General features: G+C 57.9%; 3 protein-coding genes across 8 annotated transcripts; all 3 read left to right on the top strand.

The window, feature by feature from the left end:
• Window positions 1-5,066: 5,066 nt before the first annotated feature.
• TBC1D10A (TBC1 domain family member 10A) lies at window positions 5,067-30,264 on the top strand. Its single transcript, XM_059676027.1, has 9 exons — window positions 5,067-5,366; window positions 20,773-20,872; window positions 24,762-24,869; window positions 26,869-26,975; window positions 27,580-27,694; window positions 27,774-27,839; window positions 28,426-28,615; window positions 28,730-28,884; window positions 29,427-30,264. Exons 1-9 carry the CDS (start codon window positions 5,158-5,160, stop codon window positions 29,901-29,903), a joined length of 1,527 nt encoding a protein of 508 aa, XP_059532010.1. The 5' UTR covers window positions 5,067-5,157; the 3' UTR covers window positions 29,904-30,264.
• Window positions 30,265-32,530: 2,266 nt separating this feature from the next.
• On the top strand, window positions 32,531-46,273 carry CASTOR1 (cytosolic arginine sensor for mTORC1 subunit 1). Of its 5 annotated transcripts, XR_009450059.1 has the most exons (11): window positions 32,544-32,883; window positions 33,477-33,547; window positions 34,547-34,734; window positions 34,820-34,952; window positions 35,211-35,337; window positions 35,746-35,859; window positions 35,967-36,049; window positions 36,138-36,232; window positions 36,346-36,499; window positions 42,359-42,497; window positions 44,676-46,273. XR_009450059.1 is itself a non-coding variant. In XM_059676035.1 (9 exons), the coding sequence occupies exons 1-9, from the start codon at window positions 32,771-32,773 to the stop codon at window positions 36,412-36,414; spliced, it is 993 nt and encodes a 330-aa protein (XP_059532018.1). In that variant the 5' UTR covers window positions 32,545-32,770; the 3' UTR covers window positions 36,415-36,906. The 5 variants fall into 5 exon arrangements, 4 of the variants coding, with proteins under 4 accessions (XP_059532021.1, XP_059532018.1, XP_059532019.1 ...); XM_059676035.1 differs by lacking the exons at window positions 42,359-42,497; window positions 44,676-46,273 and having other exon boundaries at window positions 32,545-32,883; window positions 36,346-36,906; XM_059676036.1 differs by lacking the exons at window positions 42,359-42,497; window positions 44,676-46,273 and having other exon boundaries at window positions 32,558-32,883; window positions 35,214-35,337; window positions 36,346-36,906.
• Window positions 46,274-49,041: 2,768 nt separating this feature from the next.
• On the top strand, window positions 49,042-53,625 carry OSM (oncostatin M). 2 transcript variants are annotated; one of them, XM_059676313.1, is made up of 3 exons: window positions 49,042-49,966; window positions 51,337-51,470; window positions 52,089-53,625. In XM_059676313.1, the coding sequence occupies exons 1-3, from the start codon at window positions 49,933-49,935 to the stop codon at window positions 52,596-52,598; spliced, it is 678 nt and encodes a 225-aa protein (XP_059532296.1). In that variant the 5' UTR covers window positions 49,042-49,932; the 3' UTR covers window positions 52,599-53,625. The 2 variants fall into 2 exon arrangements, with proteins under 2 accessions (XP_059532296.1, XP_059532295.1); XM_059676312.1 differs by lacking the exon at window positions 49,042-49,966 and having other exon boundaries at window positions 50,887-51,470.
• Window positions 53,626-54,228: the final 603 nt, after the last annotated feature.

The raw sequence follows: 54,228 nt of genomic DNA, 5'->3' as shown, positions 1-54,228 counted from the left end.
CATGAACTCTTCCAAGGACTATAAAGTTTAACCAATTCACCCCCTATTGTCCTAAACACTTTATCAATGTTAACTCATGTAATACTGAGGTGAGTATTCCTGTTTGTTTTTTTAAACAGCACTTACCTATTAGCTCACAGTCTGTAAGTCACAAGTCCAAGTGTGACTGGGTTCTCTGCTTTGGGTCTCACAAGGCTGAGATCAAGATATTGGCTGGGCTGCATTCCTCTGGAGGCTCGGTGGAAGAATCTGCTCCAAGCTCCTTAGCTCCTTCCTGGAGGAATCCAGTTCCTGTGATTGTAGGATGAAGTCCCTGTCTCCTTGCTGTCAGCTGGGGTGGGGGGGACTCTCAGCTCTGAGGCCACCTGCATTTCTTGGGACGTGGCCCTCTCCATCTTCAGAGTCAGCAATGGCACGTTGAATCCTTCTCACATTCCGAATCTCTGACCACTGAGTATTCCTGTTTTTACCCTTAAGTAAACTGAGGCACAGAGGGTAAGTCGTATACCCACAGTCACACAGTAAAGAGACGAAAAGAAAATGTGTGCAAAATACTTGTCACAGTCCTTGCCCCCGAGTAAGGGCCAGATACAGGCCGTTATTTTTGGAATTGCGTGATCACAGGGAGAGAGGTGCTGCTGTAGGTGATCTGAGGGAGGAAGGTGAGCCTGTTGGTAACTGTTTCCTGGTTTTAAATATAAAGCTGATTGCATTCTGAACATCGCATGCGTGTTTTCCCCAAGAGTTCCCAAAGCCTTTTCTTGGCAGTCCCTCTGTTTGATCCTCCTAGCTGCCCCATGAGGTCATCGCTAGGCCTCAGATGTTACTCTCTGTGGGATGTTCTTCCTCACCCTTTTTGACATTTGCCTCCTGCCTGGTTGCTGGAAGTTTTCTCCAGGAGCCAAGGCTAAAATTTGGCTTTCTGAAGTGAGCTCTGTACACCATCTGACTCTCACTCCACGAGGGAAGGATCTGGAGACCTGGGGAGTCCCACACTCCAGGCTCTCCTTTCTTCCTGCGATTGGCTCTCGCGATGGACACGCCTCCACTGATTGGCAGGCCCTCCGGGATGAGGCTGGAATGCTGCTGGGAGGAATGTGAGTGAATGGGACCTTTGAGTGGCCCTCTGGGGCCCACACCCGGCTTCCCAGAGCTTCTGAATGGGCATCTGTCCTGGCTCAGCCGCAGAAGCCCATTGACCACAAGGCAGCCTGTGACCCTCAGAGGCCCAGGCCCAGCGTGTGGCCCAGCACTGCAGTTCGTGTTCAGGGCCTGCAGCACGGAGGCAGCTCCTTGCTTGCATAGCTTTTCTCGTCTCCATCTTCTGAGGATTCTCTGCCTCACTGTTTGGATGAGGTAAGTCCGTGGTCAAGCAGCCAGTGAGGCCTCTGGAAGGCCAAAGCAGCTCTTCCATTCCTGGGGACCACACTGCCCTCACGGCTTCACCAGGCGGGACTGTGAGTTGGGGACAGATGTTCCTGGTGTGGCACTGCTAGGAAAACTAGGCACAACTTGATGCTTTCAGAGTCACCATGATTTTAAAGAGTTGCTTCAGGAGGAGTAGCCGTTCAGGAATTTCACTTTCAGTTGCAGTAGCTGCTCAAAATGAGCACTTCTATAGCCCAGAGGAGGCCACTAATGATTAGACCCATTTCACTTTTTAAAATGACAGCATTGCATTAGAGAATATATATAAAGGTTTTATTAGGTTCTGTTAGGATATATACTTGAATGGAAATCTGTGGTGTAGTATAATTATAACAATCCTTATGTAATATTTCATTTATCCCTATAATTCAAAAAACAAAAGAAGTACAATATAGCTTATGTTTAAGAGTATACACACTGGTATATAAGATTTTTTGTTGCTAATCCTTACCTGAGGATATTTTCCATTGATTTTTAGAGAGAGTGGAAGGGAGGGGGAGAGACATATCAATTGGTTGCCTCCCGCACGCACCCTGACCAGGGCCAGGGATTGAGCCTTCAACCCACATATGTGCCCTTGATTGGAATCGAACCGGGACTCTTCAGTCCGAGGGCCAACGCTCTATCCACTGTTTAGAAAAGAAAAAGAGTGCTACCGCCCTGGCCGGAGTTGCTCAGTGGTTAGTTTTGGCCCTTGTACCAAATGTTCAGGTTGTAGGTTCGATTCCTGGTCAAGGGCATGCACCTGGGTTGTAGGTTTGAACCCTGGCCCCAGCTGGGGCATGTGCGGGAGGCAACCAATCAGTGTGTCTCTCTCACATCAATGTTTCTCTCTTCCCCCTCCCTCCGTCTCTTCCACTGTAAAATCAATGGGGAAAAATATCTCCGGGTGAGGATTAACAAGAAAAAAAGGATAGATGTTTCTCAAGTAAAGGCTGCCTAATTTTCTTACATAAGACCACCCAGGATTCACCATTGAGCAGAAGCTATCAGAAGTCATTCATTGTGTGGATGCGTGAAAAAGAGATGTGAGCCCAGAGCTGCTGCCATGAGGGGCTCTAACTTGAGGGTGAAGCAACCATAGGAAGAACGAAAAGGAGAAAAAAGAAAAAAGGCTGATAGCCCTGGTGGCAACCTCTGAATCAGACTGCTCCTGAAGCTTCCTCCCCTTTGAATTTTCTAAAGACCCATTCAAATGCACCCATTATGGCACCCACTAAAACGCAGGCCCAGAATTACGGAGTCAAAGGGCCGCAGATACTTGGCCAGCCTTGGGGCTTCATATCTGCTCCCGGTGTATGGCTCCTCTCCCTTTCTTGGGATCGGCCCACATCCCGATGTGAGGCCCACTCTGCCCCTCCTGGGAGCTGGGGCTGAGAGCCCACCACTCTGGAGCCACTGGAGAGGAGGATCCTCCCAGACTGAGAATTTAAGACCAAAATAGCCTGTGCCCACTCCCATGTCTGCTATTGCCCTGGTTATGGAAAACCAGAAGCCTATGGAATGTGAAGACTGTACAGCAAAGTCTTCAAGAATGTCTGGGCCACACGGCATCAAGGAAATGACTGGTGAGATCACCGAAGTCATAAGACCGCCTCTTGGGGCTCGCTTCGGGCCCCTGAGCCAGCCAGACTATTCCAGGCGCTGCCGCTCAGGTCTGCCTCTTTCGGTCCCTTCCCAGTTCTGGGCCTGTCTCCCTTACAGCTCTATAGATTGTCAGATGACAACATGGTACTGGACTTAAGTGAGGAGCTAGCATTATGGCTCCAAGTGCTGACAATCCCTGGGGTCAGAAGTAGGCTGCTGGGAGTTAAGTCTGCGTTGATACAATGGGCTCATGCTTCCCAATATAAGCAGTTGGTAAGAGCTAGGTTCAAATTCTGGCTCTGCCACAGCTAGTTCTGGGACCCTAGGCTGATGATGTCACTTCCCTGCACCTGTTTTCTTGACTGTAAAAGGGGACTAATAGTATCTACCTTGTTGCTAAAAGATTATAAGAGACTAGAGGCCCAGTGCACGAAATCTGTGCACAGGTGGGGTCCCTAGCGGCTGCTGGCTGTGGCTAGGGCCTTCCTCTGTTCCGCGCCGCCCCCTGGTGGTCGGCGCATGTCATAGCGAGTGATCGAACTCCCAGTTGGTTGAACTCCTGAGGGGATACTTTGCATATTAGGCTTTTATATAGAGATAGATGGATGGTTGAACAATTTGGAAAACAGCTTGCCAGTTCCTCAAAAGGTTTAAACAGAGTTACCAGGGGCCCAGAAATTCCCACTCCTGGATATTTAGCCAAGAGAAACAAAAATATTTCCCCACAAAAGTTTGTACCTCAATGTTCATAGCAGCATTATTCAAAATAGCTCCCAAAGTAAAAACAACCAGAATGACCATCACTGACAAATGGATAAACAAAATGAGGTCTATCCATTCAATGGAATATTATTCCGCCATAAAAAAAGAACAAAGTAGTGGTACAGGCTACAACATGAATGGAAATTGAAAACACTATATGCTAAATGAAATAAGCCAGACGCACAAAGGGCACATATAGTCCCATTTATATGAAATATCCAGGAAAAGGCAAATCTATTGGAGACAGTAAGCAGATTCGTGGTTGCCAGGGGCCTGACTGCTAGTGGATAGGAATTTCTTTTGGAGTGAGGAAAATTTTAAAATTAGATGATGGTGATGGTTACACAACTCTATAGGCTTAAAACCACTGAATTATACACTTGAACGGGTAATTTTTACAGAATGTTGGTTATATCTCAAAGTTGTGTGTGTGTGTGTGTGTGTGTGTGTGTGTGTGTGTGTGTGTGAAGATTGTAAGAGAAAGTCGGCAGTGTATGGCTCAATAAACATCGGTTATTCCTTTTTTAATTTCATTTCTTATTGTTGACACCGTTACAGATGTCCCTCTGGTTATTATCCTCGTTTGTCTGTTGGTTAATCCTCACCAGATATTTTTCCATTGATTTTTTTAGAGAGAATGGAAGGGAGGGGGAGAGACAGAAACATCCATGTGAGAGAGTCACATGATCTGGTTGCCTTCCCCCAAGCACCCCTGCACCTGGGACGGGGGATTGAGCCTGCAACCGAGGTCCCTGCCCTTGATCCGAAGCGAACCCGGGACCCTTCAGTCCGTGGGCGACGCTATCCACTGAGCAAACGGGCCGGGGCTGGTAGTTGTTCTTCAAAGGTCTCCCACGAGCTCACTTAAAGCCCCAGAAGCAGTGAGCAGGGGGAAGGGGCTGCTAGTCCCCGAACGCATCCTGAATCTCCTCCGAGCCCCTCATAAATGAGCAGATGAAATCATCCTCACCCACGTCCTGGGGGGGTCTCGCGAGGAGCCGGGAGGAAGATGCGGAATCCTCAGCGGACGCCCGCCGCCCCGGCCGGCACGGCCTTACAGGTGACCGACCCGGCTCCGGCCAACCCGGAAAGGCCAGAGGAACGCTTTCAGGTGAGCTCCCGTGATTGGCAGCCCCGAGGGGAAGTGGGGCTGCCCCGCCTCCTCACGTCGGGCCTGTTGGCGCCGTCCTGGGGGAGGTGGGCGGACCCCGGGGTCCGTGTCGCCCATTGGGTGTGGGAGGAGAGCCCGCCTCTGGCCTTGCCGCGACCAATGGGTGCGGTGCGTGGGCGGGGCGGCGGCGGCCTCGGCGGCGGCTGGGCGGCTGGGGCGGCTGAGGTGGCGAGGTGTCCGCTGAGGCTGAGGCGGCGGGCGCGGCCGTGATGGCGAAGAGCCCTGGCGAGAACGGGCCGCGATCGCCCGCGGCCGGGCGAAGCCTGTCGGGGACCCGCGAGAACCTGGCCCCGGGCCCCGACGCGGCAGCCACCGACGAGCTCAGCTCTCTCGGCTCAGACTCAGAGGCCAACGGCTTCGCAGAGCGCCGCATCGACAAGTTCGGCTTCATCGTGGGCGCGCAGGGCGCCGAGGGCGCGTGAGTAGCGCCGGGGGCCGGGGGCCGGGGGCCGGGGGCCGGGCCGGGCGCGGGACCCGCGGGGGGAGGCGGGGGGTGGCCTCGACGCGGACCGAGCGCCCTCAGGACCAACCGACGCGTCCCTCTCCCAACAGGGAACTGCCGGCCCTTCTCCCCCTGCCCCGCCCCCAGATGCCCGGGGCAGACCGACCCGTCCCCACCACGATCCCACTTCCGACCGGTGACCCACAGGCTAATCCCACCCCCCCTTCTCCCCCCCGCCCCCCGGGAAGGGCCGACAGGGTCCTGCTCCCAAACTCAGGACAGACGCTTGTCCCGGCATCACTGCTGCCCCCCACAGGCTCCCTGATGGCGGCCCCTCACCCAGCAGCCCCCGCGCCCCCCAGGACCCACAGGCGCCCTTGCCTCCCCTCCTCTCTGCCCCTCCCCAGGGGGCATCTTGGGCAGAGGTCAGAGGGACAGACTGCCCTGCCCGCTCCTCGCTCCAGAACAGAAACAAAGACCCCTGGACAGTGAGTCCCTCCCCTGGCAGGAGGGTCCCAGTGTCTCCCTCTCCCTGGGGGTGGCAGGTGGGCAGACTGCCCCCTCCCGCGCCCACAGGGGCTGCCGGCCGGTTCTGTGCATCCTCTGCAAATGGGCGCCTGGGGAAGGGGTGCAGGCGGGGAGCCAGCAGGATCCCGTCCCCGACCCCAGAGCACCCAGGCCCTCAGCCGCCAGGCAGGGAAGCGTGAGGGGGGGGGCGGGGGCGGCCGGGGAGCTGGGGAGAACCCCCAGGGCCCAGGCCTCAGAGAGATGGATGCACAGGCCGACGGGCCCTGAGCGAAGATGGTCTGGACCCCCACTCCCACCCCAGCTGTGCTGTCGCCAGGCCTCCCTGGGGCCGGGCCTCCCCTGCGACAGAGACAGCCCCCTAAAGTCACCTGGGGGCCTGCAGCGCTGCGGGGGGGCCGGGACCCTACCCCCGGGGCCCTTCCTCCCCGCTCCCGCCGCTTGGGACCACCCCGGCCCCTGCAGCCTCCCTGGCGGCCCGTGGAAGTGAGAGCTCCACCCCCCACGGGCAGCCGGGCAAGGTCACTTCCGGGGTGCTCCCCTGGAGACCTGGAGGCCCCTCCCCTAAGGAGGCTCTCGACTCCCCACTAGCTGCTCACCCCAGGCTGAGCCAGTCCCATCCAGGGCTCAGAGAGCGCCCTCACTCGGACCCTCAGCCGGTTGTCACAGTTCCCTGGGGATGAGCCCGGGAGACCCCAAAGGGGATGGAAGTTTATTTCCAATTGAGGGGCAGGCAGCAGGCTCAGGGCCCCCGGAGGGGTGGGGTCTTGGGCAGTGGGGAGGGGTTCCCAGTGGCATCTGTGGGTTCTTGGAAGGGAGAGCTGGACTTGCTGGTGAATTCTGGGAGGTGGGAAAGCCCACCGCAGGTTTCCCGGGTTAACCAGACGGCAGGGTCAGGGCCGCTGCTGCAGGGGGGAAGGCCGGGAGGAAGCGCCCCACTTCCCGCTGTGTGACCTTGGGCAGGTCCCCGCTCTGAGCCTGTTTGCTCTGTAAAGGGCAGCAGTAACCCTCCTCCCAGCCTGACGGGGGTGAAAGGCGATCAGGTCTGTGAAGGGGTTAGCACATCACCTGGCCCAGAAAATGCTAGTTTTCTTTCTTTTCCTTCTAAGGGTCTGAAAATTGAGGAGAAAAATGAGGGCGTACCTCTGGTATTTGTAGACAGGCAGAGAGAGGCCCCAGTGGGAGCACCTCCCTTTGGCTGCCGTCCCCAACCAGGCCGCCAGACATCTGTCTCCCCCACCCTCTCACCACAGACCAGGCTTTGCAGACGCCTCTGCACCTCTGGTGTCTGTAGGCCTGGGCTGAGATGGGGTCCCAGGTCCCCTCCCCTCTCCCTGCCTCACTTTCTTGACCCTGTAGGTCACCCTAAAATCTCTGGTGTCTGAAAGCTTTGATGTTCCCTGCCTTGTTTATATTGTGGTTCCAGAAAAGCCAAAAGTTAAGTCCCTGCCCAGGCTGGAGAGGGGAAGTTATACGAAGTTTCAGGGTGACCGCCCTGAACCCAGTCTCGTGGTTGAGGGCTAGGAGTCCATGTGCTATTCCAGAGAAGTGAAACATTAGCACTGATGGCTGCAGTGGAGATGGCGGGACTCTGACACCAGATTAAAGGTCCATTTCAGGCACCCCGGGCCAAAGGTTGTCTCAGAACTGTCAGTTTTGACAGTTACTGGGGGCTGGGGGGATGGGAAGAAAAGGAGGCCAGAGGCTATCCCACTCAGGTGGCTCTTAGGTGCCTGGCATGAGAGCATCTTAAAATCATAGACTGTTTGAGCAGGAAGGGATCTTAAGATTGATCAACGTAACCCTTATGCATTATACAGATGAAGAAACTGGCCCGGAGAGGAACATAACTTACTTGATATTACACAGCATGTTAGCAGAACCAGGACTTGAAGCCAGGATTTCTGACTCCCAGGTCAGGACAGTTTCCACTGCCTTCACCGTCCGTTAATATGGTCTATGGTCCCAGCGGAAAATCAGGTGCTGGGCAGGTAGAACATAAGGTTCCTAGCAGGAACCCACCTACCCTCACCTTCCCTGGCTCGGCTCAGCAGGTGGGAGTGTGGGTCATGACCAGCTCATTAGACCCATCAGCTTTAGGGCTGGCACCAGACTTACCTTGTCTCCGCAGGCCTGCAGCACAGTAAACGCTCAGTTAATACTTATTTACAGAATGACATTTACTGACAGGCATTTCAAGTCAGAAAGCTGAAAGTGACCTTAGAGATGGCTGTCATCGCACAGATTGATAAACTGAGCCCTGAGAGCAGTGATTAGCAGCCTTATCTCTTCAGTCTATTAGGAGCAACATCAGGAATTGAACCCCAACCTGATTCCTAGCCCTAGGCCTTTCTACTTCTTTACTTTCTCTGTCTTCTGAGCGTACGCTGCAGGGAACCTTTGGTGGGACTGAGATGATCACTACCCGCTTTTGAGCAGAAGCCAGTAAGTGGGGAAAGGAAAGAAAGCAGCCAGCCAGCGCAGGGCCTGTGGGTGGCATGGACACAGACAGGGTACTGGCAGCCTTGGTGCTTTTGGCTTGGCTGGGACGGAGCTGGCCGTTGAAGCCAAGAAGGACCAGAAGGGGAGGAAAAGTGTCCTCAGTGGAGAAGGGTGGGAGGAGTCATTTCTATTCCTATAACGTTGGGGATGGGAAGAGCAGACCTGTTTATTTTTTTTGGGGGGGGGGGGGTGTCCATTTTGTAGTATAGAGGAGGCAGTCAGGAAGGGAAGGGAAGGGAAGATACAGATCCTAGCTCACCTGGCCTGAGGGAGATACCCTGACCTCCCTCTGCTTTTCCCATGTGATTGCCAGGACTGGCCTGAGGCTGGAGCTTCCCACCCAGCTTCAGTCTGCTCAGTGCAACAGGCCAGATGAAGTGAGGAGCTGTGTTCTCTGGGATCCCGTGGGTGTTGGCTTCCTGTTAGGGGAGAGAAGGATCGGAATTGGGCCCAGAGGAGAAGCATCTGGAACAGTGGTATTGTCTTCTGCGGATTCACTTCTCCTGTCCCTTGGGTCCCCCACTACCCCTAGCCAATTATGGCAGCCCTATGGCTGTAAATCATAGCATTGGCTAATTGGCATCCTGATAGTTTGATCTGTGCCAGGTTTTTGTTGGGCTATGGCCAGGGCCCTCTTGGCAGACCAGAGCCTACCTCCCTGCCTTCCCACCACCTTCTCCACTTTACAAGCCCAGAGCATCCTATTTTCTTGAACTAGTCTAGTTCCCAAGAGAGCACGGAGCTGACAATAGAGTGGTCCCTGGGTGGCCCATCTGGAAAGAGGCAGTTGCACATGTGGGCCCTGGTCTGTGACTAGACCACAGGCCCTCCTTCTCTCCTCCTTCTCATCCTCCAGCTTCAAAGGAAAATCCGGTTTGGTGGCCCTGTGGGTGTTCTGAGCCTCAGACAAGACTTGACTTGATGAAGGAGGGGCCAGCGCAGCAGCTGCTACCCTGGGAAGGTGCCTGTGTGTCCGCCTGTTAGGAAACCCTAAGCTGTGGGAAAGAGATAAGGTGGTGGGCCTGCTTGATGTTTTGTCTTCCTAGCATCTGTGTCTGAAACAGGACCTCCAGAGGGCCGTGCGGCCTGGCTCTGGTCCGGCCACCCAATCTGCTTACACTAAGGTGGGGGAAAGAAGGTGCTCGGTGCTCCTCCCCCAGCCAAGCTCTGGAGTCCTGCCTGCTCCACTGGCAAACCAATGCTCCTGAAGAAGCCCCCTCTCCAGGCTTTCAGGGCAGCTGCCAGCATTGGCTTTACTTCATCTTTCTCTTTCCCTTTCCCTTTTTCTCACCCTGCCGTGCTCTATTCTGTGCCCTCAGAGGCTCTCACTGTGCTGCAGGTAGGGAAATGGAAGCAGACTCAGGAGCCTGGGAGAGAAAGCCAAGGTTACTTTTGCTAGTTTATCCATCTCAGCAGTGGGCTTATTTACAAAACATCGATTGAGCACCCACTCTGCCAGCCCCTGTGATAGGGACAAGGGGTACAGAACTGAACAAGATATCTGTGCCTTGTTGCCCTCAAGAGGTTCACAGACTTAATGAACCACACACAAATCATTCTAATGTTGAGCAGTACAGGCTATACTGGAGGTATGTGGTTGCTCTGGGAATACAGAGGAAGAAGCAGCCAGCTCCACCTATAGGAGCCCAGAAAAAAAGAAGTGGCATTTGATCCAGGCCTCAGAAGGAGCAAGGGAAGGCATTCCATTGGATGGGAGGGAATCGTGTACAAAATTTGAGAAATGTGTGCAGAGATGACAAGAAGAGCAGGAAGCAGGAGGATCATGTGAAACAAGAAGAGGTTAGGAAAGTAGGTTGGGCTGACCAGGCCCAGCATTGAACAGCAGACAGAGGTCTCCTGCGTTTCATCAGGTCAGTCTGGTGCTGGCGTGGAAGGTGGTGTTGAGACTAGTGGGAGAGTTTGGGAAGCCCGGAGGGGCTATGGAGAGGCCTGGGAGAGGTCCGGAGCTATGAGGATGAAGAGGCCAGCAAGTCAGCAGGGCCTGGGGCCTGACTGGCTGTGTGGACTGCTAGGGAGCTGGGCAGGCTTGGGACAGGCTGAAGTGCTCCGGACTCTCGCAGAACCCATCTGGGGGCTGGCTGTCTGGCCACCGGGAGGGAAGGATGACTGTGATCTTCCTCTGGAGTGGACAGCAAGCTGCTGTGGACTCTGCTTTGTCACAGCCCTGGGCTCCCCAAGGTGCCTGGCATGGCTGGCATGCCCAGGGCACATCAAGGGCTTCTTTGTCTCTCTCCAGTAGGAGAGAGGGTTAGCTGGCCTGGTTGGGAGGGGGTGGGTGAATGTACTGAGCTTTGTGGTCTCTGCCCAGTAAACATATTGGATGGCAAGGAAGGCTGCAAGGAGAGAGGAGCAAGGTCAAAGGGCATGGAAAACCTACCTTAGGGAGGTGTGCAGCTAGGCAGGGTAGGTTTGGGGTTTGGGCACAGTCTTAGCTGATCAAGGGGAGGCAGATGATAGCTGAGGGCTGGCTTGACCTCACCTCGAGTCATTATTGTTTTCCTGGAGCTGGTGCCTCAGTTGGGATGGGTGGAAGCAAGTCCAGCGCCTATAAGAAGGCGAACACCTCAGCCCTTAGGAGCACAACCAGCCATTTCTCAGCGTTGAGAGATTCTGGCTGGAAATGTGGACTTAGGCTCGTAGTGGGAAAGGGCTCTGCCGGCTCCACCATGGACCTTTGTAGGTGTGCAACGTAGGCAGTCCCCCTCACCTGGCCATGGGGCTAATGCTCCCTGTTTTTCATTCAGCGCTTGTTTCATGCAGCCGTGTGCTAGGCTTAGGGGATACAGACCTGGTTCTGCCCTCCCAGAACTTAGATCCTAGCAGGATGTCAGACGTTCAACACGTAGTTAAAGGCACGACCTATGTATAGAAGGATTGTGAGGATCAAATGAGATAACTGGGTTGGGAGCAAGTGTAAAAAAGACTGCTGAACAGGGGGTCAGCAGACCTGAACCCAGGGCCTCCTGGGGCCCCCAACTTGCTATGTGACCTTGAGAAAATTGCTTAAGCTTTCTAAGCTTCAGTTTCCCCTAGATATAAACTGAGGCAGTTTTAATGGGATGATGTTGAATAGTTCCTCTGCCTCTAACATTCTGAAACTGACCTTGGAATATACGAAAACTGCTTTGAGAAGTGTTTTTATGAGGCACCACACACATGCAAGGAGTTGGCACGGCACAGCCTACAGAGGCCAGTGCTCCTGGCCTGCTCTGCTCCTCTTGTGAAAGGATCTCTCTTTGTATGTAGGACCAGTAGCCCTCATATTTTTGGGAGTATAATCAAATCCAAAGACGCTTTGATTTGTCTAGTTCTTTGGTCGGCAAAGTGCTTTCAGGCCCATCGTGTGATCCTTGCAGGCGCCATGGGAAATCGGTAGGGTGAGTTTTATGTGACCCTGTTTGTAGACAAGGAAACTGCGACTGAGCAAGTGATGGAACTGGCCTGGAACCAAGGACTCCTCCTTTCCAATTTTTCATTTCCCCAAAGCCAGTGGCCACCTGTGGCTTCTCCTCCCCCTCCCTGTCCAGCCTTAAGACTTCAGCTCACCCTCAGTATCTATACTTCTAGTAGGCTCCTCAAGTCGGTTTTTTAGTTTAGTTATTATAGTGGATGACATGCTTCCTGTCCCATTTCTCCACACACAGCTGCTCACACAGCCCAAGACAAGGCAGGAACAGGTGGGTAGTGAGGGGGCCTAGGGACGCAGTGCAGAGAACGGGTGTTCCTCCTCAGTGCGCTCTGGGCTCTGAGTCTGTGTGTCCAGAAGTGACCATTCCCGGCTAGCGACTTTTGGAGGATGCTGCTTTCCCTTCCCTCTCTGTCTTGGTTTCACAAAAAAGGACCCAAATTTGGGCCTGGGAGAGCCTGGGTTCAGAACACCAGCAGACCTGGCTTCAAGTCCTGGCTCTGTCGCTTTCTTGCCATGTCACTGCTCTGAGTCTGTACATGGGTCAGGTGGTAGCATTGGGGGAAGGGGTGTCATGAGGATCTAGGGAGGCAACATTAGTAAAGCATAGTCTCTGCCACAAAGTAAGGGATCCAGGGCACATAGGGACTCTTAAAATTTGAGTATGAATTATACTCAGAGGTTCACTTAGGTCTTGGCAGAATGGTGAGGCAACAAGGAAGCATGGGTATGAAGTGAGGATCCACATTGTCTCGTGTGCTGTGCTGCTCGCTCGCCCTTGGGCCTTGGGGGTGAGGCAGGAGCCGATACCACTCAGCTTGTAGTCTGGTGCTTTCTGGCCTGCCAGGGCAGGTTGGAAATCCCCCATCAGTTCCTCAGTGAGTCATTTGGAACAGAGTCTTCAGGTGACCCTGACTCCGAAGGCCCTAATTTTCTCCTTGGTGAAGGCAAAGCAGAAGTGAGAACAGAGGTGGGTCTCTTGAGAGAGTCACTCAAAGCGTGCAGCCACAGCTGCCTGGGGCCTATGCCCTCCTGGGCGGTGGCAGCCACTTGTGGAAGGAGCCCGAGTTTATTTCATAATTACCACCACCCTCTTGTGTTTTTATAGACTTTCATCCCGGGCTTCCTGGCCTGCCTCCGAGTGACCCCGTCCATCCTCCCAGCATAGTCACATGGTATTGCCATTTCGTACGAAAGCCTGCCTGGTGGACCAGGCTTTCCCTGACACCACCTCATTTAATTCGTTTAACTCTGAGACGTACTTATCATTGTAATTCCCATGTTACAGAGGCAGACACCAAACTCCAGAAAGGCAAAATGAGTTGTCAAGCATCACACAGTTTATGGCTCTGAATCCACTAAGGTCCAGACTCCCTGGGAGCAGAGCTGGTGTGCACTCAGCCGGGTGGACAGCACTCAGATCTGGAGTCGAGTGAGAGCAGGAGCGGAGCAGCTGGATCACCTCCTAGGGTGTCCTCTGCTCACCTTGCGCCTTGGATAGTTACGGACTGGCTGGCTGAACCCCGAGTTTCTTCATCTGCAGAAGGAGAATGATATTACAGGACCTTCCCATGGGCTTGTCAGGATTAAATGGAATAGTGTGAGTTAAGTGCTGAGCACCATGTCTGCTGCATAGCAAGTGCCTGGTAAGTGTTACAGCAGACATTCAGTTACGTTAATTGGCTATTAGAATTATAATGGAAAAGGCCATCATCAAGTACATCTGTGCTCAGTCCTGTGCTGGGCTTCCAGGAACTTCCAGAGCTGGTCTCAGGCCAGAGAGGGAGTGCTCTTTATCAAGCACAGTCTGCTTTACCCCCTGATCTGAAGGTGGAGGACAATTCCCATCTCCCTGAGGAGAAAACAAACTGAGTGCCCGAGGTCACAAAGCTAATGAATCTGCCAACACAGAGCCAGCGAGGCTCTGGTCTAGGCCCCGGACACAGGGCAGAGAAGGAGACAGGCAGAGCCCCTGCCCTCCAGGGGCGACTTTGTGGAATGCGGAGTGGACAGTCGGGTGGAGAAGCCTCGCCCGCTCTGCTGGACTGCTCACATTCCCCAAACAAGCCGGGCCCTGTTCTGTTAACTGTGCTTGCTCACACTGGGTCTTCCACCTGGAGTGCCCTTTCCCCTTTCTCCATCTGGCTATGTCCTGTCACCCTTCAAGGACCATCTCAAAAGTCAGCTCCCCTTTAAAGCTTTCCCTTAACATCCTGCTCTCACCCTGGGGGCTTCTTGCAGTCCCCTGACACCTTCTGCATGCTGCTGTGACAGCGCTTGTATGTGTGCTAGCTATTTACTCACACATGTGTCTCCTCTGTCAGATTGACCTCCTCAAGGACAGGGAATGTATCTTTTCATTTTTGTAGATTCAGGGCCTGGAACACAGTCCCTAGAGAGACGTGTATGGAATATAGTGAGGTGCTGATGGTGACTTATCCCTGGAGCGTAGTTAGGAAAGGCTCTGTGGAGATGAGAGGAAGTTCTGCATGAAGCCTCAGAAGATGGGTGGGACTCAGTAAAAGTGGGGGTAGGGGTGAGGGAGAGCAGCTCAGGGAGGGCTACCTAGAGATAGGACGGGGGGGGGGGGGGGGGGAAGGGGGAGGGATGTTTAGAGGGAATAGGAGTAGCCTGAGATTTCTGTGGGACAAGGAAGGCAGTAGGGGGCCTTGAAGAGGGACCTTATGTAAGTAGTGAGTCAAGACAGATTTGGTAAGGTATATCAGTAAGATCTAGCAATTTGGTAAGGATGTGTAAGGGGACCTTACGTCACTCAGGGTGGCTTCAGGTGCCCACAGTGAGATTGCAATCTGAGGACCCAGTTGTCGGATGGGGAATTTCAAGCATTCTTCTTCCCGGGTAGGGGTGGGGCTTGGGGAAAGGGTGTCTTCAGTTGTAAATAGTCTCCACACTTTTCTGTAGATGTCAGAGAGAGCTGTTCTGGGGGTTTCTGTTTTGGTCAGTGTCTTTCCCTAGCTGTGGGGGAGGGGGGCGTCCTTGCTTTTTGAGCCAGCAGGGCGGGTGCTTAAGGAACCATTTCTTCCATCTGAATCTCAGGGTGCGGGTGAGGGTGTTGAAGCTGAGCAGAGTGGAGAGCTGGGCAGAGGCCCAAGGCACCGAGGCCAGTGAAGGGTCAAGAGAACCTGTTTACCAGTGTGCACTGACCCACAGCTGGAAGGAGCAAAGCCAGGGAATTCCGTATGGGAAAGGGAGGCAGGCCCAGAACTACTTTGTATTGGGAGTGTGGGGGTGGGGGCGGGGGGCAGGAAGAAGCTAGCCAGACTCTCTCACCCAGACAGGGAGCCTGGACACTGCCCTACCTCCAAGTCAGGGGCTGCCAGACCACAGAAGGGAGCACCAGGCTGCTACCCACCATCTTCCTTCTCCATACTGACTCACAGTGTGGCCTTGGGCAGATCACTTGTCCTCTGGGCTACAGGACTCAGCCCTCACTGTGGCCATTTGCACACCACCAACACACCCTCTCTTGCACTCCAGTTTCCTGTGATCGGTTATTATGGCCCTGGCATAAAAGCCATTTATACTTCAGTCATTACCAGCTCTTAGGTTAATGAACTCCAGAAGTTGTTGCCCAGTGTGCAAAGTAGGTCAGCTCTTTGTTTATCCTCACTTCTTCTTCTAGCTCCTGGTGGGAGAGGGGACCCAGTTGTTCCCTGGATCTGTGATTGTCCATGTTCTCTCTCAGTTTTCCACATTTTCATGTTGCTCACTCCTGCCCTTCTCTGCACAGAGGGAAGCGGCTCTCTCCTGGGTAGGGCAGGAGAAGGGAAGGAAATGTGACAGGTATTGAAGTGGTGTTGTATGTGGGCACTCTGTCTTTATTGGACAGTTTAGTGACCAAGTGGCAGCTTTCGCTGTAGGTTGTGTAACCTTGGGCACATGACTCACCCATGCTGAGCTGTAGTGTTTTTGTCTGTTACATGGCGATAATGGAAGCTACTTCCTTGGGGAATTGTGTGCCTGTGTAGTGTTGGCAGAGCCAGGAGGCAGCCAGTGCTGGACATGTGTCAGCTCTACTGTCTGGTGTGATCTCTACCACTGCCCTTCGAGAAGGTGGCATTGTCTCCATATCACAGAAGGGGAACCCGAGGCTCAGAGAGTGGAGCTGTCTGCCCCTTTACACGGCCATAAGGTGGTGCAGCTGGGATCAGAAGCCAGGAACTATAGCGTGTGTGTCATTAAATACATTCCTTAATTTCTTGGGGCCTCAATTGCTTTTGTGTAAAATGAGGAGAATCCTGCCCTGCCGCATGCGTATGTGCCTGTGTGTATGGACCAGTCCCATGAGAAAGGGATGTGAAGGTGTGAGGTAAGCTGCAAATACTATTTGCTGGCCACCCACCAGGCTGGGCCCTTATATATTTATTCCTCATTGAAGCCCTATAAAATGTGAGGTGTGTGTAATGGTCCCACTTAAAGATAAAGGTAAGCCTTAAGGAGGGCAAGTATTTTGCCCATGGTCTCAGGTGGAGGATCTGCATTGGAAACCTAGGTTGGTAGGCTTCAAAGTCCCCACTCTGTTCACTCTCCCCCACACCCCATTTGGCCTGTGACCTTGGCTTTCTGATGGGCTGTGTTTTTCTTCCTTTGGGCTGGTTTGGAGAGTAAAGCTTGGAGGAGGGGCTTAGATTGGTTCCTTGGGACCAAGGTTTATCTGCCACCGTCACATAAGGGGGTCATGGGCACAGGGACCGTACCTGACTGAGCCTGCCAACCAGAAGGGCTGTGGTATGCCTGGGCAGAAAGCAGACAGCTAGAAAGACCAGGGGAGCAGGAACCCCAACCTGCGGTCTCAGTAGCCTTGGGAAACAGTCTTATCCCTCTGAGCTCCTAGAAGCCCCCAACCTCTGGGTTTAGGGAGAAGGCTAGGGAACTGAGAGCCTACAGAGCATATGGAGCCAGTGGTGTGCCACTGACACGTTGGGCCATGGCGTAGCACAGCACAGCTAAGCCTAGCTCAGCCCAAGAGCCCAACAGAACATGGGACCAGGGGCTTCCTGGCAGCCCTCCTTTGCCTCCTCCGTGCCGCTCTCCCTCAGGAGAGGGTGGCTGGCAAATGGAACATTGCCCAGGCTTGCTGTCTCCAATGGAGGTTCTGCTTGAAAGCTGCATCCATTCATCATATCGAGCTCATGGAGCATTGCTAGATATGGGCACAGCACTCCCTGGGGCGGTCAGGGGGAGGGGGATAGACTGTCTCTAGGGACTTGAGGCCCAGAGATGGAGTTCTACGGCTGTCTTTAGAACAGCCTTCTTTCCCCACAGCCTTCCCCAGGGAGTCAGAAGCAGCGCACGAGTCACTGTGACAGAGGGGAAGTCCTGGTTCCTGCCATTTATTAGCTTTGTGACTTTGCCCAAGCCATATAACCTCTCTGATTGGGTCAAGTTTCTCCTGGGCCAAATGGGCATAGTAATTAATCCAGGAGGGATCCACCTCACTGGACTATTAGGGGCACAAATAAAATTTCTGTAGGCGGCAGTGGCTTGTAGCCCCGAATGCAATGCAGATGAAAGTAATGATGTCATGGCGAAAACCAGGCAGGCATCTGATGAACACCTGTGAGGTACATGGTGCGAGTTACAGAAGTTAAGACCCAGTCCTGTTAGGGAGGGATAGTGCAGAGCAAGATGAGCAAATTCCGGTAATGAGTTGCTCATTTTATTTTATTATTATTTCTTAATACTCTCCCGAGGATATTCTTCCATTGATTTTCAGAGAGTAGAAGAGAGAGGGAAAGACAGAGAGAAATATCGATGGAGAGACATATTGATTTGGTTGCCTCCTGCACGAGCCTGGACCAGGGCCCAGGCTGGGGAGGAGCCTGCAACTGAGATATGTGCCCTTGACCGGAATCAAACCTGGGATCCTTTGGTCCACAGGCCGATGCTCTATCCACTGAGCCAAACCGGCTAGGGCCCCAGTTTTTAACGTGGGCTGCTAGAAACTGTTCTCATTAAGTTCTTTTGGTTGCAGACTCCTTCAGGCCACCTTAAGGGTAAGAGGGGTTTTCTGAAGGGTGAGTGAGGCCCTCAGACCAGAAGCATCCCCATGGACCATTTCGTCCCTTAAACTGGCCACACGGTCAGCTTCCTGGTCCCTAGAAATTGGCTCATGTTCTCCTCCCACTATCAGGAGAAGCCACCTCAAGCCTCTATCCCATCATGCTGTTTTCAGGGACAGCCTAGCCTCAGCTTCACCTCATGGCTCCTTTCTGGGCATCTTTCGAGGGTCACTTCACAATGCAGACCACCTAGTCATATAGGGAAACTGAGGCTCAGAGAGGGCAAGGGACTTGCCTGCTGTGGAAGGGATTCCTGTATCAGACAGCAGTTTGATCAGCTGCCTTTTGAGGTCCTCACTGATTAGACTAAAAGATACATGACTCTTCTGACTTCCAATAAGTAGATAGCCTACAACTCTTCAGGGTACATCCTGTGCATAAAGGGAAGTCTCCCTGCAGTTAGAGAGCATGTGATGTGCTGAGTGCTGGGTACAACCAGACCTGCAGTGTCTTCCTTCTCACCACCTCCAGGTGGGTTACACTGCTCTGCTGTTGGAGGAGAAGGCATTCAAATGACCACATTTTCTCATAATTTTTTCAGTTTAAGCTTTTAAAAATCAAAACAGAATCTTCCCATTGACATGTACATTTAAAGAAGTGGTGGGCTTTTTTGTATATTCCTGAGAAAGTCTTGCCAAATCAATGGTGTAGCTGAAAATCACTAGTGTCTTAGCATCCAGGAAATACGGTCGCTTGTTTTGTACCTGATTGAAATTCCGGTTTGCGGTCTGATGTTCGGGCTTTGAAACTGCCAAAGCTGTTATCTGTCATCAGTTACAGAAAAAAGCACAGAACTTGAATGTGTTCCCCTGTGTGTCTGCAGTTCCCCTGTGTGTCTGCACTTGGGAAAAGTGGATATTTTTGAGGCCCTGCAATCAGAGCTTATCAACAAAGACAGACCCGAGGTGTCAAATAGGCATGTATTAAGTGGGAATTCTTTGAAAACTGGTAATCTCCGGGGAAAGCCTTGCCCTCTCTGAGCCTGTTTCCTCATTTGCTAACTGGGGGGACTTGACCAGATCCACATCCGTGACTGCCAAAGCTTCTTGCTGACTGACTCAGTGTGGACACTCCCTTTCATTCAGGGAACTAGAAGGCTCCTCCTCTGACTTGTATAGTTGAGTGTTTATAGGTGGTGAAAGGCAGGATGGCTTGTGATGCATGGTTCTTTGGTTTTCGCTTCCTCGGTGTTTGGGGGTTGCAGGAGCTGATCTGAAGGCGTGGTCTCTGCTTTTCTCTTCTCAAGGAGGGAAGGGGAGTGTCCTCAGGCCTTGATTTTGCCTCTAGGCGGTGAGAGGGTCAGACCCGTGTCGGTGTGCCTAGGGTGGCCAGGTTGGCCGCCGCTTGTCGTCCTTCCTGAGCTGTTCATCGCTGAGGCTATTCTCAGGCGTGTGCAGTTCCCCAGAAAACTTGCACTGAAGTAGAGGACCTGCCCTTTTGTGTCTCAGAGGCCTCGGCTGTGCCAGGGCTCCTCCCTCTGCTCTTCTAACCAGTAAAAGTCAGCAGTGCATTTCCTTCCGGCAGAGAGAGAATCAGAACCAAGGCCTGGGCCAAGCCCTGGCCTCACCATGTCCTGTTCCTGAGAGCCTCCCAGGCGCCTCCATGCCTTCGCCCCTCCTTTCTGGGAGGTCAGGCAGGACTGAGTGCAGGCTCTTGGCTAGGACCTGACTTGGGTTTGAGTCTGGGTTTTTCCACTGATTTGCTGTTTCACTCTGAGCAAGAAGCCCTCTCTGGATATCTTACCTCTCACTATTGTCAAGTACTTTTTAAATTAGAAAAAAAAAGGAAGCACAAAAAGGAAATTTACAAGCTCCATAAGCCACCACTTTAAAAATAGCTTTAATAAGAGTGTGTGCATAGAGAGGCACACATATACATTTTGTTGTTGTTTTACTGATATTGCTCTATAGGTTAAGTAGTAAAACATATGTAAATACTCAGACTGCAAATGCTAGTCTCTTCTTTCTCATTGCCCCTCCTGGAGACTCACTCCTTAGAGGAAACCCACTCACTCAAAGTACCTTCTGGCAAAGCCAGGGATTCAACCCCAGCCCCCCTCAGCTGCTTTGGGGCATGTCTGCCTGCATGGGGCAGATCTCCATGCTAAGGTCTTTTCCCCACTGAGCATTCAGTGCCAGTAGAATGTTAATGCCATGAGGTCCAGGACTTTGGTCTGGTCACATGACTGCTTCCCCACAGCCTGCCCAGATGCCCTGGCCCTAGAACAGTGCCCACACAGCTGTGATAGCCGCTCAGTTAGTAGATGGATGTACAAATACAGGTGGTATTTGTTGGGGCTTTGATGTGTGGGTAGGATTTTGATTGGTAGAGACAACTTGGAGAGTGTTCCAGCAAAAGGACTGGCATGAGCAAAGTTTGGAAGGTGGGAAAGGGCCAGGGTGTAATTGGGGAAACTGCTGGAGTGAAGAGGTGAGCATGTTATCTCTGTAGTTGTTAGACTAGTTTTCTCACCCACCTCTGCACTTTGCAGGCAGGCCCTCTGAAGAGGCTGATTTATCAAGACAGACCTAGAACAGGAATGTTTTGCTCTGGTGCACAAATGCAGGCACTCCGGCCTCTGCCTCAGAAAGGCATGGTGACCCTTGGCCCCTTGACACATTGGGGGAGTAGAACTTGAACCTGATGTCTGTCTGGACCATGCCTTTCAGGGAGGGGGCAGTTTCCTCCCATCTGCGTCAGGGCATTCATGAGTTAGCAGCCCCAAAGGGAACGGCGGGGATGGAGGGCAGGGGGAGAAAGAGGACTGACGACTGCTGGCCGGGGCCTACGCCAAGGCCTTTGCTCCTCTTGGCACCTCTGATCGGCCCTGCCCTCTGCTCCACAGGCTGGAGGAAGTCCCCCTGGAGGTGCTGAGGCAGAGGGAGTCCAAGTGGCTGGACATGCTCAACAACTGGGACAAGTGGATGGCCAAGAAGCACAAAAAGGTGAGGGGCCGCCCCGGGCCTTGGGCTGGGAGTTGGTAGCCGGGGGAGGGAGAGGGAGAAACCGTGTTAGCTTAGAGGAGCAGGGGCTTCTCCAGGTGCCAGTTGCCTTAGGTGTGCCCCATCCAAGTTCTGCAGTGGGAACAGAAGCTGTTTGGAGGGCACGCCCAGCCTTCACTTGGTCCTCCCACGTGACTTCAGACTCATGCAGAGTTTGTCCTGGAATCAAACTTCAAAGCCGCTCTCAGCTAAAAGCCCTTACGGGCAGCTTTCCTCCACCCCCTCCTGGGGGAGTCCTTACTGCCGCTTACCTCTGGGGAGGACGTTATGATGCTGATAACAGCTAACGTGTCGAGCATTGGCCGCGTGCTGGACAGTTGACTTGGATAATCCTGACAACAGTCCAGTGAGGTTGGTAGTAGTGGTACCCCCACTTTACAGATGCCCCCAGAATTAAAATTTGAACCCCGGTATCTAATAATGTTAGTGCCTATGCTCTTTATCACCACACTAAGGGGATTTCTTCACCCTCTAGATTAATTTGATGAGTTTCCTTTTGCCTCCTGGCCAAAGCAGAAAGAAAAGTACCTCGCAGTTTAATAGCCATAAAAACGAAAATGTGAGTGGGCCTTGTCTAGTCAGGCTATCTTTAGGCACCAACTCTATTGTCTGGTAGGAATGTCTTAGATGTGTGTGTATTGGTACTCTGGCCCCATTGGCAGGTTCTGGTTGCTCCCTGGCCTACTGGAGGTCTGTCCAGAGCCTCACAGCTGGGGTCTCTGCATAAGTTCCGAGTGCAGAGAGTGAACCCCTGGCTCACGGTCAGCAGCTGGCACACTGGTGTGGTCTAGGCTGGCACAGCTAGCTGCAGGGCCTAGCTGGGGCCCAGCCCCACTGCCTTCCTCTCTTCATGCCCAGGGTTAGCTGGGTAACTTTGCCCTTACAGCCTCAGTTTCACTTGTCACGTGGGAATGACAATACCGTTGCCAGGCTCTGCTAGGAGGTGTGACTGTAAAGCCCTGTGCCCGGGGAAGAGGTGCAGCGAGGCCTGGATGCTTTCCTGCTGTTCTGTGTGGGCGTTAGGGCACTCATTTTTTGCTTCTTATTAGAATGTCTTTCTCTCTTTCTCCTCTCTTTTTTATTTATTTTTATTGTTTAAGGCAGCTGCTCCTCAGCTGCCTCCAGCCTGACTCTGGGGCCTGTTTTCCTGCCTCCTCACCCCTCAGGCTCGTACCTGAGCTTCAGCTCCTCCACTGTCTGTTGTGGTGACTAGTGGCTCTCACCTTCTTGCCGCAGCCTCCCTTGCAAACGGGGATTCCAGAGGGGTGCCTTGGGGAGTTCCTCTCAGCAGAGCACCCAGCAGCACTTCCTCTTCCCCTTTGCTTCCCTGACACTGTGGTTAGAGGCTGAGGGCTACCCCTGCCCAGCAGGGGCCACCACAGGAGGCCTCACCCCCGCCCCTACCCAGAGGCCCTAACCTTCTGCTCTACGCCTGCCCCCTCGGCTGTGGCCACACTGGCCCTGGGAGGTTTGCCTGCCTGACTGTGCAGGCTTGGGCTCTCCCTGTGGTGAAGAAGTCATGGCACAGGAAGGACAATACCTGTTTCAGGAAGTGTGTTCAGACCCAGCACTGCTCCTGGACTTACCCGGAGTCCCCAGGAGGGGGCCCAGCCCTGTGGCTAGAATGCTGTCTGCCCCTATGGCTCTGCTCAAGCAGTGAGTTCAGCAGGCAGGCAGTGGGCTCACGCTGCAGTCACAGCGGCCTCCTTTCCCCAGGCGTTGCCTCGGAGAATGATAGCCCCTTAGGCTTTCTGTTCACCCGAGCACTCTCTGCTGCTTTATCCTTGCTGATCCCCATCATTGCCTTTTCTCCTAAGGCAGGCACGTGAGACTCCCTCTGTGCTGAGGAGGATTCCAGAGGCCAGAACGGGAAAGGCTAGCTGAATGCTGGATCTCGCTCCCCAGCCCTGAGCCTGAGCGAGAACCTTAGTGGACTGAAGGTGTTCCAGGGGGCTTCTGGGGCAGACCACAGATGACAGGGCTGTGATGAGGCGGGGGCTGGTTCGGCTGATGACCCTGAGGGGAGCCTAAAGGCCTGTGACTGGGCTACACTACATCCCCTTGTCCAAACCTGCCCAGACCAGTGGCTTCCTTAAGGAGACCCTTGTCCCACAGCAGCAGGAAACTGTTCCGAGTCTGGGGCCGTTCCCTTCCGCTCCCTTTCTCCCCCCACTTTGCAGGCAGTCCCAGAGCTTCAGCTTGGCTCCTGTGACCAGTGACTGCCTTCCTCCACTGCCCTCAGCCTCTGCCTCCTTCCTGGTTCTTGACTCTCTCTGACCCTTGGAAAGTTTTCTCTTGTTTGTGCTGGTCATCAGGAAGGCCCGGCTTTCTGTGCTCCCTCCTCTGGGGGTTTCAGTGGGATTGTTTGAGGGGGTTTCCAGGTGAGGGGAAGGTAGGTGTGATCCCAAGGCCCTGGAGCTCCTGTGTCAGGCATCCTCCTGGGATGGAGGGGTGGAGAGGACACCCCTCCATTTACTGAGGACAGACGACTAGGCATGGTCCCTCACATCCCCATTCTTTCTTTCTTTCTTTTTTTTTTTTTTACGAAGAGCCAAACCCAGACTCAAACAGCCGAACCTAGTGCTGAAGGGTGGGGCCTACCCCCAAGAGCCGAGTCTAGACCTGAAGAGCTGACCCTTGTCCTGAACTGGAGCCTAGCCCCTAAGAGACTAGCCTAGCCTCAAAGAGTCCAGCTGAGCCTTGAAGAGCCGGAGCTAGTTTCCAGCGGCTGACCTTGCTTCCCAAGAGCCAAGCCTAACCCAAAAGATCCCCTCACCCCATTCTGATAGAATCCTAGGTATTGTCATTCTGATACTGCGATCAGGGAAGCTGCCTCAGAGTCTCATTCAGTCCCAGGCCCAGGGTGAGCCTGCCTCCTGCCTGGCTCTGAGAGGCCAGTGAGGTCAAAAGTGCACGGGACTGGATCCCTCTAGCCTGGGTAGTGTAGCTCAGAGCTGGTGGGGTCCTCTGTGGTGTGGTCGCTTCTGACAGTATGACCTTGATATTCTTCCTACTCTTTGCCTCATTTTCCCCATTTGTGAAAGATACGATGGTTTTTCAGAGTGGGTTTTGGCAGGGAGGCATTTTTTTTCCTGATAAAGAATAGCTAGGATATGAATTGAGCACTAGCTCTGAGTCATGTGCCACCCAAACACTTCCTCTCTCCCCTCTCCGGGCCTTGAGTGGTGGAAGGACCTGTGCCATTTTAGCACCCAGGCTAGCTGCCTCTGACCGAGGGAGCTTGGGGTTGGGGAGAGCAGAAGAGAGGCAGGGACTCTTGACCAAAACAAAGAGGAAGCCATTGTGATCAGCTACGATCTTCCTTCTAAGTTGTGCTGAGATCTCTCCTCTCTAGGCTGGCTGTGTCCTGCTACACGGCTACTTACACACCCCCATGAAAGTGTCCCAGCCACATTCTTGGGCATTTCATGAGCTACCCTCCATGTGGCTATAGCTGTGCACCGCACTGTGCAGACCCTTCCTGGTGACGTCCTATGGGGCGCCTCCAGTTTGTACTGTTCCATTTTGATTCCGAAAATGGTGATAAGGATTCAGAATTTGCGGTAGCCCTCGGGAATGCCTGCGCTGTCACTGGACTGGGGGATGTGAGGACTCTGCCATCACCTGGTGGCAGCACAGTTAATTGCAGCCACCCCCCTCCCCCCAATCACAGGCTCTGCATTGTAGCAATAGTAAGAAAGTCCTCTTTTCTCCCCTTACGAATGTGCTCACTGAGGGCCTGCCATGCCCCAGCAGAGGGGCTGGGCTGGCACGAAGCCTCTGGCGGAGCTGCTGGTGGATGCATTGGCACATGCCTCTTTTTCGCTTTCAGATCCGTCTGCGGTGCCAGAAGGGCATCCCACCTTCTCTGCGGGGCCGTGCTTGGCAGTACCTGTCAGGGGGCAAGGTGAAGCTACAGCAGAACCCTGGGAAGTTTGACGTGAGTTGCCTTTCCTCCACCCTGTCCTTCCTTCCTCGTCTCTTGGCTATTCCCCACGGCAGTGATCCTCCATGCATCACCCGGACCTCAGCACTGTGAGCAATGGCTAGAACCACCCGCCAAGCACTTGACTGCCCGTTCCAGCCTTTTCTCTTGACAGTCACTCAGGTTCGCTTTCTTTGGCTCAGTGGGCCACCTCCCAGTTCTTGTCTATCAGGAAGGGACACTTAGACCAGTGCCCTGACTGCCGTGGGCCCTGTGCTTAGGGCCTTTGGGCGCCTGCCCAGTAGGACTACAGAACCCCAAACACTTCCTGGCCTCCCAGCTTCTACTCTTGTCTCCTCCAACCCCAGCCAGACATGGTTCGCCCAGTAGGACTACAGAACCCCAAACACTTCCTGGCCTCCCAGCTTCTACTCTTTCTCTTGTCTCCTCCAACCCCAGCCAGACATGGTTCACCTCTGTTGCTTGTGGGGTTATCAGCCTGGGGATGGCAGAGAGAAATTAATATCAGGGGTCAGAAGCCATTTAGTGGCCAGGATAAGAACACCCCTTCATTCATGGGGCTTCTTGGGCTTGCCTGGGCTGGACAGCTCCTCCAGCCTGCTCCAAACTGTGGGAGGCAGTTGGCTTTCCTGGCGTTGCCCCAATTTACCTACCGGAAAGGGGTTTCTCCCCAGCTCTTGGGACGGGTGACAGAAAGACCGTGAGAGAGCTGCTAACATACTTCATGCTTCAGTGAACACTGTTCCCAGGAATGGTGGGCAGAGCAGGGCAGCCTAGAGTTTCTGCTGTTTACTGGGAGAGAGTGAGAGCTGTTTGCAGGCAGAACTTGGCACTGGAGGTCAGGAAATCTGGTGGAATGTCTGCCTGGGGGCAGCTCTGAATTAGGGCAGTTGGACTGGTTGCCAATACCTGGCCCCACTCAAGCAGCCTCTCAGTTTCAGAGTCTTACTCCCAGTGAGGCTACAAACCTTCAGTTTCAGGGAGCTGCATCCTGGACACAGGGAGGCTCGGGGCGGGAGCCCCACCTAAATCTGTAGCTTACTTCTGACCGTCAGGGTGCAGCATGAGATCTGAGGGCTGGGGCATCCTGGCCAAGCTCCTGTTAGCAGCTGTGAGTGCATCTTGGGTGAGCAGCAGAGCACAGAGCTGTGTGTGCGCTGTGTGTGTGGAGTGGTGTATCTGGAGAGGGAAGGGCCACCCCTATGGGGTCTTCAGGGTTGCTGTGGAAGAAGGTAGATTTGCTAAGAAAGGTCTTCAGGATGTCCTGAAGCAGAGTGCTGGGCCCCGAGGCAGGCCTAGGGGCTGGCACAGTGGCTTATGAGCACGCCTGCCTCTGCCGCAGGCTCCTGACTGTGGGAGCTCAGAGTTAGGGAGAGCAGAAGAGAGACGGGATTCTTGACCAAAACAAAGGGGAAGCCATTTTGATCAGCTCCGACCTTCCTCCTCTCTCTCTCTCTCTCTCTCTCTCACACACACACACACACACACACACACCACCTTCCCTACAGGGAGACCGGCAGCAGAAGAGTTGGGATTGACAGCTCTGAGTCAACCTAGCTTCCAGGCCCAACGCAACTCCACCATTTTTCTAATCACAAAGCCTGGGCAAATGGCTGCTCTCTGGCCCTCATCTGTGAACAGTCTGATGCTAGGACCTTTATGGTAGCCTTCCATCTTAAGGATGTGACGTAACGTGAGTCCTGAATGAAATTCCTAGACGTTGCTTCCAGCTACAGCTATGATGGACATTCTTACCCACAAGGTCTTCCTGGAGCCAGAATCACCCCTCAGGTTTCCAGGTCCTTCCCCACCCTTGTCTCTTTGCCCCTCCCAGGCTTTTTCATTTGGGCTTCCTGACTTACCCTCAGGAAGGCCCAGTCCATGATGGGATTGGGTGGCCTTGCTCTTGGCGCGGGGCTCCTCCAATATTTAGGACAGTTGTATCACCCTAGCCATCCTAACTCCTAATGTATCCCCTTGACCTTGCTTCCAGGAGCTGGATATGGCCCCGGGGGACTCCAAGTGGCTGGACGTGATTGAGCGTGACCTGCACCGGCAGTTCCCTTTCCACGAGATGTTTGTGTCCCGGGGCGGGCATGGGTGAGCAGGCTGGGTGTGGTGGTCTGGTAGCGGCTTTGGGCCCTGTCCCTCAGGAGCCAGAGGAGGTCAAATGAGTTTGGGGGTATTGTGGGGCCCAGGAGCTAAAACTATAGAGTTTTCCGTCTTTGGTTTGAGTCTGATGGTCCTCTTAGCATCTCTTACCTCTGGGGCAACTTTCATCATTTACTCCTCAGAGTGTTAGAACTTGCCTGGCCTGATCATCCCCTGGAAACAGGTTTCAGTGGGGAGAAAGAGTGTGAGAGACAGTGGGGTGAACAGGGGTCTGTAGGGAGAGAGGTGGCAGGCCAGGGGACCGAGACAGATCCCTGGGATAAAGGTGGGCTGGCTGAGGTGCCTCTGCTTTCTCCTTGAGGCTCTGCTCTCACCTGTCAAATGGAGAAGCCCCTTTCTTCCTCCATCCTCTGGCCACGTGAGAGTTTGTGTGCTGCAATGGGAGACTGACCCCTTCGTGACCACATCCAGGTCACATCCCCTCTCCAGAGAAGTACAAATTCTGAGACAGGTCTAGTCTAGTGCGGCACAGATGAAGGCAGTGGTGGCAGAGTCACACCTGCCATTCCTGCAATGCTTGGCATTTCTACAGCCAGCAGGACCTATTCCGTGTGCTGAAGGCCTACACGCTGTACCGACCTGAGGAGGGCTACTGCCAGGCCCAGGCACCCATTGCCGCTGTTCTGCTCATGCACATGCCTGCTGAGGTACCACCAGGCCCCGGGCAGCCAAGCGGGCGGGCAGGGAACACCCAGCAGCAAGGCCTAATGTCTCTGTCATCCACAGCAAGCGTTCTGGTGCCTGGTGCAGATCTGTGAGAAGTACCTGCCCGGCTACTACAGCGAGAAACTGGTGAGTGCTTGCTGGGCCCAGGACCTGTCTCCCAGCCTTTCTCTCCGCAGGCACTCCTGCCCCTGCTCGACACCTTCTCAGCCTTCTGTTGCTTTCAAACTAAGTCCCCGGGCCTGCAAGGGCCAGGCCTCCCAGGCGCCAGCAGCATTGGTTCCACACTTATTTCCATCCCAGCCTTCAGCTGTCTGGCCACTGCAGACTCATGGTTCCTCCATGCGCCATGTGCCTCCCTGCCTTCTTCCGACAACAACTCCTTTCTGCCCTCGGGAGCTTTCCTTGACCCTTACAAGTGGGACTGTGGCACATGTTCACCCAGGGTTCCTGTTCCTGCCATGTTCTAGGCACTCAGTCCCCCTCCCACTCCCCTCGTCTGTTTGCTCCTGTGACTCATGTCTTCACTACATGCTCACAAGGGGGACTGGCTGTCTATTGGCTCATCATTGTATCCCAGAATCCAGCATGAGGCTGGCTCCCTGTAGGAGTAGCCACCTGAGGAATGAATGAATGCTTGCCTGGTGCTGGGGCCTGGTGTAGTCCCTGCCCTGGCTGATGCTGGCCCATGGTCATGGTCTCACTGTTCCCCCAGGAGGCAATCCAGCTGGATGGGGAGATCCTCTTCTCTCTGCTGCAGAAGGTGTCACCTGTGGCCCACAAGCACCTCAGCCGGCAGAAGATCGACCCCCTGCTCTACATGACGGAGTGGTTCATGTGTGCCTTCGCCCGCACCCTGCCCTGGAGCTCGGTGCTGCGCGTCTGGGACATGTTTTTCTGCGAAGGTACCAGGTTGAGCTCTGGGGAGCACTCCTGCCCCCAGCCCAGCCCACAGGGGATCTCTGTTTTCAGAAACTCCCTAAAGGCCTCTTGCACTCACTGCCTGCTCCCCCTTACAGGAGTCAAGATCATCTTCCGGGTGGGCCTGGTGCTGCTGAAGCATGCGCTGGGATCCCCGGAGAAGCTCAAGGCCTGCCAGGGCCAGTACGAGACTATCGAGCGGCTGCGCAGCCTCAGCCCCAAGATCATGCAGGAGGCCTTTCTGGTCCAGGAGGTGCGGGCCACACCTTCCCCTCACCACTTGGAGGGGGAGCCGTGCGGGCCCTCTGCCCCTGAGGGTGGGTCATTGGTACCAAGTTCAGTGCCCAGCAGTCCAGCATGGTGTGGTAGAGCTCATCCTTCTATCTGAATGAGGAGAGGGGCACAGAGAGGCCTCAGTCTGGGGGCCTTCCCGTTCTGGACCTCTTGGGAATGAGAAGAGCTGCAACCCATCACCTCTCTTCCTCTGGTACCACATCCACAACTTGGCTTTAATTTCCCTTTTTTCTTTCTTTTGTGGATTTTTCTCTCAGGGGCTGTAATTAGCTGACACATAATTAGGCAAGTAGAGTCATGAGTTGTGGGCAGCGGGTCTCAAGTGCCTGGCTCACCACCACTAGGGGACTTGTGACCACCACAGGGGCCAGACCTTCATTCTTCCTGTGACCAGCCTGTAGTGACCAGACTGGGGGACTCCAAGGCAGAGCCGGGACCCAGGCTGGAAGGCCGAGGGGAAGGTTCTTCCTGGTGCCCACCTGCCTGTCACTGCTCCCACAGGTGATCGAGTTGCCAGTGACAGAGCGCCAGATTGAGCGTGAGCACCTCATCCAACTACGGCGCTGGCAGGAGACCCGCGGTGAACTGCAGTGCTGCTCGCCACCCAGGCTGCATGGTGCCAAGGCCATCTTGGAGGCAGAACCAGGCCCCCGGCCCACCCTGCAACCATCACCGTCCATCCGTCTGCCCCCAGATGCCCCGCTCCCTGGCTCCAAAAGCAAGCCCAAGCCACCCAAGCAGATTCCGAAGGAGCAGCAGAAGCAGGAGAAGGCGAGTGGGCAGCTGGACAAGACCCCAACGCCAGGTCAAGCCAAGATGGCGATCGCTGGCGGAGATGCATGTCCTCCACAGGATGTGCCCCCGAAGGACCCAGTCCCCCAGGACCCATCCCCTCAGGACTCAGCTCCCCAGGTTTCAGCCCACCACTGCTCCCAGGAGAGCCTGGTGTCCCAGGAGAGTGAGGACACCTACTTGTAACCCTGGCATCTCAGGCCTCCAGGGCGGGGTCTCCACACACCTACATGGTTCACGGACTGACACACTCCAGGGCCTGCCCACCCTCTGAGGGTCTGGCTGCCTGGCTACTGGGTGCAGAGAGTCTGGCTGGCCCAGTACAGGTTCTGCCCAAGCCTCCTTATTTATTTTCTCGAGAGTGGAGCTCGGGCCGATCCAGCTGGGGCAGGCAGAAGTGAGGGCCTCACTCAGGCCTCTCCTTCTGGGGGGATGCTCCCCAGGGCTAGGGCACTGATGAGGGGGGAGAGAGGGGTGCAGGGTGGGGTACTCTTTGTGTAAAATAGAAACATGGTTTTGTACAGAAATAAACAGGTTTGTATAGAGAGCTGGTGTGCAGCTAAGGGCTGGGCAAGGGGGTGCCACCACCCCTGGTGCTCAGCATCTCTTCCATTTCCTACAGAGCCCACATCTTGGCCTCAGCCAAACACCGGAGCCTCTCTGAGAAGTACCTTGCCAGAGGGGATGCCAAGACCAGGGCCAGCCCCTGTTCCGGGTCCCCATTTCCCTTACTCCATCCCTCAGCCCCTTGTCCACCATCTACCATGGGTGAGAGTCACCAGGGCTGGAGCCCAGTGCTAGGGCAGAGCGGGCATACTCCCCAGGCCTTGATTCCTGCTCATCACTGATGGGGCGGAGTTCCTAAGATCCTTTTAGGGTGTTCTCCTTAAGGCCTGGCCTGGATGCTACTTTTGGACCTGAATAAGGTTCTTTTTTTTTTTTTTTTTTTTTTGATTCGGGAGAGAGAGAAGTATTTTGTTGTTCCACTTATTTATGCATTAATTGGTTGATTGTTGTATGTGCCCAACTGGGGAAGGAAACCACAACCTTGGTGTATTGGCGACGCTCTAACCAACTGAGAAAGGTTGAGTGTTCATTCTGGGTTGGCTGCTGGCACCATAGGTGGGAGACCATGAATGCCCTTACATTTACAGCCCAGGTTTCCATTGATAGGAGGGGAGAAGGCTGGGTCTTTGAGAACAAGCCACCTGTCGCTTACTGAGCACTTAGCATGGTCCACGCTGGGTTGGGTTGCGTCACCAGCTGATCATCAGGTAGCTCTATTATCTCCATTTGACAGATGAGGCAACAGAGCTGAGAGAGAGGTAAGCTGGTCCCAGTTTGCACCCAGAGCCCCTCAGCTACCTCTCCTGGCCAGGGTGCCAGATGACCTGACTGCCAGGGAGGGCCCAGGCAGGCTCTATGGTCACAACCTGATGACTGTTGAGGTTACGGACAGGGTGTCCCTGGGAGAGGCCCCCCTTCTGCTGAGGAAGCAGCTTTTCCAGTCAAACAATAGCGGTTGTTCTTGGCAGGCCACCAGGCGAGGCTGGGCTATGGCGGGAGCGGGCGCGAGAGGGAGGAGTAGAGCCTCCCTCGGAGCTTTCAGGCACCTCGGGGCTTTAGTCTGGAACATCTTGTTCTGGTACAGCTGGGTATACTGAGGCCTGGGGAGGTCAAGGGTCACATGAGCCTGTCAGGGCAGGCCATCACTTCCTGCTTCCCAGCCCTCACACCTGTGGTTTTCCCACCCGCTCTGCACCATTGGTGAGAAGAGGGGTTCAGCCTTGGAGGTCAGTCCCCTCCCCCGGACCCTCTAGGGGACAGGCCAGGATGTGGTGGCTGCACAGTGTTCCACAGGAACCCACTGAGCCAGAGAGCCCAGGGAGGGGAGGCACTGCGCCACTTCATCCGCCTCCAGTGGAGGCTCCCAAGCAGGCAGGAGGCCTGTGTAGGCCTGCTGGGTCCCAGTCAGGCCTGCGGCCTGCTTTAACCTGCTTGGTTCAGAGCCTCAGATCTGAGGCCTGAAGGTGCTTGAGCCAGACAAGGGCCTCCCAGAGCATGCTTAGTCCTGCTACTGGGCCAGCCTGGGTGGGCTGATGCCTGCTCAGCCTTGGGGTCTTCTTAGGCCCAAGGAGGCCTAAGCAGAACCCAGTCCTAATGTCAAAATGAGCCCAAGTGGGTCCTAACAAGCCTCAGATCTGGGGCATCTGCCAGTGCTGGGGGCCTCCTTGGGCACAAAGCAAGATTAGATATGCTCAGGCTGGGGGTTTCGTCTAATGGCTGCTGGCTTAGGGAGGCTCAGCAAGGCTCAAGCCTCAGGTCTGAGAACACTACCCAGGGAGCCCCAGGTGCCTGGGCCCGTCCTCAGAAGTCTGAGCCTTGGGCATTACTGGTCTCGGTCTTGAGGGGCCTCCTTACCCCTGGCTGCCTTCAGCACCCTACCCAGCAGTAGGACAGAGGTGGGTGGGGCCCTGAATATCTCTGCGACCCTGGTGGGGAGACGGATCCCACGAGAGGAAGGAGGAAGAAAGGTGCCAGGATACTTTGTTGGGAGAGAATCGTAGGGTTCCTGGGGCTGCAGAGTAGACCCTCCCCCTCCACGCTTCAGGGTTTTGGAGGCAGCGCCTCAATGACAATCATAAGACCCGCATGAGGGCCTGAAGGACAGAAAGGACCCCACGTTTCCTGCAAGCTTCGCAACCAGGATCCACCGCATCTTGCAGAAAGGGTGGAGCTCCGAGAAGAGGCGCGGCCTGGGCGGGGTCTGAAGGATGACGGGGCGGGGTCAGCTGGCGATCCCTAAGCCAATGTTAACGGGGTGAAGGCGGGGCTCTGTTGGTAGAAGGGGGCGTGGCCTCCTCTGATAGGCCGCGCTCCTCGCAGGGCGTAGCCGGCGCGGCGCGGGGCTGGGCGGGTCTTAGGCCTGGTGGCCGGCGTGGACTGGCGTGAGCAGCGGCTCCTTTAAGCCCCCGGCCCCGCCCCCCGCCCCCCGCCCCGTCCTCGGCGTGGCCCGGGTCTGGCCGCGGAGGGGTCCGGTCCGCGGGACCGCGATGGAGCTGCACATTCTAGAGCACCGCGTGCGGGTGCTGAGCCTCGCCCGCTCCGGCCTCTGGCTCTACACCCACCCGCTCATCAAGCTGCTCTTCCTGCCCCGCCGAAGCCGGTGCGCGCGCGAGTTCGGGGCCACAGATGAGGGTGGGCTCCACTAGCGCCCCGGGACGGGGTCGGGAGGGTAGGGACGCCGCGGGGCCCGCGGGGACGGGCGGGGAGGGCCCATCCCCCTCCCGCCCCCCCCCCCCCCCCCGCGGCCGCCATCCGGCCTGGCCTCACCCTCCCCGGGACCGCCGCCTATCCGGGCCAGTTTAGAGCAAACAGCCTCAGGTGGGCGATGCTTAACTCCGGGCGGAGTCACATTGGGTGTCCCTTCCTGGGACTGCGGGGAAGGATCCCTCCCAGGCGCCTCCCCTCGGGGCAGAGGGGCAAGTCTAGGCGATGCCAGGTCCGACGCCCCGGGGCTGTCGCCGCGCGCGGGGCAGCCTCTCCTCCGGGAATGGGGGGGCGGGGGGCGGGGGCGCTCCTACGAGGGAGGGAGGGGGGAGACATTTCGCGATTCCCGAGATGGGGCGCATTCCCCACTGGGAGGAAACGGAGGTTTGAAGGGGCAGGGGGCGCCCGGCCAAGGGGTCTCTGCGGGCGGATGGAGCGGTCTGCACACCCCTCCTCCCAGCCCGGCCTGAAGATGTCTCCCCCCTCCAGGTGCAAGTTCTTCAGCCTGACGGAGACTCCCGAGGATTACACGCTCATGGTGGACGAGGAGGGCTTCAAAGGTGGGGCGGGGCTGGGGAGGGCGGCTCTGCTTCCCTCTCGGCGGGTTCTCACTGATGCTGGGGTCCAGTGACTCAGGGCTGAGGCTTGGACTCCACGGCGGGCGGGCGGGCGCACTGGCTGGGCGCCCTTGAGCAAGTCATTTCCCCTCTCCGAGCTATTTGTTTCCTCTTATTTAAAAGGGGTGTAGTGAATGGTTCTGATCTAATGGGGTCCCCCGAGGGTTTTATAAACAGGCGTGTGACGGGCACTTGGCAGCGCCAGCCTGGCAGCAGGGCCTCGGTTATGCGTGCTGCCCGCATCAGGGGTTCCCGCCCCTGTTCCCCCCGCCTCCCCCTAGCCATTATTTTTCCCTGGATTTCTCTCCCTGGTGCTGGCCATCTCCTCCCTGACTCTCTGGGAACTCCAGGCGGCGATGAGGGCTGGGGAGGGACTGGAGGCAGGGAGCAGGCAACCAGCCCAGGGCAGGGTCCTGGGGGCGGGTGGGGAGTGGGGGAAAGGGACCGCTTCGCTGTGCTTGGGCAATTAGCAGCCACCCTGGCCCCAGCCCCTAGTCTGGACTGGACTCCAGCCTGGGCCCTCCCTGGCCTCTGGAGCTGACGTCTGGCTCCTACTCCTGTCAGCCTGGCCTATCCAGTCTGGAGGCCTGGAGTCTCGGGTCAGCCAAATGGGGCTTGACTCATCTCCCACTGCACTGCTTCAGGCCTTAGTTTCCCTGTTTGTTCTGCAAGGAAGTTTGGGTCTGTTAAGAGGGAAGGGCATCCCTCAGCCAACCTGATCTACTGGCGCCCCCTCCTGGCACCACACGGTATAAGGCCCCTGTTAACCCACAGAACACTGTCAGGAAGTCTCTACCGTCACCCACGAAGAAACTGGGACTCAGAGAAGGTAAACCACTTGCGCCAGGTCAACAGCAAGTAGATGGCAGCGCCAAGGCACAGACAGGGGAAGCGAGGGGTTGGCCCCGCAGGCCCTGACTGGTCCGCGCCCTCTGCCTGCAGAGCTGCCCCCCTCGGAGTTCCTGCAAGTGGCTGAGGCCACCTGGCTGGTGCTGAGCGTGTCGTCCCACAGCGGAGCAGCGGTGCAAGCGGCGGGGGTCACGAAGATTGCCCGCTCGGTCATCGCGCCGCTGGCCGAGCACCACGTGTCTGTGCTGATGCTGTCCACCTACCAGACGGACTTCATCCTGGTGAGCTTCCCACGGGTGCCGTGTCGGGAAGGGTGGGTCTGGCTGCCGGGGGACCCGTGTGATCCGCCATCTTCCTGTGGCCCAGGTGCGGGAGCAGGACCTGCCCGTGGTGATCCACACGCTGGCCCAGGAGTTCGACATTTACCGAGAGGTGGGCGGGGAGCCTGTGCCTGTTGCCAGGGACGATTCCAGCAATGGCTGTCCCCGTGCTCAGCATGGTGAGGGCACCCTCTGGCACCCAGACCTGGGTGGGGGGGCTCCTCTTCCCACTGAGGCCCGTTGCTTGTGTGGGGAAAGTCTCACTGCCACTGATCGACCGCCTCGCAAGATAGGGGCACGGGGCTGGGAAAACCAGAGCAGATAGGTGACTGCAGAACAGGAGGCTACGCTCAACCCAGGCCCCTCCCTGGCCAGCCACCAGGGGGCGCCCCAGCCCACGGGCCTTCTCTCACTCTCCACCTCCTGGTTCCCCCCAACAGGGCCCAACCCCACGGTGCATCCTATCCAAAGTCCACAGAACCGCTTTTGTGTCCTCACGCTGGACCCCGAAACACTGCCTGCCATCGCTACCACCCTCATCGACGTCCTCTTCTACTCCCACAGGTGGGCCTCTTGCATCTAGTCTCTCCGTCCTCTCATCATTGTTCTCTGTGCTCTGTCCCACCACCTTCTGCCCCTCCGTTGGTTCTGCGCCTCGGTGCCCTTCACTGGTGTTTGGGGACGGTCCCGGTGCCGCAGTCAGAGCCCGCTCCTGTGGTGTGGGCAGAGCCACCCTGGAGCCATGCCCTGGTCAGGCCCTCTGGCCATGGGGTCCTCTGGAACAGACAGGGTTCATTGTCCTCCCCCAGCCACTCCCCCACCTGGCACCATCAGAAGCTCGGGGTCCTAGGACAGGGAAGGAGAGTGGCCCAGAGACAGGGGGGGGCCTGCTCAGGGGTCTTGGGGCCGACTGGAGGGAGATGGAGTGGGCCTGGGACCAGCAGCGTACCTGAGCCTCCTGTCCATCACCAGTGCCCCCAAAGAGGCAGCCCCTGGCGAGCCTGGACCCAGCTCCATCACGTTCTTTGCCTTCTCCCTCATCGAGGGCTACATCTCCATCGTCATGGATGCGGAGACACAGAAAAAGTACGTGACCCCTGACCGAGGGTGGGCCGCCGATGCTAAGCCAGGCCCAGGGAGGAAGGAGGTGGAGCGTCAGACCCTGAAGTCACCAGTCGCGCCTGCCTCCCCAGGTTCCCCAGTGACCTGCTGCTGACCAGCTCCTCGGGGGAGCTGTGGAGGATGGTGCGCATCGGAGGACAGCCCCTGGGCTTCGGTGAGCGCTGCGCCCTGGGCGTGGGGGGCTGGGGAAGGGCCAGTGGAGCGACCAGCGTGATCCACACGGATCCCTCCTCCACCCGCAGATGAATGTGGGATCGTGGCCCAGATCGCGGGTCCCCTGGCTGCGGCCGACATCTCTGCCTACTACATCAGCACCTTCAACTTCGACCACGCCCTGGTGAGCACCCCGGGTGGGGAAGGGGCTCCCGAAGGGATGCTGAGGCCCATGAGGGTGGAGGGAGGAGGGAGGAGGGAGGAGGGTGACCCCTTCCTCCCCCGACCTGCCCACAGGTGCCCGAGGACGGCATCGACAGCGTCATCAAAGTCCTCCAGCGGCGGCAGGAGGGCCTGGGCTCCTGAGGCCACGGGGGAGCCGCAGCCCCTGCGCTCGCCCCTCACCCCCAGGCTTCCAGAGACTTCTCTAAGCTATTTCCCCAAGCTCTGGGTGAGCCCACTTCCCGCTCCTTCCTCCCCCACTCATGCAGGGGGACCCCCTACTCTGTATAAGCTGCGTGCAGGCACCGGCTCTCACGTGGATGCGCGTGTCTGCCCACACAGGGAACACGGTGCTCTGGGCTCCCACCGGGAAGCCCTCAACCCATCACTCCCCACCCAGCCTCGGCGTTTGCACATTCCCTGCCTGAGGCTGAGCCACTCCCCTCAGCGCCCGGCCCGCTGCTCCCTGGACAGGGCCCTCGTCTCCGTTCTGCGTCTGGTCGGGTTGCCTTCCCCGACCAGCTGGGTTCTGACAGTGCCTTCCCCTCAGGGGGCCTTCAAGAAAAGTATTTTTACGTCTCTCTGCTCTTTTTTTTTTTTTTTTTACCAACTTGTTAATAAAGGGCTTGTAGTGTCCAGGCTGGGCTGTGGTCTTTGGGGTTGTCTGACCCCACCTCGGGCCCCACTGCCTGCGGTGCTGGTTCCCCGTGTACCATCCCATTGTCGATGCGGAACCGGAGCTTCAGGAAGTGAAGTGACCTAGCCAGGGTCACACGATTCCCACCCAGGGCCGCCTGGCCCTGAAGTCTGGGCTCTTTCTTCATTCCTTGCTGCTCCCAGAATAGCCCAGAAGGTCCTGAACACGGGTAGAAACTCCAAGACCTCCTGCCTGGGGACCCCCAGCTTTCCCTCCACCACGGGCAGGGCTGACCAGTGGTGACACCCACGGAGGGCCCAGGAACCCCTTTTCCTCTGGGCCGCTGCCTGCTTGCTGCTGGGCCATGCCCGCGTCTGCCTGTCCTTCACAGGAGGCCCTCTGGCCAGGAGATCTTCAGTTCCCGCCCCCAGGGCTCTCCTGGCACCGAGCGGGGAGGGGGCCAGCCCCAGTGGGAACTTGCGAGTCCGCACTCCCTGTCCAGGGGGGCAGGATGCCTGGCCGGGGGTGGGGTGGGGGGGCATCTGGAGCCCACTCTGCTCTTTTTTTTTTATTGATTTCAGAGAGGAAAGGAGAGAGAGAGAAACATCAGTGATGAGAGAGAATCACTGATCGGCTGCCTCCTGCATGCCCCCTACTGGGGATCGAGCCCACAACCTGGGCACGTGTCCTTGACTGGAATCAAACCTGGGACCCCTCAGTCCACAGGTCCACGCTCTATCCACTGAGCCACACCAGCCAGGGCCCACTCTGCTCTTGATGGCTGCACGCCTGGGCCAGAGGCTCAGTCAGCACGTCTGGCCCCACGTTTCCTGTCGTGGAGGGGCCGCCTCCCGCTCTGAGCTGGGATTCCACTGGGGCCTGATGGGGCCCCACAGATGCGGCAGTAGGTTATCAGGTGCCCTCAGCCCAGGCCCGCCCGCGCTCAGGAAGGGAAGAAGGGTGTGACTTCGCCGTACTCAGCTTGCGGTGGCTCCCCAGAAAAGTCAGAACGGGGCCCCGGCCTCTGGCAGTGCGCCCGCCCTGGCCCTGGGGCCCGGGGGCCTGCCGGTCAGAGGAGCTGAGACGCATCCAGGCCTGGTGAGTGGGCAGTCAGGGGCCGTGGGCCAGGCATTTGCCCTTGGCCTCGGTTTCCCCAAGTGCATGGAGACAGGAGTCGGCTCCTTCAGGACCCGGTGCCCCATGGCCCTGGGCAGGGGGCGTTTCTCTATAGTTTGTCTTTGGGTGGGGGGGGGGGCGGTTAGTGGGTCCCATTTCTCCTTGTAAGGCCCATCCGAGACCTTGCTGGGCTCGAGCGATGTCCTGGGCTGAGGTGGGGGTTTTAGAGCCAAAATTATTAGGGCTCCTTGATGTGCAGCCGCGGAGTTCCTGGCCCCAGTCAGCTCTGGGGTCCATCCATCGGTCTGTCTCCCCGAGTCCCTGCTGGTTTCAGTGCTTCTGTCGTCCTGGCTTTCCGAGTGCCTCGGGCCTCACCCATTGCCTCGTGCCCAACGTCAGTTAGTTCTTGGAGCTGCCCCCGGGACTGGCCTGGGTGAGGGGGCCAGGCATGCCATGGGCTGGCCTGCCTCGGACCCAGGCCTTCAGCTCGGCGTGCCCACGTGTCTCTTCATGTGGGTGTCTGGATGGAGGGTTTTCAGCTCCCAGCTCTCGGCCTTCAGTGAGTTACGAAAAGGGGCATCTGCCCTTGGAGACCGAGCCCCACTGGGGCAGGCACCCAGGCCTCGGAGGCCCCCGGGGACACTCGGATCTGACCCTGGACCTCACCCACTGCTGGTGCCCGGATGTTGGCATCAGACACGCGTGGAGTTGTCCCAGGCTGAGGTGGGGGCTCCCAGAACCATGTCCTTGTCCCACCTGGGCCCTGGAGGGTTTTAGGGCAAAGAAGTGAGTCTGGTCAGCCCAGGCCTGGGGTTGGGCTCCGCTGGGGTCATTCATGATCAGGTTTGGGGGCACCTGCTGGCCTGTAGCCCACGTCCTTGTCCTCCCAGCCCCGGGAGCCCCAGTGCACCTGTCCCATCAGCACAGCCTCTCCCGGGCGAGGCTCAAGGCCCAGACTGGAGTCCATGCTTGTCATCAGGGTGGCAGCCTCGGCCTGGGCGGACCCTGCCCACGGTGCCTCGGGGAGTGGGAAGGTGCTCAGCCTCCAGCCGACCGCCAGCCTGGTGTCCGGCCTCGGCAGGGAGGATGTGAGCCTGGGTGGGGGGCTCCTGGGTGGGTGGGGACGGAGATGAGGAAACCCAGGCAGGGAGCGTCGGCGGCTCATTTCCACCCTCTCTGATGTTCATGCCCGTACAGAGGAAGTGACCTCTTAAGTCCTCCTCGAAGATATTTAAGCAGAAATTCGGGGTTTCCAGCCCTCGCCCCCACCCCTGCCGGGCAGGGCCGTGTGGTCCTGTGCTTGCCAAGTTGCTCCAAAGCTGGGTTCTTGGACCCATGTGGAGGGGAGAGTGAACTGCACACCTTGTTGATGCTGCACCGGCCGCAGGGCTCCCCTGGGTGGGAGGGGACGAGGAGGGGGAGCGCAGTCTTCCCGTCGCTGACTGAGCATGGGGCGCTGCAGCCCCGTCCCCATGTGGGAGACTCCATCCGCTTGTGCGTTCAACACATGCTCTTTACCCCCTTAGCACACGGGGAAATGAAGCACAGAGAGGTGAGGCAACCTGCCCCAGGCCACACAGCTGGGCACGGCAGAACCGGAACTCAAAATAGAAGGAGCCTGGGGAGTTCCCGGGGGCCGGGGCACTTTATCTGAACCCTGAGGGATGGGATGATTTTGCAAGCTCCCTCGCAATCCCAGCTGTCTGCGTTGGTGGCTGGGTGTCTGCTGCCGGTGGCAACGCGTGCGTGGGCAGGCACGCGAGGCCTGGCCCTGGCTCCTCCCTGACCCTGGGCCGCCGGATGGGTGTGTTGGGCAATGGCTGTGATGTGTGTCACTTTCCCAGGCCAGCCCGGTGCTGGGGCTTCAGAGCCAGGGCTGCCTCCGATGGGGCTGCGGGGAGCTCCCCTCGCAGGGGCATGGTCACGGCCAAGTGGGTGCATGAGCCGCGCTGCACTCACAGGCCTTCGTGTATGTGCGTCAGGACAGATAACGCCTTCGGCAGGAGGTGTGTGTATGTCCATCCACACGTGTCCCAGTGTCAGTGTATCCCGGTATGTGCCTGTGTGTCTGTTGTAGGTCTGTGTGTCCGTACGTGCATCTGATTGTGTATGGCCGCAGCTGTGTGCCTGGCTCCATCTCTGCATGTGTCCTGTGTGTGTCTGTGTGTGTGTGTGTGTGTGTGTGTGTGGCTGGAGTGTGCATATGTGGCTGTGTGTACAGGCGAGTGTATGTGGTACATATTTCTGTGTGCTTTTGACTGTGGCTGGGGAAGTTGTGTGTGTGTGTGTGTGTGTGTGTGTGTGTGTGTGTGTGTGTGTGTGTGTGAGAGCACACATGCATCTGCATTTTTTGTGTTTTACGGTCACACACGTGCCCATGTGTACCCTACTGTCCACTTTCCTTCCCTGGCTCTGTATCCCCTCTCGCCTTCCTGCGTCTCCCTGATCCCTGAAGGCCCAGCTCCCGGCAGTCACCACGCCTCCACCTCCACCCTCACCGCCCGCTGCTTCGGCCGCATCCTCCCCGGTCTCCCTCCTACCTTTCCGCGCACTCCTCTCTGCCTTCTCCTCTGCAGCCCGCAGCAAGCCTGGCCCTGCTTGCTGCCCCGCTGGGCACGAGCCTCAGCCTGGACACCCTCACTTCCCAAGGCCCCGACTCAGCCCCTGCTTGTCCTCACCTGTGTGGCTGCCCCCGACTTCCTGCTGGTCTCCCTCTGGTCCGGCCGCACAAGCACATCATCCCCAGCACAGCCCTGGCCTGTCCCCTCCTTCCCTGACCGGCCTTCAGGTCTGTCTGTGAGACCTCCCTGGCCGGCACCAGCTTTCCTGGTGGCCCGGCCACCCAGTGCCCTGGACTCTCTCTCCCAAAGCCAGGAGCCTACCCTCCCGCCGGCGCAGACCCTGGCCTTCAAGTGGAGACGAGTCGACAAGAGGCCTAAACGGCTGGAACACAGGAGGGGCCGCGGGAGGCCCCTGACTCCTGCCCCTTTGTAGCCGGCTGCTTTCCACACCCTGGGTTTTCCTGGGGTTGCTGTGTTCTTTAAGCTCTGCCTTAAAAAGGAAACCCTGTACCCGGCCAGCGTGGCTCAGTGGCTGAGCATCAACCTATGAACCCAGAGGTCAGGGTTCGATTCCCGGTCAGGGCGCAGGCCCGGGTTGCAGGCCCGATCCCCAGCGTGGGGCGTGCAGGAGGCCGCTGATCAGCGGTTCTCTCCTCATTGAGGTTCCTATCCCTCTCTCCCCGTCCCTCTCTCTGTCAAAATCAATGGAGGGACTATCCTTGGGTGAGGATTAAAAAAAAGAAAAAAAGGCTCAGAGCCCATCCACTTCCCCCTCCATGCCCTCCGCCCCTCCTGCCCCGTCCTCACGCGGCGGCTGGACTAAGGACTCCCCCTTTCAAGGGCCGGGGAACCGGTTCCGCCGGCAGAAGAGAGACAGCCATCACTTCCCGGGCGGCCGGGACCCGCGTGCTGGCCTGGGCTTCAGGCAGGGACCAGAGGCTCGGGGACGTCACTCCGCCTTCCTGGCCGCCCTGCCCCATTGGCAGGACCCCACCCTGCCCCGTGGGATTGGAAGGGACCCACCCGTGAGATCCTGGCTCAGAAACCTGGGCACGCGAGGGAGGCGTCTCTCCTGGCTCTGACGTCAGTCCTGGGAAAGGGTTCTGACGGTCCTGCTCAGGACGCGGGCGCATGGCTAGACCCCAGGCTACCGCCACGGCCGGGCACCAGGAACGGGCAGCTTGACAAACGGGCCTTCCAGGCCCTCCACGTGCTGGACGCCGGTGCGTGTGTCTGTTCGCCCTGCAGGCCTGGTACGAAAAGGCCTTCAGGGTGACTTCACTCGCCCCCAAAGCTTGTCCTTCTTGCCGACGTATCCCCGGCACCAAGGCTGGGGCCTGACACACACAGTGAGTCACTTAAGTACGGGTTGAACGAGGGACTAAAAAGCCCCTGATTTGTCCGTTTTTCAACATGTGGGGTTGTCCCTTCACGTGAAGACTAGTCCCTTTTTCATTTTATTTTAAAAAAATATGTATTTTTATTGATTTCAGAGAAGAAAGGAGAGGGAGGGAGAGAGAAACATCAATGATGAGAATTGATCGGCTGCCTCCTGCACGCCCCACACTGGGGATCGAGCCCGCAACCCGGCCTGTGCCCTGACCGGGAATTGAACCGTGACCTCCTGGTTCATAGGTCAATGCTGAACCACTGAGCCACACCAGCCGGGCAAGACCGGCCCCTTCCTCTGAGGCTGTCGGGCGCCACTGAGGTAGCATCTGCGAAGTGGATGCTTGAAAGGAAGCAGGGGAAATGCCTCGTCTTTCTTTTTCAGTTCGTTTTCCAGGAAACGGTGAACATCTGCAGTGAGCGGAAGACCAGCTCTGAGCTTCCGAACAGTCACCATAAAGGAAGACGTCAGCGTCTTTGACACCGAGCCTTCCCCAAAACGCGGTCATGTGCTTCGGGATATTGTGAGTGACAGGGTTCTGATTTCCTCGGGGAGAGGTGACCCGAGAGGGCGGGGCCAAGGCTCCAGCGGGCCTGTCCCCGCCTGGCAGCGCGGTGGGCCTGCCCTTCTAGAGGGCGTGGGATGGGGACATGTCCGGGTCCTGCACCCCGAAGGCCACTGACGCCTTTCCTGGGGCTTCTGTACGGCCGTGCCTGCATCCGTTCACTGAGGATTTAGTGAGCACCTACTACATTCAGGGCTGGTGATGTGCTCCCGAAAGGGGCGATGGGGAGTCACCGCAGTGCACATCCTTGGCATTTAACAGTCCGGCTGAGGAGACAAGCCCACAGTTGTAAAAATGTACAACTCTGAAGAGTGCTCCAATGAGGGGTACCATAGTGCTCTGGGAGGGTCCGGGGAGCAGGGGCACGAGCCAGCCTGGGGTGCAGGCAGGTCGGGGAGGGCTTCCCGGAAGAGGTGAAGCTTGGCCTGGACCTTGATGTCCAGGCAGATGAGCAGGTGGAGTGCTGGGAACAGCATGTGCAAAGGCCCTGGGGTGAGAGGATTCAGCTCCCCGAGGGACTGAAGAGGACCAGGAGGACCGCAGGCTGCAGAGGTGTGAGTGAGGCTGGGAGGGGCAGGTCCTGGTGGCTGTGGTCATGACTTTGGCCTTCCCCGAATGGCAGTGGGGCACCAGGGGAGTGGGACGGGGCCGTGTGGTACAAGCCGGTCCGGAGGGGCTGCAATGGCAGCAAAGTGTTTTGCAAGTGGCTCCCTGTCCCCCTCCCTCCTCGCCTCCCTCTCTCTCTCTGGTCACTTCCTGCCACACCTGCTGTTCTCTGAACTGGGCCTGTGGGGTCTTGCCTGCATGTGGCCTCGTGCAGTTACCTGGAAGTGGAATGTACAGCATCTCTTTCCGGGTTCTGAATTCAATGAAAGCGCTATCTTTAGACCTGCAGAGACGGCCCCCTCCTGGCCTCTGGCAGTCCCCCCCCCCGCCCCCACCCCAGGAGTGGATCTCCTGTCCCCCCCCAACGAGACCCCTTCGTGTTCCTTTCGGTTGAGCCTTTGCTCCCTCCCAGCTGTGTGCCAGGAGCCCCCCCCCCCCCCCCCGTTCAGGCCTCAGTTTCCCCACCTACAGGATAAAGACGATTTCTGCCCCCTGAGGTGGTTGTGAGGCTCAGTGAGCTCGCCCGTGGGAAACGCTCGGCGCTGGGCCCGGCGCACAGAAGAGTCCGGAAACGTGCCCACTGTCACCGCTGGGCGCACGCCTGGGCACCAAACAGTTTTTGGCAAGAATGTGATGTTTCAAAACAGGCGTTGTGTGTTGTCATCGTGAGGAAAGACGGGCTCCTTGGACTTCCTGGTCCTGGGCTCACGGTTAGGGTTGTTTTATCTCCACGGCTGCTCAGGGCGCAGGGCTGCGGAGGGACCCCAGGGGCTGTGTGGGGTCGTGGTCACCTCGCCTGTCCCCTCACCTCACGGAGGCCCGGGGCTCAGAGAGGGTGGCCAGGTGGGGGTGGGGGGGAAGTGGGGCTTCCAGGCCAGCCAGAGAGGGGACAGCAGGGCAGCCCCTCATCCCTGGTCATCCACTTCAGAGATGTGCCGGCCCCCACCTGCCTTTTGGCTGGAGGGTTCCCTGCAGAGGGGCCTGGTCTAGGGTGAGCAGACAGGAAGGTTCCGGCACAGAAGTGAGTTCTCTCTCTCTCTCTCTCTCTCTCTCTCTCTCTCTCTCCTCTGCTGTACTTCCCTGGATACGTGTTTGGGCCACTTGGAAGGGGGATCCGTTATCCAATTTGGGGGAGCCACGGGGAGCAGGGGGACATGGCAGTTCCCAGAAGAGCTGGGTGGCGGTTCTCAGGCCGAAGCATCCCCCAGCCCAGCGTGACCTCACTGACCTCCCGGTAGAATCTTGCTCACCCTGGGGTTTATGTAACGACGTCTTTCCCAACCGTCCTCACAGTCACCCTGTGACATAAGCAAACGTGAGCCTTCATCCGCCCAGTGGCTGGCGGGTAAGAGTTCAAAAAAGTGCCTACTAAGGGCCCGGGTCTCCCGAGCGCCACCTCACTGAAGCACGCCGACCGTCCCGTCAGGAGCACTTGCCACACCATCTTAAGAAACGGAGGTCCAGCTCCCACACCGCCACACGTGGCATTTTAAAGCGCACACTCAGTGTTGTTGTTTTATGTATTCGCAGGATTGTGCAACCATCGCCGCGACCTCATTCAAACACATTTCATCACCCCAAAGAAACCCTGTCCATCGGCCACCACTCCTCATCCCCAGACGCCCCCACCCCAGCCCTGGGAGACCACGGCTGTCTCTATGGACGGTTCACAGAGAGGGGCCCCTACAGTACCTGGCCCTTGTGACTGGCCCCGCTCACGTGGCATAATGTCTTCAGGGGTCGCCCGCAGTTCCTCTCCATGGCTGAGCCCTATTCCATTGTATGGAGATAGCGCAGTTTTTAAATCCATTTCTGTTGATGGTCATTGGGGCTGCGTCCACGCGGGGGCTGTTGTGAATAAATGCTGCTCTGAGCATGTGTGTGCACATCCGTTCTCAATTCTCTCGGGCGTGTAGGTGTGGGACAGTGAGGTGTCTGACACCTCTATGTTTAACCCTGTGAGGCCCTGACAGCCTGTCTCCCCAGGGCTTGGGTTCCTCCCCATCCTCTCCAGCACTTGCCCCGTCTGCCTGTGATTCTAGCCACCCTCGTGGGTGTGAAGCGGTACCTCACTGTGGTTTTGATTTGCATCTCCCTGATGGCTAGTGATCTTGACCATCTTTGCTCGTTACTTGCTGGCCATTCGTCTTTCTCTTTTGGAGACATGTCTAATCAAATCCTCTGTCCATTTAAAAAAAAAATTATATATGTATATTTTTTATTGATTTTAGAGAGAGGAAGGGAGAGGGAGAGAAACATCAATGATGAGAGAGAATCATCGATCAGCTGCTTCCTGTGTGGGCTCTACTGGGGATTGAGCCCGCAACCTGGGCTCCTGCCCTGACCGGGAATCAAACCGTGTGACCTCCTGGATCATAGGCCAACCCGCAACCACTGAGCCACACTGGCCGGGTCATTTCTGTTTGTTTGTTTGTTAAATATAATCCCCCCCCCTAAGAGCTTTTGGGGGTGGTCCTTCCGGGCCTCACGAGAAGGACTCCTGGCCACCTCTCTGCGAAGGCCCAGCCCACACAGCCGTGGACGTTCACACGCAGCTTGGGAAGCACGCAGGCGGCGAAGACACTCGCTTTGCCAATGTCCCTAACGGCTGCGGCCTCGTCTGTGTTTCAGAGGACGAGGTTCCTAATGGCCTTGTCCTCGGGCTCACAGCTGGCGCAGCTGGTGCTGCTAACGGGCCTTCTCCGGCACGACCATTGCTCCTTCCTCTCCTGGTCGCCTTGGAAGCGAGGGCCCAAGAGAGAGGCCCCTTGGCCCACTTTTGACCTGGGTTGCTTGTCTCTTGATAAGTTGTGCCGCTGTCATCCACAGAGTGGACACGGAGGCTCAGAAAGGCGTGGTGACTGGATCGAGAACACGGCGCAGCCCGGCCACGGGGCTCAGGGGTTGAGCGTCGACCTGTGAACCGGGAGGTCACGGTCAGGGCACATGCCCGGGTTGTGGGCTCGATCCCCAGGGTGGGGCGTGCAGGAGGCAGCCGATCCATGATCCTCTCATCATGGATGTTTCTCTCTCTCCCTCTCCTTTCCTCTCCGAAATCAATAAACACATTTTTAAAAAGAACACTGGGCTCCCAGCGGCTTGGTCTCCGACTCCCACCCCGCTGGTCAGGGGCCAGCGTCTCTCCACTCGGGACGGGCGGCGTGGCCTGCCACTGTGGCCCGTCCCCCAGGCCGCCCCAGGCTCCGTCCTGGCAGCGGGCGGGCCAGGGAGCGAGGACGCAGCAGTTCTGAGGAACCAGCCGGCCCTCTCTTCCCCTCCAAATCACGCGGAACTGGCTGACGTGGCCCGGGAAGAGGGGACAGCCCGGTGCTGTGGTCAGGGAGCCTATTTATACTGACTGCGCCGTGTTGCAAGCTCTTCCTGCTGGCGACAGGGACGTCACTGGGCGCTGACCTCACCAGAAACGCTGACGCATCTCCCCTTCACGCTTCGCTCAAATGGGCAGCCGGACCTCCTCACCTGGGGGGGCCACTCGGGGTCCTCCTGCCCCCCGCGGCCCCGCCCACCCAGCTCTGGCGTCTCACCCAGGGTCCCGACTTCCTGTGGCCCCCCAACCACGTCCCCTTTTTTTAAGCCATGATGGGCTGGATGGTGTTGCTCCGTCCAGGCCCCCAGAGCCTCAGCATGTGAATGCATTTGGAGAAGGGGCCTGGAAAGAGGCGATGGAGGTAAAATGAGTCATGGGATGGGCCCTCATCGAATGGGACTGTCGTCCTTATAAGACGAGGAGATGAGGACACAGATACACACACACAGGCTGTCTGCAAATCCAGGAGAGAGGCTGCAGGATGCCATCGGCCTTGCTGACACCTGACGACCCCTGACTTCCAGGTCCAGGACTGAGAGAAAATACGTTCCTAGTGTATCAGCCGCCCGGGCCGTGGTATTTTGGTCTGGCATCCGGAGCAAGACGACAGATCGGCCTTTTGTGCCTTTGGTAGCCCTGGTCCCCGGGGCCTGCACAGGCACCTCCGTGAGCCCCGTGCTCAGAGCATGGGCTCTCACATTGCACAGCCCTGGAATGAATGCCCCGCCTCTGAAATGTCACCACGCATAGTGACGTCAGGCAGGTGACGTCATGTCTCTGGGCCTCAGAGGCATATATATACCAGAGGCCCAATGCACGAATTTCGTGCAAGGGGCTCGGCCCTCGCAGCCGCAATGGCTTGCCTCGGTCCTCGCAGCCCCACCTTCGCCAGGAAGGTCATCGGGAAGGTCGTTTGGCTGTCCGGTCTAATTAGCATATTACACTTTTATTATTATAGATATATATATATATATTTATATATTTAATTGATTTCAGAGAGAAAGGGAGAGAGAATGAGAGAAACATCAATGATGAGAGAGAATCATGGATCAGCTGCCTCCTGCACGCCCCCCACTGGGGATGGAGCCCGCAACCCAGGCGTGTGCCCTGGACTGGGAATCGAACCCTGACCTGCTAGTTCACAGGTCGACACTCAACCACTGAGCCACGGCAGCCGGGCTCAGAGGCCTTTTTAAGCCACGGAGACCGTCGGCCCCCCTGGTCCGCGGGGAGAGGAGGATGCACATGGCTGTCCCCCAAGGGTGGAGACCGGTCAGCAGGAGCTGAGAGGGGCCAGGAGCTGCCCCCCACACCTGGCCCTGGAGCCAGGCCCCGAGCTTCCCTGAATTTCGGTTTCCTCGTGAAAGGAGCCAACGCCCCCCGGCCGCCACTCCCCCTCACGGGGCTGTTGCAAAACGAGAGCAGGGATGTGAAATGAAGAAGGAGCGGCGGCATGGGCGCAGGAAGCAGGCTTGCGGGGGCGGGCACCGAAATGAGGAATTTAGCGGAAGCAACACGCTCAGAGGAGAATCCAGAACTGGCCCTTGGGGTGGCGATGGGGTGACTGGGCACGGTGGGGTGATTGGGCACGGTGGGGTGATTGGGCACGGTGGGGTGATTGGGCACGGTGGGGTGATTGGGCATGGTGGGGTGATTGGGCACGGTGGGGTGATTGGGCATGGTGGGGTGATTGGGCATGGTGGGGTGATTGGGCACGGTGGGGTGATTGGGCACGGTGGGGTGATTGGGCATGGTGGGGTGATTGGGCATGGTGGGGTGATCGGGCATGGTGGGGTGATTGGGCCCAGTGGGCTGATTGGGCATGGTGGGGTGATTGCGCATGGCACAGCGAACGCCCTGTTGGGGTGCCAGGGAGTGGGTGGGGCTGAGGAGCCACCTCCTGGGCATGGGGGTGCATCTGGCGGTGCCCACTGTGGAGCCGCAGCACCTGGGGTGGCTGGCACAGCGGTGGCAGGGGGACATTTGTTGAAGGAATGGAGGCTTGATCGGTCGTCTCTGCAGAGGGGACAGCCGGTGGGCACGGCGTCGGTGGCCGTGACCGGTGCCAGGAGTGGAGACGGACAGGAGCGCATCAGCCCTGGCACCTGGGCTTTGCCCGTCCAGCCCGCAGAGGCCCCGCCCTGGCTCCCCAGCCTCGGACACCCCGCTTCCTGCCAGACTCCGGGGGCCTCGGGCCAGCGAGCGACCTTCTCCCAGGCCTGGCCAACGTGCTGGACTCCCAGGCAGGGCCTGGAGGCCCGGGCAGCCCCACCTGGGCCTCAGTTTACCCCATGGTGAGGGAGCTGGTTGCCTCGGGAGGCGCCGACTCCAGGGCCCCTTCCCTCTGATGCTCAGAGGTCTGTGAGACTCAGGACCAGCCCACGATCGCTATCTTTCAGAGAAAGTGAAACCTGGTGCCAACCGTCACCAGGGCGACTCCCCTCCCCGGCTGGTTTCCCCTCTGAGCTCACAGCTTCCCCCTCTCCTCCACTCCCCTTCCCACAACGCCCCCCTCTCTGCCTCCCCCCCCCCCCCCAGCTAGTACTTGGAATTAGGCTTTCATCTTTCCTTTTTCCTTCAAAGAGTCTTTGCCTTTTATGTCCATGACGCTCGCGGCCCTGAGAGGTGGGCCGGCAAATGCTTTTCAAATCCTCTTTTGCAGGTGGGGCCCGGGGGCCAGAGAGGTTAGGCAATTTGCCTCAGGCCACAGAGCGTGTCAGCGGGCTTGGACCCGCTTCTCTGGGGAGAACCAAGTGCCGGCTTCTCCACGGAGGACCCTGTCTGTAGGGAGGGGGCCCGGCTGCTGGGGTGCGGGGCGCTCGGTGGGTACAGGCGATGCCAGGAGCCCCGCTGGGGGAGCAGGTCCTGGGGCTGAACCACAATCTCGGGGCTGCCAGCCCGGGGCTGGCTCTGTGCCCGGGGCCCAGGGTTTCCGCTCACAGATGTCCCAACAGCCCCGCGAGGGCGGGAAGGGCACCCAAAAAGGAAGATGTCTTGCTCCCCTCAGCCCCAAACCACAGTGGCCTGGGAGGCCGCGGCTCCTGGGCCGAGACCGGCCCGCAGGCCAGCAAGGGGCCCGGCCGGCCCACCTGCCCCTCCGTCCCCCGCCCGGCGCCTGGCCGGTGGCACGGACCCCCGGCTGCCCGTCACCCCAGGAAGGCTGAGGCTGCACTTTGCATCATCCTTGGGCGTGGAGCTGACCTCGAAGAACGAATTCGAAGAAAACAGGAGGAGGAGCAGGCATCCCGCGGTGCCCAGCGCCCATTGGTCGCCCGTGGAAACTTTGGTTTTTGGGGTCATGTTCCCAGAAGGCCTGCCCTCCCCCCTCCCCCTCCCCACCCACCTCACGAGGTGTTGGCCAATCGCTCCGGCAGGCAATAAAGTGGCTGTCAGCCCGCAGGGCTCCCAGCCCGGAGGTGTCATCCCCAACAGGCACAGGCCGGAGCGTGGACACCCAGCATGTGGGCACAGCCTACGAGGAGGACGCTGCTCAGTAAGTACTTCCTTCCTCCCCGCCAGCACCTGCTTGCTGTGAACCGCGGGTGTCTGCGGGGAGCAGGGTACCCTCTGTCCCCTGGGAGCTGGGGAGACCGGGCCCCGGGCAGAAGGATGCTGAGACTGAAAAAAAGCAGGAGGTCAGGCAAAGACAGGGGTCCACTGAGACCACGGCATCTTCACAGGGTGGAGAAGGGGTAACCCAGGAGGGCTTCCAGGGGGAGGCAATGCAGAGACAGCTCAGGGAGCCAGGGGAGGGGACCGATTGGGTGAGAGGCTGGGGCAGCAGGAGGGAGGTGGGAGTGTGCTGTGGAGAGGAAGCTATAGAAGCTGAGTGGCAAAGCGGGGCACCCCGTCTGGAGGGGCCTCCTTCTCGCCTTGATTTGCAGGGTCACAGTCAGCCAGGCACAGGGGCCCTGGAGCCCACACAATCACACAGCCACATAGCCACACCCACAGGGTGACACACGCCGGGCGACGTGACATCATCCGGAACCCTCAATCTCACCAACCCGGGAACCCCCACATGCAGCCCTGGGCCCCACGGTGCATGGGGCCTGTCTGATCTCTTCAACCTTACACAGACCTGCACCCACAGCAGGCACACACCTGGCCCCACGTGCGCACTCAGCAGACACCTGGGGAGGCGGGGAGGCGGGGAGGGGGCCCAGGGGTCGCTGTGCCTGAGGCCCCGGCTGCTCCGCCCGTCCCCCCCCACCCCCCCAGCAGCATCTTCCCCGGGCCGGGCGATTATTAGGAAGGGAACGTGGTGTCACTGCCTTCCGGCCATTGCACCACAGGCCCCTTCCGACCACGTGGCTGCTGGTGAGTGGGGGGAGGAGGGCGAGCGGTTACTGTGCCCGCCACCCCCCTCCCCAAACATTCCCACAGGCTCCCAGCCTCCCTGTGGGCCTGGCAGACAGGAGTGGCCACCTATGGAGAGAGGAGGAAGGCTCAAGGTTGGGGGACAGGCTGGCCCTGTGTGACTTGGGCCGCCCTTCTTCAGCGCCTTGGTTTTCCCGTCAGTAAAATGGGTCGGTCACAGGGGGCCCAGGGCCCTGGGGCAATCCCATCCCTTAGCCTGGAGGCCTTGCCGAGAGCAATCCCACCTGGTCCACCCCTGCCGGCTCCAGGCCCCACTGCCTCCTCTCCATGGCCTCCTTGGTGGATCGCAGCCCCTGTATCAGGTGCTGGGCAGTGCCTCCCTGGGCAGGTGTCCGTGGCCCCAGCAGGTGCGCCCATGCCCCCTCCGCGGCACAGAGCCGGGAGGATGGGCTGCACCCTCTGAGCGCCCTCCCCCACCCCTGAAAGCTGGCCCCCGCATGGCTTCCTCGCCAAGTCAGGTGACACCCCCTCTTTCTGCCCCAGGTCTGATCCTCAGGCTCCTGTTCCTGAACCCAGTGTTCATGGGCGCCTGCCCGGGCGATGGCCAAAAGCTCCTCGAGCAGCTGTGGAACCAGGCGAACCTCCTGCAGGACACCAGCTTGCTCCTGGACCCCTATGTGAGCGCCCGCCCCGGGGGCATCCGAGTCTCAGAGAACGTGGGGCTTAGGGCGGGAGTGAGCCGCAGAGAGGATGGGGACGGGGGTGGGGAAACCGAGTCCCCCTGTTACTCCAGATCCGCGTCAGACACCCACCCGAGGCCTACTCCCGAGACAGCACAGCTTCCCTAGCTCAGGGGGCCTGGGGTGTGAACCCGGCCGCACCACTTCAACCCCCCATCTGTCCAGCACGCTTACTGCACCCCCCCTGCCCCCCACATGCCTTGTCCTCGGCCCCCGAGATGCAGCAGCGAACAAAACAGTCCTGCTCTCCTGGGGCTCATGGTCACCTTCCCACGGACACGCCCCCCCCACAGTCACTGCCTGTGCGGTCACCCCCAATAGGCCCCCTGCATCCCTCCGCCCCTGCCTGCAGTGGCCGGGGAGTCCTCTCCCCTCTTGGGCCTCAGTTTCTGGATCTGTACAATGGGCAGGTTAGCTAGGGGGTGGACGAGGTCGAGCATGTCAAGGCTGAACAGAGCAGACGTGTGTGTGTGTGTGTGTGTGTGTGTGTGTGTGTGTGCACATGCGCACAGTGGGGGCTCCAGCACTCACCCCCTGGTTCTCCTCCCCCCCCAGGTCCGCATCCAAGGCCTTGACACGTCTGGACTGAAACAGGGCTGCCAGGAGCGCCCCGGGGTGTTCCCCAGCAAGCAGGCCCTGGAGGGGCTCAGCAGGACGGATTTCCTGCGGACCCTCAGCACCCAGCTGGGCCAGGTGCTGCGCAGGCTGCACGCGTTCCAGCGGGACATGCCCGGCGTCCAGGCCTGGGGGCTGGCCACCAGGTACATCCACGGGATCAGGAACAATATCCACTGCATGGAGGAGCTGCTCCCGGGCTCCCCGGACACGGCTGCACCCCCGCAGGCGGGCCCGGGGCCCTCACCGCCGCCCACCCGCACCCCGGACGCCTTCCAGCTCAAGTTGAAGGGCTGCCGGTTCCTGCGCGGCTTCCACCGCTTCATGCACTCGGCGAGGCAGGTCTTCCACGAGTGGAGGGAGACCTGGAGCCGGAGGAGCCGGAGACAAAGCCCCCGCCAGGCCCGGAGGGGCAGGAGACTCGTGCCCAGGGGGCAGCTGCCCCGGTAGCCCCCACCCCCTACCCCCCCAGCAGGGGGAGGACCAGCAGGTGCTCTCAGGATGGTGCCCGGGTCTCCACACCTGCTTCCCATCTCTCCCAAGTGCACTTTAAGGGGTGAGAGCCGGGTCGGCTCCTCTACCTCCTCCCGGACTGGGGGACAGGACCTCACCATGGTGCCCCCCAGCCGACTTCCCCAGTCCCAGTGGGGTGTCTGGGTCAGGCCACGCGGGGCCAACTTTCCATTGATTCAGGGGTCTGATGACACAGGCTGACTCATGGCCAGACTGACCGCCACCCCCCACTCCGCTGCCCGGAGGTCTGCCGGCCCTTCCCTCTCATGACTTGCAGAGCCATGGCCCCCAGACTTCCTCCTTTTAGTGGCGGCTGGTTCCAAGGGGGAGGGGGGTGGTGGTCAGGGCCTGAGCTGGCCTCGGATGCCTCATTGCCAGACACCTGGACGTCTGGTGACCTCACTGCAGGCAGCTGTGACCGGGGCGAGTGTCCTGCAAGAAGCCCCGATGGGGCGGGCGGTCCCAGGAAAGGGGCTCAGGGCCCGGCGTGGCCCCTCGGCGGCGTGACCTCCCCGGCCCTCGGTTTTGTCTTTGTGAATGGAAGGGGGTGGGGACCGGGGAAAGCCGTGCCTGTCAGCTGCTGGGACTCACTGACACCGGATGGGTTTCAAGTTCTTTCCATAAACTGGGGTCCGGGTGCAGACGGACCGGGGTGCAGACTGAGTTCTGTGCAGGGCACCTCCCAGCCCGCGCCCGGCAGCGCCCGGCCTCGGGTTCTGGCTGCCGGCTGCTCCCCCTGGTGGTGGGTCGTGGAATTTCTCTCAGGCCGAAACCGATTGTCCTTCTGCGGGTTCTGGGCCAGTTCCTTGGAGGAATGTGATTAATTTATCGTTTTGTTGTTGTTGTTTTTTTTATCAGTTTGTATCTGTTTTTTTTAACCATTTTTATTTATGAGGCTTATTTATGATGTGTATTTAATGTTAATATTGTGCCAACGTATATTTAAAACATGTCTGGTTTCTAAGCCCCTGAGTCTCTGTGTGTTGCCTGGGGGGAGAGGTGTGGGGGAGGCTGGCCCCTTGGAGACGGGGTGCCCCTAGCTGGCACGGTCACCAGCGCCCACCACGGAGGACCGGACTGGGCTCCCTGCCTGTCCAGGAAGGGAAGTCTCCCGTGCCAGTCTGACTGTGGGGGCGCCTCCCACGCAGACGGAGCGTTTGTTGTGTCTGACGGGCCTCCCTTGAGACGCTGGGGCCCGGGGCTGTCGGGGTTTGGGGGCACGTGGGCAGGGATGCAGGCTCCATGGGGTGTCTGGCTCGCTCTGGCCCACGTGGGTGTGTGGCTGGGGGCTGGGTGCCGATGAAACGAACGAGATAATGACGGATCCTGCCTCAGACGTGGCCCGTGGCCTGGTGTGTGCTTGGAACTGCTCCCTGAAGGGCCCTAGGGGTGTGGGGATCCCTTCTGTCCCCCAGAAAACGGGGCTGCCTCTCGGTGCTCACGGCCCCACCTCAGAAGAGGCACCTGTAGGCGGATGGATGATGTGCTGAGGCAGAAGCTACCAAGGAAAGGCTAGCGGAAGCCGGTGAACTTGACTTGGATCAGGCCCTGGCGACTCCCACTTCCT

This window comes from Myotis daubentonii, chromosome 19, assembly GCF_963259705.1.
Source record: "Myotis daubentonii chromosome 19, mMyoDau2.1, whole genome shotgun sequence".
NCBI lineage: Eukaryota > Metazoa > Chordata > Mammalia > Chiroptera > Vespertilionidae > Myotis > Myotis daubentonii.
The sequence above is the reverse complement of the archived record's forward strand: the minus strand, read 5'-3'. Positions and strand labels throughout refer to the sequence as shown.

What these genes read in the sequence shown, in the direction of transcription:
- CASTOR1 (XM_059676035.1), top strand. Translation starts at nt 32,771, where the DNA reads ATGGAGCTGCACATTCTAGAGCACCGCGTGCGGGTGCTGAGCCTCGCC. An exon ending in GTCCTCTTCTACTCCCACAG is followed by an intron (nt 35,338 to 35,745) that starts GTGGGCCTCTTG and finishes GTCCATCACCAG; the next exon opens with TGCCCCCAAAGAGGCAGCCC. An exon ending in AGGACAGCCCCTGGGCTTCG is followed by an intron (nt 36,050 to 36,137) that starts GTGAGCGCTGCG and finishes CTCCACCCGCAG; the next exon opens with ATGAATGTGGGATCGTGGCC.
- OSM (XM_059676312.1), top strand. Translation starts at nt 51,291, where the DNA reads ATGGCTTCCTCGCCAAGTCAGGTGACACCCCCTCTTTCTGCCCCAGGT. An exon ending in GCTTGCTCCTGGACCCCTAT is followed by an intron (nt 51,471 to 52,088) that starts GTGAGCGCCCGC and finishes CTCCCCCCCCAG; the next exon opens with GTCCGCATCCAAGGCCTTGA.
- TBC1D10A (XM_059676027.1), top strand. Translation starts at nt 5,158, where the DNA reads ATGGCGAAGAGCCCTGGCGAGAACGGGCCGCGATCGCCCGCGGCCGGG. An exon ending in GCGCAGGGCGCCGAGGGCGC is followed by an intron (nt 5,367 to 20,772) that starts GTGAGTAGCGCC and finishes TCTGCTCCACAG; the next exon opens with GCTGGAGGAAGTCCCCCTGG. An exon ending in AGGCCTTTCTGGTCCAGGAG is followed by an intron (nt 28,885 to 29,426) that starts GTGCGGGCCACA and finishes CTGCTCCCACAG; the next exon opens with GTGATCGAGTTGCCAGTGAC.